Source organism: Triticum dicoccoides, chromosome 2A (assembly GCF_002162155.2).
Source record: "Triticum dicoccoides isolate Atlit2015 ecotype Zavitan chromosome 2A, WEW_v2.0, whole genome shotgun sequence".
Classification (NCBI taxonomy): Eukaryota; Viridiplantae; Streptophyta; class Magnoliopsida; order Poales; family Poaceae; genus Triticum; species Triticum dicoccoides.
In genome coordinates this window covers 253926758-253998846 of record NC_041382.1, presented here as the reverse complement: position 1 = coordinate 253998846, position 72089 = coordinate 253926758, and the positions used below count along the sequence as shown (strand labels likewise).

The 72089-nt window shown below is 48.0% G+C and overlaps 1 non-coding gene across 1 annotated transcript; it reads left to right on the top strand.

The window, feature by feature from the left end:
- Positions 1 to 47364: 47364 nt before the first annotated feature.
- LOC119359894 lies at positions 47365 to 47471 on the top strand. The gene has a single exon (XR_005172726.1). It is a non-coding gene; the product is annotated as a small nucleolar RNA R71 (small nucleolar RNA).
- The last annotated feature ends 24618 nt before the right edge of the window (positions 47472 to 72089 follow it).

Below are 72089 nucleotides of genomic sequence, written 5' to 3'. Positions count from 1 at the left end.
TCGGATAGTGTTTCCAGAGATTAAGGTCCTGAAAGAAAAAGAAAAATAACCAAACGAGAAGCCCCTAGTGCGTTTTTAGGCCGCGTTTTGGGGCGTGCTGCAGTTGTTCCCCCCTCCCCACTTGTGCACATGGTATTTTTAATGCGTAATTATGTACGTGGGGCACGAATATCGCCGTTGGGCTGGGATTGGGGTGGCCGCCGTATTGCTACGCGAGATCAGATCGCGCCAGGCGGTCAATTTGCCGATTGCCTCGGGCGCGCTTGAAGGTGTCCGGGCTTTGAAACGCCAAACCGGTTGATTACCTTGAGAGGCTGCTTTGCGCTTCTGCTGCGAGGGCCGCGATGTGCTCCTCTGTTCGGAGAGAGCGCTCTGTGTTTCCATTGACTGTAATAACTTAGCGAGGTCCTGGCATCTTGAGGTTGAGGTATGCATAATGCGGTACCGCATTGAATCTAGGAAATGCGGTTCGCCCAAGCAGCGCGTGATAACCACTGCGTAACGGGACTATATCGAAGATTAACTGTTCGCTTCGGAAGTTATCCGGGGATCCGAAGACCACTTCCAGTGTAATTGAGCCTGTGCAATGGGCCTCTACGCCTGGAATGACACCCTTAAAGGTCGTTTTTGTGGGTTTGATCCTTGAGGGGTCTATAGCCATTTTGCGCACTTTGTCCTGATAAAGCAGGTTCAGGCTACTGCCGCCGTCCATAAGGACTCGAGTGAGGTGAAATCCATCGATGATTGGGTCTAGGACCAGTGCGGCGAATCCGCCATGACAGATACTATTTGGGTGGTCCCTGCGATGGAAGGTGATCAGACAGGAGGACCAAGGGTTTAACTTTGGGGCGACTGGCTCCAAGGCATATACATCCCTGGCGCACGCTTCCGCTCCCTCTTGGGGATGTGGGTTGCGTATATCATGTTCACCGTCCGCACTTGCGGGGGAAACCTCTTATGTCCTCTAGTGTGCTGCTGTCGGGGCTCCTCCTCGTCGTTGCTATGTGGCCCCTTGTCCTTGTTTTCAGCAATTAACTTGCCGGCCTGCTTGAACACCCAACAATCCCTGTTCGTGTGATTGGCTGGCTTGTCTGGGGTGCCGTGTATTTGACACGAGCGATCGACTATACGGTCCAAGCTGGACGGACCCGGCGTACTTTGTTTGAATGGCTTTTTCCGCTGACAGGGTTTAGAGCCTTTGAATCCAGCATTAACTATCGTATCCTCAGTATTTTTGCTGTTAATGCGGCACTTATGCTTGTTGCAACGTGACCTGCTATTGCCATCCTTGGTATCTGAGGTACCATGGTTCTTTGATATGTTATTACTGCGAGCCAGCCAGCTATCTTCTCCCGCACAAAAGCGGGTCATGAGCGTCGTGAGAGCTGCCATAGATTTCGGCTTTTCCTGACCAAGGTGCTGGGCTAGCCACTCGTCTCGGATGTTGTGTTTGAAAGCCGCTAAGGCCTCCGCATCCGGACAGTCAACAATTTGATTTTTCTTTGTAAGGAACCGAGTTCAGAATTGCTTGGCCGACTCTTCTGGCTGCTGAATTATGTGGCTCAAGTCATCGGCGTCTGGTGGTCGCACATAAGTGCCCTGAAAGTTTTCAATGAATGCGGCTTCTAGATCTTCCCAACAGCTAATGGAATCCGCTGGCAAGCTGTTAAGCCAATGCCGCGCTGGTCCTTTGAGCTTTAGTGGGAGGTATTTGATGGCTTGTAAGTCATCACCGCGGGCCATGTGGATGTGGAGGAGGAAGTCCTCAATCCATACCGCGGGATCTGTTGTGCCGTCGTATGATTCAATGTTTACAGGTTTGAAACCTTCTGCGAATTGATGTTCCATTACTTGTTCTGTGAAGCATAATGGGTGTGCGGCGCCTCTGTATTGGGCTATATCTCGACGCAGCTCGAATGGGTCTTGCCTGCTATGTTCGTCCCGGCCGGATTTGCTTTTACTGTATCCGGCGTGACGTTTGTTGTCTTGCAGAGTGGTGTGCCCTCATGATCCGTAGATCGATCTTCAATTCTTTGCCTTGTCCTCCAATATGTCTCGCAGATCGATTTATTTGAATGATGTTGGGGTGGAGGCTGAGCTTTTCGCTGGAATGCCTCTCTATCGTGGCCACGAGGTGGCCGATCAGCCGTATCATACGCTTCTTCCTCCAGTTAGGGTAGCAACCTGCGCCTTGGGTAACTCTTGGAGGGGTGCTCAAGTTTATATTCCTCTGCCGCGAGGACTTCAGTCCATTTGTCAGCCAGCAGATCTTGATCAGCTTGAAGCTGCTGCTGCTACTTTTTCTTCAGGCTATTTGCCGTGGCCATAAGCCGGCACTTGAAGCGCTCTTGTTCGACGGGATCCTCTGGAACGGCGAATTCATCATCGCCGAGGCTTGCCTCGTCTTCGGAGGGGGGCTGTAATTGTCATCCTCCTCCTCTCCGTCTACCGCTCTCTCAGGAGAGCTGGCTCCTTCATCCTCCTGCTCTAAATCTTGCTGGAGGGGATTGTTGTTGTCTTCGGCACTATCCGGAGTGTTATTATCTACTGTGTTGGTATCACCACTTTTGCTTTGGCGGGACTTAGAGCAGCGCCGCTGACGTCGGCGCTTGGGTTGCTTCTTGGAGGGGTCATCCTCCGCTATCTCGTCGTCGTTGCCTTCGTTGGGTGGATCCACCATGTATATGTCATATGACGAGGTGGCTTTCCAGTGCCCTATAGGCGCTGGTTAATGTTTGTCTCCTACATCGTTGTCCATACCGTCGATGTCTTCGGAGTCAAAGTTGAGCATGTTGGTTAAATCATCGACAGTCGCTACAAAGTGGGTGGTGGGTGGGCGTCGAATTTCTTCATCGTCCGCATCCCAATCCTGTTGGCCATAACCCGACCAGGGCTCTCCTGACAAAGAGAGAGACCTTAGTGAATTCAGAATGTCACCGAAGGGCGAGTGCTGAAAGATATCCGCGGCGGTGAATTCCATGATCGGCGCCCAATCGGATTCGATTGGCAGGGGCGCGGATGGTTCTAAGTCCGGGAAAGAGTCCGGCACCTTGGAGTCACGGGTTGCGCAGAGGGTTAGGCAGGTGTTCGGCTCGATCGCCGTTGAGACTGCGACCCCTGAGGCGGTGTCTAACCACCCGTCCTCGATCGACGCAGTTGGCTCTGAACTAAGGGTCGGAGTTGATGTGGGTGCGGCCTCTGGGGTACTGTTCGGCGGTAGAGCTAGGTCATACCCATCGCGACAGTGCGGTGCACCCGGCTATGGCTCGAATCCGTCGAAGATCAAGTCTCCACGGATGTCGGACGTGTAGTTCAAACTTCCAAATCTGACCCGATGGCCAGGGGCATAGCTTTCAATCTGCTCCAGATGGCCAAGCGAATTAGCCCGGAGTGCAAAGCCACCGAATACGAAGATCTGTCCAGGGAGAAAAGTATCACCCTGGACCGCATCGCCATCGATGATAGTAGGAGCCATCAAGCCTAACGGCGATGACACAGAGGAACTCTCAATGAAAGCACCAATGTCGGTGTCAAAACCATCGGATCTCAGGTAGGGGGTCCCGAACTATGCGTCTAGGCCGGATGGTAACAAGAGGCAGGGGACATGATGTTTTAGCGTGGTTCGGGCCCTCTTGATGGAGGTAAAACCCTATGTCCTTCTTGATTAATATTGATGATATGGGTAGTACAAGAGTAGATCTACCATGAGATCAGAGAGGCTAAACCCTAGAAGCTAGCCTATGGTATGATTGTATGTTGTGATTGTTGTCCTACGGACAAAAACTCTTCGGTTTATATAGACACCGGAGAGGGTTAGGGTTACACAAGGTTGGTTACAAAGGAGGAGATATCCATATACGTATTGCCTAGCTTGCCTTCCATGCCAAGTAGAGTCCCATCCGGACACGAGACGAAGTCTTCAATCTTGTATCTTCATAGTCTAACAGTCCAGCCAATGGAGATAGTCCGGCTGTCTGGAGACCCCCTAATCCAAGAATCCCTCAGGAGGCATCGCTGGCGGAGGCGAGGCCGATGCGCCGCCCAGTCCTCCTCTCCCACGAGCTCTTGGGAAGGAGGAACGCGCTGACGAGCAGCAACCCTCACCGCCACCGTCGAAGGGCCAACACTTCCTCTCGCCATGGCGGATGGAAGAAGGAAGCGGAGGTGGAAGGAGATGGATGATGGAAGAATGTGGAATGCCACCCCCTCCCCTTCTTATAAAGGGGCGGAGTCTGGGCTCAGCTGCCCCACTCAACCAATCCAGTCATCGGGGGCGCAGGGAATCAGGACCGGCCCGCTGCCCCAAACAGCGATGGCCCGGTTTCCCGCGTCCACCTCCTGCCACCTGCATTAGAGACATATGGCGAGCGAGCAACATTAAAGGGACGAGCGAAGTAGCCGCACCCCACCCCGTGATCGTGGGGCGTGGGCGCCTTGAAGACTGCGACCCGAGTCCACCCAAGTAAATGGGCCGTGCGTCTACGCCTCCCTCCTTTTATGGGGAAGGCGCGAGCCGCCTCTTTACCACGGTGTGACGCATGCGTGCAGGAACCGCCCCACGCATAACCCCCATGTCACGCACGACCCTCCATGTCGCAGGTTCAACACGGGTCGTGGGGAAGCGCAGCGGACGAGAAATTACTGTGGTAAAATCCCGCGCCGAATGCCCGCGCACCGCTTTGGGCCTGCTCAACAACGTATCGTGCTTATGTGTGGCCTAGGACCGAGGGCTCCCGTCGGTGTACAAAAGTAGGGGCTCTCCTTTTGACCCCTTTACTTGTGCACGGGCAGTCAGAGCCACGCATTGTGGCCAGACATACCATGGCAGAGGAGGGAAGCCGAAGAGAAGGCGAAGCACAAGACAACCAAGGCGACACCAAGACCAGAAGCGCAGGAGGGCAAGAGGGCAAGGTGGACTCCCTCCGCAATATCCTTGCTGAGGCGACCCCCCGCAGCCCCGGCAAGAGCCTTATCGGGGCAACTTGCCCAACGCTAGCAGAGCGAGCCACCCTTGAGCCCAAAGGTTCCGAACACCGTCAACAACTATGTGGGACCAAGGCTCGGGAGGCGCCTCTGCGGTGGCATGCAAATCTTCATCAAGATCATAAACATATGAGTTCAGATGAGGACCAGAAGACGGCGACCCTCGGTAGGATGCTAGCCGAGGAAATCCACAAGACCCCCGGCAAGACCCTTGCCAGGGATGACAGCAACGCCACGACAAGACCCATGTCGGGCCCCCGGCAAGACCCTTGCCGAGGGCATCAGCGGGGCCACTACCAGGCCTGCGCCAACCAAGACTCCACCACCGTTCGCATGCAGCTGCCAGCCCAACTAGCTGGGCGGGCACCTGCATGGCAACATGCAGCTTCTAGGCCAAATCAGCAAGCACCCACATGGCAGCATGCAGTTCTTCATGAAGGCCCTACCACCGTGCCCCCTTAGCTGCTTGCCTGCCTACATAGCGTTGCATGCATCGCTAGCCTGGGCGCGTGTCGAAGCGAGGTGGAGCAGCGACGGACGGGACGGACCTCGCTCCCGTCCCTGATAAAGCTAATGGACACCTCCGTAGCACATTTAGTACGCTTTGTCCCGTAATGCCGTGCGATAAGCTCACGCACTATAGGACTTTCCACCTCCTGTGTGCCACTGTGGCAACACCCTTTTCCTATAAATGGAGGCCCGAGGTGACCAGGAGAGGGGTTCAGCTTTTTGGAACGGCACAGCCACCATAGCTAGTTTAAAAATCTCAAGAACACTCAACACATCCACCAATGCAGGACTAGGCTTTTACGCATCCTCGCGGCCTGAACCTTGGTAAACGATCCGTGTGCTAGCTCCTAAACCTGCTCTTCTCACGACCCCGCGCCTGCCGACCGTAGAAGGGATCCCAGTGATCCCATAGGTGTCGTTCCCACCGACACAGCCCATCAGTCCGGCCCATGGCTAACATGCCAGACGCCCGAGGACCCCTTAGTCTAGGACTCCCTCAGTCGGTCTATATTGAAGGTGCGTGGATGGTGAGGGAGTCCTGGATTAGGGGGTGTTCGGGTAGCCGGACTATACGCGTTCGTTCCTGATTGGGAAGCGTGCGCTACAGGACGTATACGCGTTAGAGCCAGTCGCCCCAAAGTTCAACCCATGGTCCTCCTGCCCGATCTCTTTTGATCGAAGGGACCATCCCACTAGCATCCGTCATGGCGGCTTTGCCGCGTTGGTTCTCAACCCAATCATCGACGGATTTCATCTCACAAGAGTCCTCATGGACAGCGGCAGTAGCCTGAACCTGCTTTATCGGGATACAGTGCGGAAAATGGGCATAGATCCCTCAAGGATTAAGCCCACAAGAACGACCTTTAAAGGCGTTATACCAGGTGTAGAAGCCAACTGTATAGGCTCAGTAACACTTGACGTGGTCTTCGGATCCCCGGACAATTTCCGAAGCGAAGAGTTAATCTTTGATATAGTCCCGTTTCGTAGTAGCTATCACGGCCTGCTTGGATGAACCGCATTCGCAAAGTTCAATGCGGTGCCGCACTACGCATATCTCAAGCTCAAGATGCCAGGACCTCGAGGAGTAAATACGGTCAACGGAAACACCGAACGCTCCCTCGTACGGAGGAGCATATGGCGGCTCTCGCAGCGGAGGTACAAAGTAGCCTTCTCAGGAAATTCTCCAGTCCGGCCATTAAAAAGCCAGACACTGCCAAGTGCGCCCAGAGTAACCCACAGCAGGACCTCCTGGCACACTCTGAGAAAGCGTAGCAATGCGGCCCCAACCCCAGCTTTCGCGACATAACTACGCCCTTGAAATACCATGGGCACAGGGGAAGGGGCACAATAACGGCATGCCCAAAATACGGCTTAAAATGTACTAGGGGCTGCCGGATTCTTTTTTTAATTTTTTCTTACTTTCAGGACTCCATACTTCGGACGACCTGTTCGGCAATTCGACTGCCGCACAAACGACGCAAGATCCAGGGAGGCAGACAAGTCATGCCGCATTATGGAACTCCCAGGTGGTCTCTGTTACGAGCGGTATACCTGTTTTAAATACAATTCCGCGGCCTGCCCCTGGTCAGGACATACTGAATAGTCCAATATCTTTTGCTTACCTCACTATTTGTGTCATTCGGCTTTGATAAATAGCCTCTCTATAAACAATGCGTAGCTTCTTGTCTATTTTTTGCATTATCTTCTTTTCACATTTATGTTTATTAAATGACATGATTGCACCCATACACCATGGTACGGAAAACACGCCAGGGGCTTTAGTACCCCTCATTATGGTGTGAGAAGTCCGTACACTTTCACAAGTGCGGCACCCCGAACTTATAGCACTATATGCATCGGCTCCGAATCATGATTTGGGTCAACACTTGGGTTTGCCCGGCTCCTATGTTTTGGTGCCTTATGTTCCACTATATTGGCTAAGGTAGCACTAGGAGAACCACTGCGATTGTGCCCCAGTTCAGCTGGGTTAAGCACCTCAGTGGAGAAAGCTAAAACCGACTGTCATGATGTGGCGAGAGACCGATCGCTGTTCGAGAGGTTTTTCGAGTTCCTAAAGGCTTATGCCGCTTCGAGCGAGGAGCTGGCTTTGTCCGGACAAGGTGTGGATAGCGCCCCGAACTCGGTCTTCCGAACTAGGGGCTTCGCCGAAATTTAAAAATATAGAGTTCTATGGCTAAGTGAGAGTGTTCAAGCATTATAGTCTGATTGCCTGGTTCGTTGTGCTGAGCGCCTCCCTCGAAGGACCCAACTATGGGAAAAAGAGCGCTCAGGTTTATCCCGAACACCCCAGCACTAGTGGATTACCCACGTCCGTATTGATGAGAATCCCGTAAAAGGGGGGTACACGATCTCTGCTTTGACAAGACGTGCCAAGGAAACCACCTCGCAAAACACGCTGGGGTGGAAAAGTGAAAACGATTCGAGTGAAGGACTTGGCTGTAGTGTGATGACGCACTGCGGCATACATCAGCAGATTTGATTTGTGTTAATATTATTCTCTCTATGGCAATATGTAGAAGCTTATTTTGCAGAGCCGGACACTACTCTTGGTGTTTACAATCTTCTATGAAGGACTTGGAGGAGGAACCCTCCTTGCAATGCTGAAGAAAATTTTCACGCCGTACTCGTCATCATTGAAAGCCTGGTTCAAGGGCTACTAAGGGAGTCCTGGATTAGGGGGTGTTCGGGTAGCCGGACTATACCTTCCGCCGGACTCCTGGACTATGAAGATACAAGATTGAAGACTTCGTCCCGTGTGCGGATGGGACTTTCCCTAGCGTGGAAGGCAAGCTTGGTGATGCGGATATTCAAGATCTCATACCATTGTAACCGACTCTATGTAACCCTAACCCTATCCGGTGTCTATATAAACCGGAGGGTTGTAGTCCGTAGGCAATCAACTCCATACACAACAATCATACCATAGGCTAGCTTCTAGGGTTTAGCCTCCTTGATCTCGTGGTAGATCTACTCTTGTACTACCCATATCATCAATATTAATCAAGCAGGACGTAGGGTTTTACCTCCATCAAGAGGGCCCAAACCTGGGTAAAACATCGTGTTCCGTGCCTCCTGTTTCCATCCGGCCTAGACGCACAGTTCGGGACCCACTACCCGAGATCCACCGGTTTTGACACCGACAGATGGCCTTCGCCTGTGTCAAGGTGAAGTGGGCGAAGATGGACGCCATAAAGCTTGCAACCGAGGGACCGCCCACTGGCAAAGAGAACCGCATGCTGGAGCGATACTTTGATGATGTCCTAGATGGATCTCGTATTGTAGAGGGACAATGTTCGAAGGACATCATTTTTGAATGAATGTATCAATGTTGTCCAATCCTGTATCATGAAACAAGGGTTGTGTATGATATGTTGCGTATTTTACTTTAAAATATCTCCTCCTATGCGGCTATTTATGATATCTGAGAGTTGGCCAGTCGTTGGCGTCAGCCCCCACATAGGTAGTACAGGGGTGCTCGGGATAACACTTGAACACACTTGACCCAACGTACTGGTCCGTGAAGGAGGTGTTAGTGCGGTGAACCAGGCAATCAGACTATACGGCTTTATCGCCCTCACTTAGCCCCTAGTATTGTTCGATTATTCGAACTTGTGTGCTGTGAATGCCCGGCCGGGTGGAGGCCAGCCTATCGCTTAATGCGGAAAGAATCGCAAGAGATTTATACTTAGTCACCGAATAGCTGACGAGCTCTGACCGCATCAAGGCAGTCAGTTTCCGGCTTTCTCTGTTGAGGTGTTTGTCCAGGTGAACCAGAAACACAATCGCAATAGTAATCAAGCATGTCGGTTAGGTCCTCGACAGTGGTTATGAAGTGGGTGGTGGGTGGGAAGTAAAGTTCCTAATTTCCAGCCCCTAGTCCGGGCTGGGCGTGATTCAGAAGCGGTTCCTCTGTGATGACAAGGCATCTCCTTAAGTCTAGAGCCTCGTTTAAGAGTGAGGTCAGGACGGGGTTGGAAGTTTCTAGGATCAGCTCGCATGACGCGGGCCTCCAGGGTTCGGAATAAGTGTCCGGAGAAGAGTCCGGCCTTGCAATGATTCCCGGAGACGCTATTCTCTCTGGTTTCCCAGTGTTGAGCTCTAAGGCGGCAGAGAGTCTGGCGGGCTCTAGACTCCCGTCTTCGGACCTGATGACGCGCTCTTGATCTATGGACGGAGCGGTGGTTGAGGCCGCGAACCCTTGGAAGATCAAGTCTCCTCGGATATCAGTGACATAGTTCAGATTTCCAAAATTGATCTGGTGACCAGGGGTGTAGCTGTCGATCTGCTCTAGGTGGCCAACCGAGTTGGCACGCAGTGTGAAGCCGCCGAATACAAAGATCTGGCCGGGGAGAAAAATCTCATTCATGGTAGCATCGTTGTAGAAGATTGATGGAGCCATCGAGCCTTTCGACGACGGCACACTGGAACTCTCAATGAAAGCACCAATGTCAGTGTCAAAACCGGCAGATCTCGGGTAGGGGGTCCCGAACTGTTCGTCTAAGGATCGATGGTAATAGGAGATAGGGGACACGATGTTTACCCAGGTTTGGGCCCTCTTGATGGAGGTAATACCCTACGTCCTGCTTGATTGACTTTGATGAGCATAGGGGTTACAAGAGTTGATCTACCACGAGATTGTAATGGCCAAACCCTAGATGTCTAGCCTATATGATTATGATTGTCATTGCCTCTACGGACTAAACCCTCCGGTTTATATAGACACCAAAGGGTACTAGGGTTTGTACAGAGTCCGTTTATATAGAAAGGAATCTTCATATCCGCACGCTAAGCTTGCCTTCCACGCCGAGGAGAGTCCCATCCAGACACGGGGGAAAGTCTTTCGTTTTGTACTCCATGGCCCATTAGTCCATCCCATATCACACAGCCCGGACACCAGAGGACCCCATAATCCTGGACTCCCTCAACGGGGTTCTCGTAGGACCCTTCAACGCCAACCGGGCGCAGCCCCCACTCATCAAAGAGGGGCATCTGCCTCACGAACTCCTCCATGTTCGAGCAATAGTATAGGAGACAGCCCTCCCGAGGAAGCGTGGCCGGTGCCGGGTCGCCTGTCAGGAGCTCGAGCACCATGTGCAGCGTCTTTGGAGGAAGCGCGGACACCTGGAGCATCATGGGGTCCTCACTCCTAGAGAAGGCCCACATCGGGCGGGAATGGCGCTGAAGCGGGGCAATGCGTCACTGGACGAACTCCCTCACCAGCATGGGCGCCTCCACACCAAGATCCTTCAGCCTGGACAACCAGCGCAAGATGTGAGCATGCCGATGGTCGACAAGCTTTGCGTGCCCCCAACCGGAGCGAGGTATGGCCGGCGCCCGAGGAAGCATGAGCAGAGAGTTGAGCATGCCGACATCCATGAATACCCACCGATTCTGGAATCCACTTATAGCTAGCGAGAGCTCGAAATCGACGCCCGAGCCAGCTGTCGCCACCACAGCCTGAGAAGCCACGAACCCCGAGCGCTGGTGGGCATCGACCAGGTGAATTGAGAAGAAATGGCGAAACAAGGCCACGGAGGGGGCGATGCCCACCATGGCCTCACAGACAAAGGCAAAGACGGCAAGGAGAATGATGGACTGAGGATCCAGATGTAGCGCGTGGACTTGGTAATGAGAGAGTATGGCGTTGAAGAAAATCAGAGAAGGGGGGATCAGGCCGGCCAATAGAGCGTGAAGAGGAAGGGGAATCTCAGTGGCTGCCATGTCAACCATGGTCCGGGAGGTGAGCTAAGCCATCGTCTCCTTCCCCTCATTGGAATTTCCTGCGAGCTTCGGACTGATCTTGTCCATTACTTCTTGATTAACCACTGTTGACCGCTCAAGGGAATGCTCAAAGGCTGACAGGGCCTCGACCGAAGCGCTGGCTCTCCTCTTCTTCTTCGACCGCGGCGCCATAGCAGCAAGGGAGGACCAACGTCAGTGTCAGATCTGGGAAGGGAGCCGCTGTCTTTCACGGAGATGAAGGAGCCAAGGGAGAGCACGAAAAGCAATGAAGGTGAAGCTGCGTTGGCGACAGCGGCTGCCAAGCCGGGTGAATATCAATGCTGCATGGCGAAGTGGGGGCGCCCTCGACCCATCAATCGCCATGCGTCCACTGATGACACATGTGGTTGGGCCCCGCGGTGCTCCACACTTTCCCTTTTGCTTCGCCTCGAAGCCAAGTACAAGCGCGCCTTGGGCCCGGGGGCTGCTGTCGACATCCTAGGAACGGGGGTACCCAGACTTGCCTGCCTGCGGCCCACGACGTGCCTCCATCAATGGCCCGGTATGGCCCAGCTTCAGCAACAACAACCCAAGACCATTGCGAGGGGCCAAGCCTCACGAGGCGGGCGGCACCAAGGCCTCCCTGGGGGCGGCCTCACCAGGCTGGCTCCCGAGGAGCGGAGATATCAAGGCAAGGTGCACCTCGCGAGGTTCACATGACGTGAGCCATGTCGACCAAGGCCAGGTGGGTGCCAGCGGGCGCAGTGTACCGGTTTCCCCTTTGGTGCCAAGGAGGCAAGCACAGGCGCGGAGTCCCTAGGAATCAAGCAAAGGTTTCCATATTGGTGCAAGAAGACCAAGACCGCCAGGACGGCAGGACGGAGGTCATCGCGGAGCCCACCTTGGCGTCACCACCATAGGCTTTCGCAAGCGAAGACTACTTTTGTCAGGACAACTTGAACTAGTTGTCCCCCTTCAAAATTGGCTATTGTGGGATTCCTTCCCGCCTTGCATTTGGGAAGAGAACCAAGCTCATCCACCATAGAGGGGGGGATCTTTTAGATCATCCTCTCACCCACTAGCTCACCGAGCTCAAGAACACCTCACCTCATGAGGCTGTTCAACCACTATACTAGTTCATCCTCAGCCCCTCGAGGCAATCCACCACAAAGCTGGATTAGGGTATTACACTGCAAGGTGGCCCGAACTAGGATAAACTGATGTGTCTCTTGTCCCTTGGGTTCGACAAGTTAGGCCTAGGAATCGTTGAGCAGGCAGATTGGTGTGGACGAGTTTTCCGCATGCACCCCAATGTTCGAACCTCTCAAGGGTTTGCGGAACCCCAGATTCGATAGAGTGCCCACACGAAGGCTGTGGGCTCTATGTCACTTACCACAAGCTCGCCGATCACCAGAGAGTGTGTCCGCTCGCGGCTTGCAAATGCCCCATGCCCGTCTGCGGGTATGAAGGCCTACCGTCGGCGCTCTCCCAACACATCAGCATTATGCATCCCATGCCCGTGCACATGATCTAGTACGACAAGGTGCTCCAGCTGCAAGTGCCACTGTCAGAGCCACGACTCTTGTTGTTCGCGGAGGAGGATGGTCGCGTGTTTTTCTTGGTCGGTGGCATGCTCGACATCGGCGTGCCTATCACCGTGTCGGTCATCTGCATCAGAGCAGGGGCGTCCGCACTACCGCACTACGTGTCCAAGCTATGGACGAATGGCCCGCTGGGGGAGCCCGATGGTATGACCGACATCGTCAAGGTGGAAATAGAGGCGACAAGCAGCAAGGATCTCAGCAACGTCGCAATGCAGGAGCTAACCTTCTTCACAGTTCTGCCCAAGCTACTGGTCGGGGCTGGGTTGTCGAGGATGGTGTCCCTCCACATTCAGATTGACAAGCTCACCTCCTAAATTATTCTAAAGTGCCTTATGTTTATCTTAGTAATATGCTAATATAGGGGTTAGCTCGGTCTACTTTAGCTTAAGAGATGGTTGGTTTTGGTGGCGATGCAGGAATTACTTCGACATTAGATCAACAGTTAAAGTAATTTCCAACAATCGAACGAATATTTTGTGTCTGTTGGACATAAAGATCCTTTGGGTAAGAAGTATAATAGCTTATATGCTTGTTTGTTCAGGAAGTGTTGCATACTTGTGTGAGTTGACGCGACACATCAAAGCAGTACTACTACTAGTAGTTCTCCCTCCGATCCTAGTTTCTCTATCCATAAGTCAAGGCGTAGATACCAAGGAGGGCCTGGTTGTGTCTATACTTGGACAACTCACCCGACTGTGCACCAATCAAACGAAGCTTCTGTCGTGTTGGTGCCGTGTGTGGCCCGCACATTAACCAAAACCTCGTGCCTCCTGCTTAGCCTCCGCGTTTTAAACTTCTCAATCTCAAGGACAAGGAGCAACGGGAAACCTATGATAGAGCCAAACGGAAGGTTGAGAACACTACAATTTGTAGCTACAGATGCGTGTGTGACAGAGGACGAGTGAGTGCGTGCACCTCTTCTCTTCTGTATAACATACTAAACTCAGAATACAAGTGTATGTGGGTGGCATAGACCTTGGGAGATAGAGATGGTGCATGCGAGAAGTCCCAAGAGATAGGTGTGTGCATGGGAAAGAGGGAGAGATGATATGTGTCGATGTAATGCGTGTGAAAAAAAGACTAGTCTACAGCTCGTGATGGGGCTATTCATGTCGAACGCCCCAATAATAGTATGATATCTATGTAATGGTGCCAGTTATTGCACGTACACAGGAGTAGAAAAAGAAGTACCATGGCATATGCTACATTACGACCGAGAACAAGTGCCGACGTTACGCCATCCGGGAATAGTGCCGCACTTCGAAACTAGAACTGTCAATAAATTTTGAGCTTGCATCTCGTCACATTCCAAATTACTACCATGCTATATTTCATTGCAAACCTCTTCACACCGATCACAACCTAAATGGTTTCCCACTTAGGAGCGTATTAGTACTCTCTTATAAATACTACTATGCCAAGATAAATGCACATTCCTCCTCAACTTCTCATCCACAACAACAAACAAGTCATTCAACATCCTTCCCTTGCATCTGCCATGGCCAGCGTGAGTTCTGGGTCGAGAGATTACGATCGGGGAGAGGCGAGCATGGAAGTGGAAGCACGAGAGATGTCCCGCCTTGCTGCGAAACCAGCCGACCTGTCCTGCCATGTGGAAGTAGCAGCACAGAGGTCCTGCCACGCCGCCGAAGCAGCACGGAGGTCCCGCCGCGCCGTCGATGCAGCAGACTAGTCCGGCCGCATCTCGGAAGCAGTAGAGATGTCCCGGCGCACCGCAAATGTAGCAGAGATGTCCCGCCGCGCCATGGCGGCCTGGGAAAATGTCTCGCGGGCAGGCGACGACTCTTCCAGCTGCATGCATGCGATCGTCCATAGCCATACGGATCAGATCTCTAGCTGGGCGAGGCTGCAGGACCACATGAAAGCCTCGTTTGAACAGGATACTGGCGTCATCTAGCAACTAAGGGAGGGCAATGAGAAGTTCCGGGCCAAGCGCGACCTGCTGAGGGCAAAGATTGTCGGAAGTGCCGAGCAGCAGGAGGAGACCAGTGCCTTGTCGAAGAGGACCGGCGTCATCGTCAAGAAACTTATGGACGAGAATGACATGCTCCACATCGAGCACCAAAGGATGATGGAGGAATCCGTGGATTCTCTCAAGCAGCGTCTTGAGGACACGACAGAGCTCATCGCCGCTCGCCGCGAAGACTAGTTCCTGCGGCCTACAGCAATGCATCAAGAAAGTAGAGATTAGCTAGCCAAATCGTTGTCTTCCTTCTTCTTTTGCCCTTGTGTATTTCGGGCATAGCCGCATGTGTCTTTTTTAATTATCTTCCTAATTATGTAAGGCAATTATTATCCACTGTCGTCCTTATATATTCATAAGTCTTGCAATAAGTCGTAGTAGATGCTATATAGGTCCGTCGGATCTTACATCAAGATCCGTGCAAAATTTTATTTTCAGATTTTATTTTTCTCTCTTAATAAATCTCAGTCAAGTGAGACATAGCCACGCCATTAAACAGGGGCTCGGGTGCCATTAATGGAAACCTTGGGAGAGAGGTGGGCGGGAGATGGAGGTCAAAGGGCTCTCCTCGCGATCAGCACGCGCAGGGGTTTGATCGCACACCTCCCGTAATCAAATAGCTACTCTGCATGGCACCTCCTAGCTAATAAAAAAGGGGACGCCCACAGTTTCAATAATACTTGTGTTTCCGATTATAATGTGGTAGTACTTGTTCCAGTGACTTTGTTGATTGTTAATGTGTGCGCCTTAGCAAATCGAACAGCAAAATTACCACAACATGTTGGTGCCATGTCATGACACGATGCCAAGTTTTGGATTTATAGGAATTAAAAAACCAAGTTTCTCAATGTGTCCGACTGAGCCATGACACCCAGATGTTTGAATTTCATTCCCATTTCTTGCATGGGACCTAGAAATTTACCCGAGGACACAGATGTGATTTTTCAACTAACTTTGGTGCACTGGAGCATGTTCTTGTAGTTCAAATTTGAATTATGCACATTAAATGACTAGAAAATCAGTTAATGTATAAAAAAGTCCAAACGAACCAGGAATAATTCCAAAATTTAACACGACACTAATATAGTTCTATGTTGCCTCTGTAAAGAAAATCAGGGGGGCAACGTATATCGTTTTGCACACAAAGGTGACACATTCCCTCTCAGAACCACGAGCCTTCTTGAGAGAACCCCCGGTATGCAAGAAGCTTATACAAAAACTTGTTCCAATTCGGCCAAATTTTTACCACAACATGTTAGTACCATGACATGACACCATGCCAATTTTCATGATTTTCAAGCGTGTTTTAGATTTAAAATAATTTTGAAACCAAGTTTCTTAATGTTCTCGGCCGAGCCACGAGGCCCAGATGTTTGAAATTTATTCCCATTTCTTACATGGGACCTAAAAATTCACCCGAGGACACATATGTGATTTTTCAACCTACATTGGTGCACTGGAGCATGTGCTTGTAGTTCAAATTTGAATTATGCACATTAAATGACCAGAAACTCAATTAATGTATAAAAAGGCCAAAGGAACCAGAAATAATTCCAAAATTTAACAGGACACTAATATATAGTTATATGTTGCATCTGTAAAGAAAATCAAGGGGGGCAACGTATATCATTTTGCACACAAAGGTGACAAGTTCCCTCTCAGAACTACGAGCCTTCTTGAGAGAAGCTCCGGTTTGCCAGAAGCTTATACCAAAACTTGTTCCTATTCGGCCAAATTTTTTACCACAACATGGTAGTACAATGACATGACACCATGCCAAGTTTCATGATTTTCAGGCGCGTTTTGGATTTACAAGAATTTGAAAACCAAGTATCTCAATGTTCTCGGCCGAGCCACGATGCCCAGATGTTTGAATTTCATTCCCATATCTTGCATCGGACCTAGAAATTCACCCGAGGACACACATGCTATTTTTTAACCAACTTTGGTGCACTGGAGCATGTGCTTGTAGTTCAAAATTGAATTATGCACATTAAATGACCAGAAACTCAATTAATGTATAAAAAAGGTCAAATGAACCCAGGCTAATCCCAAAATTTAACACGATACTCATATAGTTCTATGTTGCCTCTTTAATGAAAATCAAGGGGGTAGTCTATATCGTTTCGCACACAAAGGTGACACATTCCCTCTAAGAACCACGAGCCTTCTTGACAGAAGCTCCGGTTGGCAAGAAGCTTATACCAAACTTCTTCCAATTCGGCCTTGTTTTTTACCACTACATGTTATTGCCATGACATGACACCATGCCAAGTTTCATGATTTCCAGGCGGGTTTTGGATTTACAGGAATTTAAAACCTAAGTTTCTCGATGTTCTCAGCCAAGTCATGATGCCTAGATGTTTGAATTTCATTCTCATTTCTTGCATGGGACCTATAAATTCACCCAAGGACACACATGTGTTTTTTCAACCAACTTTGGTGCACCGGAGCATGTGCTTGCAGTTCAAATTTGAATTATTAACATTAAATGTCCAGAAACTCAATTAATGTATAAAAAGGCAAAATGAACCCGAAATAATTCCAAAATTTAGCAAGGCACACATATAGTCCTATGTTGCCTCTATAAAGAAAATCAGGGGGGAGGCAGCATATATCGTTTCGCACACAAAGGTGACACGTTCCCTCTCGGAACCACTGTAACATCCCATATTTCCAATTTGGAAAGTTATACATAGGTCATCATATGGATATCATATTTTATTTGCATTTTGGCTTGGGGATCCCAAAATCCTAAGCAACTCAAGACCCACGGAGAGAGTTGGGGATTTTACTGTTTTCATATTTGAATTTTCTCAAAAATTGAAAAGTGGATAATTGTGGTTTTAATTATTTTCTCTCTAAATAATATTTCCAACATTAAAAATATATGAGAGGAGATAATATGACTTCTCAAAAATAAATGAAATATTGGAGGAAAATTATTAAAATAAAATAAATTATTTTATTTGGATTTTATTGCTATTTTATTTGAATTAGAAAAATATGCATTTTTCAAAATTGCATTGCCAAGAAAAAGCTCACTAAGTTCTAAATATTTTATTTAGTCGGTGAAATTTTGTTTTGGAATTTTTAGATTTTTATTTTTATTTATTTAGGATTTCTTTCTTGTCGGTGGAATTGTTTCAAAAAAAAGTCGCGTGCCCTACTGGGCCAACGGCCCAGCCGAGCCACGCCGCCGCCGCAGCCCACCCCCGCACCCCGACCGACTCCGGGCGGGAGTCTGGCCGGCGCACGCCGCCGCCGCCGAGTCCGAGGAGGACTCCTCCTCCTGGCGACCCCCTCCCCAAGAAGAACGCCCCCCGGGCCTTTAAATAGGGCCGAGGCACGCCGCCTCCTCCCATCGAGCCGCACCACCACCGCCGCCTTTAGCCGCCGCCGCCACCCGTTGCCCCGCGCCGCGCCGCCGCTCGCCGCCACGTCGTCGTTGCCCGCAGCCGCGCCCCGCCACCCCGGAGCCGTCGACCGCCGTCTCCGCTGTCGCGGATCTTGCTGGAGCCGCCGCCATTGACCCCATTTTGACCTGTCGGTTTTCCTCGGTTAACCCCATATTTTGTTTTCCGATTTATATTCTTAGATTAGTTTTTGTCGATTTATTTTATTTAGCGGACATTTGTCCGATCGTTCGTTTTAACGAACGATGTTCGCCGGTTAGATTCAAACAGCGAACGTTCGTTCGTTAGTCTTTTCTTTTTATTTTATTTTTCTGATAGGGACCTATCCGCGATTATTTTTATCAGAGATTAGCCCCTGATCTTCAAACCCTCGTTGTTTCTTAACCTTTTGTCCAAATCCAGTGAAACCAATGCCAAGATCTTTGCCTCGAACCCCTTTTCCGTTTAATCATCTTTAACAAGGTTTTGACAATTTAAAATTTGGTTTCAAGCAGATTTGAGTTCGAAGTTCTTTTGACCGTTGTTTCAGTTCCGTACCTCCGATTTGATCGATTCTTTTTGCAAATCGAACCTCTTCAGTTGAACTTTCAGATTTGGATCTTCTTATTTGAAGTTTCCCCTTGCATATTTGCTTGAGTTCTTATGTATGTTATTATTTATTTGCGCTAGAATTCCCAGAGTGCGCAGCATGCTACTATGAGGCACTAGGTTTTGCAGATCATCAGCAATGCAAATAACACTTTGATCATACCCCTTTATTACCCAGTTTTTTTATGCATTAGTTACAACCCTCAAACATTGCATGAGTAGGATCTCTTAACATGTGGGTTTGGGAAGTAGATGATGAGGTAGAACCTATTGCCCTTTTATCATCAAACCTTGGGAGTTACTTCTATGTTATGCTTAATTTGCCATGTTATGCTCGTAGACGTGGATTGCGTTTGAGTGTATCCATGATAGATGTGAGATTGTTAATTAATGGTTAACTTAAGGTGGCTACTTAAACACACATCTGGGTGGATTGGTTGCGGGCACCTGGGGATATACCAATGCTGTCCTTTTTGGTTCGCCACCCAGGCTCAAAGGGATCATAAGATTATTCATGCTAGAAACTTCTGTGTGCAGCCACAAGCTATAATGGGCTCTAGCATAGTTGAGTATGTTGCATGACCTCTTTCAGTGGTGGGCTAGTAGATGTAGGGGAAAGTAGGTGTAACTGTCCACCTAGAGTAAAGAGTTAATGTTTCTGAAAGACTGTGCCTCGGTCATCCATATCACAAACACGATGTAGTGTGAGAAAACCAACGGAGGAGATCGAGTCTTGTGGGGAAAAGTGCGCAAACCTCTGCAGATTGTACAAACTAATCATGGTCAGCCATGTCCCCAGTTATGGACATCTTGAGTATCTAGTTCTTGAATTATCATGTTGATCTCATCACTCTAAATTAATTTGTTGGGTTGTTAATTACTTTTTAATTGGGATTGAGATGGGGACTTACCATTCTCAATGTTTTTCCAACTACCATGATAGTTAAATAAAATATATATTCCTTTGTTGTAGGAAAAAATTGGCTTTTTGCAAAAACATTATAACCATAGAGCCTCCACCAGCCATTTATGCATGTAGTGATAGCATTTAGCTGTTCATTGCTCTATTGTGTTATATTGCCAGCATATTCCATGTGATGACCCGTTTTGGGCTGCAAGATATCATGTTGCAGACTTTTCAGATGAAGAGTAAGGTGCGCTAGGTCATTGTTGTGCACTCAGCTATGCCGTTGGAGTTGATGGACTCGCTTTATCTTCCAAGCCTTCCGTTGTTATCTTATTTAGATGGCATTTAGCCATATTCTTATAACAAGTACTCTTTTATGAGTTCTTCAATGTAATAAGTGTGTGATTGTACTCTGTTATAAATCCTTCAAGTACTGTGTACGTCAGCATCACCGATCGAGGGATGACACTTATGCATAGAGATTCGACCGTTTGAGGTTGGATCCCTGCAAGATGGTATCAGAGAACACGCTGAATGTAGGACACGACCACTAAGTTGAGACATAGGTCACTCTCCTCTACTTATTTCTGACTCCTCTCCATCTTGTACTCTATAGGATGGTGGACACAAGGAACAAGTTTGCTTAGCCGGATGAAGACACACCTTTTGGACGACACTTGAAGGAAGTCACTAGGTACTTGAACATTGGGATACCAAGCTTCACCGGGACCTACACCGCCACTTTGCCAGAAGAGGAGCGTTGGATGGTTCGATTTCAAGTTCCAGGAAGGACATTCACGACAGTTATTGAACCCATAGAGTTTTCCTTTGATGCACCAACCTGGAGTCTATGAAAGAGCATGGTAGCCCACATCGCCATAGGGCGCATCGGCAAAGTTTATCACAAGGATCTTAAGGACAGTATCTACCAGATATGTGGGCGCCGAGAGGAGCAACGGGAGATGATCAGCACCAGGAAGGACATGTCCATTGCAGCTTTCATCCAGGAGTTAAACCAGCACAATCGTCGATAGGAGAACCAGATGTGCGTGAGCATGATGGATCGGAAGAAGTTGATGACTAGGAACATGGAGCTTGAAGAGGAACTCAAGTCTACACGTGATGGATACAAGGAGGAAATCACAATACTAGTGGAGAAGAATGACGGCCTGACAAGGAAGCTAGGATTATTCATGGGAGACCCCGCGCTAGGAGGAGATAACGACCATCCCAAGGACTACATCATCATCGACGACACCGACTCTGACCCCGACAATAGTGATGATGATTATGAAGATGAAGCTGGAGCGGATATCATGGAGTCTTCCACTGATCAAACTTTCTAGTCGACCACCAAATTATTAGTAGTATTTCCCCAATGTATATATTAGTAGTCCGAGCGCTGTAATGATAGTTAGATCGATTGTATGCCCTTGCTTGAAATTGTTATGGCGTGATATGATTGTGTTTGTCCCATGTGCATATGGGTAGTGTTTTCTTACTAGACCTCTTCTATTCTAATCTCTCCCCTCTAAACCCATCAGATGCCCTCCGAGATGTGACCCCGGATTTGCCTTCCCACCGGAGTTCACTCAGTTGATCCAACAGCAGAATACACTGATGCAGTTACTAGTCCAGAACCATGGCAACAACAACAACAACAATAACAACAACCACCGCCACCACCTCCAGTTGACATCTTAGCCCATTTTCTGAGGTTACAACCGCTGATGTTTTCCTGTAGCACCGAGCCCATAGTTGCTGATGACAGGCTACACAAGATTGGAAGGGATTTAACCACTACAGGTTGCACAGATGCTGAGAAGGTGCATTTTTCCGCACACCAATTGGATGGACCTGCAGCCTCATGGTGGGAGAATTACACAACCACCTTTCCTATACCCAATGTTACTTAGGAGCAGTTCCAGCAAGCATTCTGCATTGCTCATGTCCCAACTAGAGCTATGAGTATGAAGAAGTGTGAGTTTCGCAACTTGCGCCAAGGAAACCGTACCGTGGGGCAGTATGTGGAAGAGTTTAGCAAGTTAGCTCGCTATGCCCCGGATGATGTGGCCACAGATGCCTCAAAGCAAGAGAAGTTTATGGAAGGGCTGAATGATGAAATGAGTGTGCAGTTGATGGTGGCAATAGTTAATAACTACCAGGAGTTGGTAGATAAGGCTCTTATGAATGAAGGGAAGCAGTAGCAAATTGAGAGCTGCAAAAGGATGTATGGACAAGGGAAATACAATTCAGGAGCTCAGCAGAAGCCTCATTTCACCCCGAACTCGGGAGGATATACCCATAACCATGGAGGCCATAACCACAATGGAGGAGTTGGCATAACCACAGTGGCCCCAAGAATGGAAATGGGAATGGAGCAAGCAGTCAGAACCGCTCTAACCCAACTACACCCGCCAAGAAGGACCAAAGTCACATTACTTGTTTCAAGTGCGGGAAGACTGGACACTATGCTAATGAGTGTCCAGAACTCAAGAATGGAAATGGCAATGGAAGGTCTAGGAAGAAGCCCAACCCTTACAATAGGGGACAAGTGAACCATGTGAACCTGGAGGAGGTTGAGGAGCAGCCAGATGTAGTTATCGGTAAGTTTCTGGTTAAGTAATTTACTGCAATCCTTCTTTTTGATACTGGTGCATCACATTCATACTCCCTCCGTTCGGAATTACTTGTCGTAGAAATGGATGTATCTAGGCGTATTTTAGTTCTAGATACATCCATTTCCGAGACAAGTAATTCCGAGCGGAGGGAGTACATTTTAAGGGGATTTGTGGATAAGTATAAGTTGCACACCAAAGTCCTTAGCACACCTATGTTAGTAAGCTTGCCAGGAGTGGAGCATATGGCAAGCCAAGGATGTTTTCAAGTTCAATTAACCATAGGTAGGCATGTTTTTCCCTCAGACTTGATAATTTTGGAATCACAAGGATTGGATGTGATACTAGGGATGGATTGGTTATCGATGTATGGAGGAAACATCGATTGTGCCAGTAAGTCAATTCTGCTCACAACAGCGGACGGAAAAAGAATTAAGTATGTATCCAGGCATACACCAAAGAGGACTCACGTAAATTCCCTCACGAGAGTTGTTCAGGAAGAAGTGCCTATAGTGAAGGATCACCCGGATGTATTTCCAGAAGAACTACCAGGCATGCCGCCAGATCGAGACATTGAGTTTTTTATAGAGCTGTTGCCAGGCACTGGGCCAATATCGAAGAGACCATACCGGATGTCCGCAAATGATCTGTCGGAGATTAAGAAATAGATTAAGGAGTTATTGGAGAAAGGTTACATTTGACAAAGTTCATCACCATGTGGAGCCCATGTGCCCTTGGTTGAGAAGAAGGATAAATCTCTAAGAATGGTGGTTGATTATCGTGCATTGAATGAAGTGACAATCAAGAACAAGTACCCACTGCCGATGATCAATGATTTTTTTGACCAGCTGCAAAGAGCTAAAGTATTTTCCAAGATCGATCTTCGATTAGGATACCACCAGCTGAAGATCCGAGAACAGGATATACCTAAGACAGCCTTCACCACAAGGTACGGACTATATAAGTACACAGTTATGTCATTTGGATTGACAAATGCCCCTGCCTATTTCATGAGTATGATGAATAAGGTGTTCATGGAGTTCTTGGATAAGTTTGTTGTGGTGTTCACTGATGATATTTTGGTATACTCGAAGAATGAAGAAGAACACAAAGAACACTTGCATTTAGTCCTCGAGAAGCTCAAAGAACATCAGTTATATGCCAAGTTCAGCAAATGTGAATTTTGGTTGAAGGAAGTTGGATTCCTTGGACATGTTATCTCAGGAGAAGGTATAGCAGTAGACCCTACTAAGGTTCAGTCAGTCACTGAGTGGTTGGCACCCACCTGAGTTGGAGGGCTCCGTAGTTTTCTAGGACTCGCGGGATATTACCGGAGATTCATCGAGAATTTTTCTAAGATTGCAAAGCCTATGACGGAGTTGTTGAAAAAGGACAGCAAGTTCAAATGGACAGATGAATGTCAGGCAAGTTTTCAGGAGCTGAAGAAACTTTTGGTTACAACCCTAGTGCTGATTCTGCCAGATATACGCAAGGATTTCCAAGTGTATTGCGATGCATCTCGCTTAGGACTTGGAGGCGTACTTATGCAAGACAGAAGAGTTGTTTCATATGCCTCACGTCAGCTTCAACCGCATGAGTTGAATTATTCCACACATGATTTGTAGTTAGCAGCTATAGTGCATGCGCTCAAGACCTGGAGACATTTTCTTATTGGAAATCATTGTGATGTGTACACGGATCATAAGAGTTTGAAGTACATTTTCACAAAGAAGGAGTTGAATCTCAGGCAAAGGAGATGGTTGGAGCTTATAAAGGATTATGATATGAAGTTGCACTATCATCCAGGCATGGCTAATGTCGTAGCAAACGCTTTGAGCCGGAAGAGTTACGCCAATACCCTCGCAAGCGGAGTATTGCCAAAGGAGTTAGCTGAAGATCTCGGGGAGCTACGTTTGGAGATAGTCCCTAGAGGTTTTGTTGCAGCATTAGAAATTCAGTCGACATTATTGGGAAAAATTCGAGAAGCTCAGAAGGATGATGAGGAAATTGCTGAGATAAATGAGAAGATGAGCAAAGGAAAAGCCAAGGGTTTTGTGAGGATGAGCACGACACCTTGTGGTTTGAGCACCGTGTTTATGTACCCAATAATGCAGAGATCTGGAAGTTGATACTTCAGGAAGCTCATGACTCGCCATACTCGATACACCCCGGAATCACCAAGATGTATTTGGATTTGAAGGAACATTTCTGGTGGACTGGTATGAAGAAGGATATTGTCGAGTATGTAGCCGTATGTGATGTATATCATAGAGTGAAGGCAGAACATCAGAAGCCATCAAGATTACTGCAGCCTATGCCGATACCAGAATGGAAGTGGGATAAGCTTGGCATGGATTTCATCACCAGATTACCCAGGACCCGATTGAGATACGATTCTATTTGGGCAGTAGTGGATCACTTGACCAAAGTGGCTCACTTTATCCTAGTGGAGACTACCTATACAAGTGCGACGTTGGCCAAGATATACATGACCAGGATCGTATGTCTGCATGGAGTTCAGAGGACCATCGTATCAGATAGAGGAACATGGTTTACTTCAAAGTTTTGGCACCAACTGCACCAGACTCTGGGCACCCGGCTAGAGTTCACTACAGTCTTTCATCTGCAGATAGATGGACAGACCTAGAGAGTCAATCAGATTCTGGAGGACATGTTGAGAGCTTGTGCGCTCGATTATGGATCTAGTTGGGATGATAATTTTCCCTACGCAGAGTTCTCTTACAACAACAGTTATCAAGCTAGTTTGAAAATGGCACCTTTCGAAGCTTTGTATGGAAGAAGGTGCAGAACACCATTGATGTGGGATGAAGTTGGAGACCGCGAGTTGTTTGTACCAGATTTGATCAAAGAGTCCGAAGAGAAGGTTAAGTTGATTCGAGATAGACTGAAGGTAGCTCAATCCAGGCAGAAGAGTTATGCAGACTCAAAACGCAAAGAGGTATCCCATGAAATCGAAGACAGAGCATATCTTCGGGTGTCACCCCTGCTAGGAGTTAAACGTTTTGGAGCTAAGGGAAATTTAGCCCCAAGATTTGTAGAACCACACCGAGTTTTGGAACGTATGGGAGAAGTAGCCTACAAGCTAGAGTTACCCGAAGGACTGTCAGGAGTTCATGACGTGTTTCACATTTCCCAGTTGAAGAAGTGCCATGCAGAAATGGCCGATATCCATCTGAGAGATACAGTGCCCCTGGAAGCAATTTAGTTGGATAGTGATTTGACCTATGAGGAGAAACAAGTCAACATTATCGAGTTTGTCGACCGAGTCACCCGCAGTAAGGTTATCAAGTTTTGCAAAGTTCAGTGGAGCCCCCATACCGAGGATGAAGCCACCTAGGAAGGAGAGGATGATCTACGGAAAGACCCCACACACCTATTTTCTAGCCAACCCGAATCTCGAGGGCGAGATTCACCTTAAGGGGGGTAGGATTGTAACATCCCAAATTTCGAATTTGGAATGTTATACATAGGTCATCATATGCATATCATATTTTATTTGCATTTTGTCTTTGTGATCCCAAAATCCTAAGCCACTCAAGGACCCATGGAGAGAGTTGGGGATTTTATTGTTTTCATATTTGAATTTTCTCAAATATTGAAAAGTGGATCACTGTGGTTTTAATTATTTTCTCTCCAAATAATATTTCCAATATTAAAAATATATGAGAGGAGATAATATGACTTCTCCAAAATAAATGAAATATTAGAGGGAAATTATTAAAATCAAATAAATTATTTTAGTTGGATTTTATTGCTACTTTATTTGAATTAAAAAAATATGCATTTTTCAAAATTCCATTTTAGGCTAAGAAAATGTTCACTAAGTTCTAAATATTTTGTTTAGACGGTGAAAATTTGTTTTGGCATTTTTAGATTTTTATTTTTATTTCTTTAGGATTTTTTTCCTGTCGGTGGAATTGTCTTCAAAAAAGTCACTCGCCCAATTGGGACAACAGCCCAGCCAAGCCAGGCCGCCGCCACCCCCACGCCCCGACTGACTCCGGGCGGGAGTCCGGCCGGCGCACACCGCCGCCGCCGAGTAAGGGAGGACTCCTCCTCCCGGCGACCGCCTCCCCAAGCCGCTCAACCCACGGCCTTTAAATAGGGTCGAGGCCCGTCGCCTCCTCCCATCGAGCCGCACCGCCACCGCCGCCTTTAGCCGCCGCCGCTCACTGCCCCGCGCCCCAACGCCCCGCAGCCGTCGGCCGCCGTCTTCGCCGCCGCGGATCTCGCCGGAGCTGCCGCCGTTGACCCTGTTTTGACCGGTCAGTGTTCCTCGGTTAACCCCGATTTTTTTGTTTTCCTATTTATTTTCTTAGATCGGTTTTCCTCGGTTTATTTTATTTTGCGGACATTCGTCCGTTCGTTCGTTTTAACGAACAATGTTCGCCGGTTAGGTTCAGACAATGAACGTTTGTTCGTTAGTCTTTTCTTTTTATTTTATTTTCCGCCAGGGACCTATCTGCGATTATTTTTATCGCAGATCAGCCCCTGATCTTCAAACTCTGCCGTTTGGTAACCGTTTGTCCAAATCCAATGAAACCCTTTTTCTGTTTAATCAACTTGAACAAGGTTTTGAAAATTTAAAATTTGGTTTCGAGCAGATTTGGTTGTGAAGTTCTTTCGACCGTAGTTTCAGTTCCTTACCTGTGATTTGATCAATTCTTTTTGAAAATCGAACCTCTTCACTTGAACGTTCAGATTTGGATCTTCTTATTTGAAGTTTCCCCTTGCATATTTGCTTGAGTTCTTATGTATGTTATTGTTTGTTTGCGCTAGAATTCCCAGATTGCGCAGCGTGCTACTATGAGGCACTAGGTTTTGCAGATTATCAGCAATGCAAATAACACTTTGATCATACCCCTTTATTACCCAGTTTTTTTATGCATTAGTTACAACCCTCAAACATTGCATGAGTAGGATCTCTTAACATGTGGGTTTGGGAAGTAGATGATGAGGTAGAACCTATTGCCCTTTTATCATCAAACGTTGGGAGTTACTTCTATGTTATGCTTAATTTGCTATCCTATGCTCGTAGGCGTGAATTGGGTTTGAGTGTATCCATGACAGATGTGAGATTGTTAATTAATGGTTAACTTAATGTGGCTACTTGAACACACATCTGGGTGGATTGGTTGCGGGCACCTGGGGATATACCAGTGCTGTCCTTTTTAGTTCGCCACCCAGGCTCAAAGGGATCATAAGATTATTCATGCTAGAAACTTCCGTGTATAGCCACAAGCTATTATGGGCTCTAGCATAGTTAAGTACGTTGCATGACCTCTTTTAGTGGGGGGCTAGTAGATGTAGGGGAAAGTAGGTGTAACTATCCACCCAGAGAAAAGAGTTAATGTTTCTGAAAGACTGTGTCTCGGTCATCCGTTTCTCAAACACCATGTAGTGTGAGAAAACCAATGAAGGAGATCCAGTCTTGTGGGGAAAAGTGCGCAAATCTCTGCAGAGTGTATGAACTGATCATGTTTAGATGTGTCCCCGGTTATGGACATCTTGAGTATCTGGTTCTTGAATTATCATGTTGATCTAATCACTCTAAATTAATTTGTTGGGTTGTTACTTACTATTTAATTTGGATTGAGATGGGGACTTACCATTCTCAATGTTTTTCCAACTACCATGATAGTTACAGAAAATATATATTCCTTTGTTGTAGGGAAAAATTAGTTTGTTGCAAAAACATTATAACCATAGAGCCTCCACCAGCCATGTATGCATGTCGTTATAGCATTTACCTGTTTCATTGCTCTGTTGTATTATATTGCCAGCATATCCCATGTGCTGACCCATTTCGGGCTGCAGCATATCATCTTGCAGACTTTTCACACGACGAGTAAGGTGCGCTAGGTCGTTGTCGTGCACTCAGCTGTGCCGTTGGAGTTGATGGACTCGCTTTATCTTCCAAGCCTTCCGCTGTTATCGTATTTAGATGGCCTTTAGCCATATTATTTTAACAAGTACACTTTTAGGAGTTCTTCGATGTAATAAGTGTGTGATTGCACTCTGTTATAAATCCTTCAAGTACTGTGTGTATCAGCATTACCGATCCAGGGATGACACTTATGCACAGAGATTCGACCGTTTGAGGTTGGATCGCTACAACCATGAGGATTGTTGAGAAAATCTCCGGTTTTGCAAGAAGCTTATACCAAAACTTGTCCCAATTGAGACAAAAATTATACACATGAAAGCAGGGTTTAGATTATCCTGAATATCTCGCTACCTAGACCAATGTACTCTGTCGGTGTTCTAGGAACGCGGGTCCCCAGACTTGCCTGCCTGCGGCCCGCAGCGTGGCTCCTCCAGGGGCCGCGTACGACCCAACTTCACCAGCAAACATTCAAGACCCTCGTGAGGGGCCACGCCTCGCGAGGAGGACAACGCAAGACCTCCTCAGGGGCGGCCTCACCAGGCTGGCTCGCGAGGGGCGGAGAGATCAAGGCAAGGCGAACCACGCGAGGTTCCAATGATGTAAGCCATGACGATCAAGACCAGGCTGGCGCCAGGAGGGCGCCGGCAAGCACAGGGTCCTCGCTTCCTCTTTGGTGCTAAGGTGGCAAGTGCAGGCGAGGTGTTCCAAGGAATCAGGAAAATGTTTCCATATCGGTGCAACAAGACCAAGAACAGCAGAACAGCAGGACGGAGGTCACCGGGGAGCCCAAGACGACGTCACCACCAGAGCCTTTGGCAGGTGAAGACTACTTCTGTCAGGATAACTTGTACTAGTTTTCTCCCATCGAATTTGGCCGTTGTGGGATCCCTTCCCGCTCAATATTTGGGAAGAGGACAAAGGCCACTATAAATAGGACTAGCCACCACAGAAAGAGGCAACTGGTCTGGAGAGGATCCAGATCATCCACAAACACACAAGCTCACCAAGCACAAGAACACCTCTCCTCAGGAGGCCGTTCTTCCCTTGTAACTGTTCATCCTCAGCCCAAGAGGCAATCCACCACACCACACTGGAGTAGGGTATTACACCACAACGGTGGCCGGTACCAATATAAATCTTGTGTCCCGTGTTCTTTGGGTTCGTTGAGTGTGCAAGCTTGAGAGGCGGGAGATCTTTGTGCGCACCCCAGTGTTCGAACCATAAGGGTTTTGCCGGAACCCGAAATCCGACATTTGGCACGCCAGGTAGGGGTGCACCGAAGCTTTCTTCTTCGTTGATCCATGCTTCGTCCCTCCACCAACCTCATGGACGACGCTTGCCGGGCTCGCGTGGAGCGACGGGCTTCTCTCACCGCCTGTGTCGCTCAGAAGGCCCCAGTAGGCGGGCCTCCCCGTCGTTCTCCGTCACCCGCCGCCAACCCCGTCACCGGTCCGGCGGCAAACGAGCAGCAAGCCTCTTTGCTGCATCCCTCTGTGCGCCGTGACGGCCACACCGCCACACCGCCACCCCGCGCTGACTCCGGCCGGCTCATCATCTCACGCTCGCCGCGCACCCACGGATGCGTAGGCCGCGCTACTCATGGCGCGTGAGCTACTGCACTATCGTCCAGTCGACAACCTCTACGAAGACTGGCTGCACCTGCATTGCCGAGCTCGTTAGCGCCGTGGGAGACTCTCCTGCACCGTCCCTCTTGCTGCCTCGCCCGCCCCCAGCTGCGTGTGATGTGGCTCACGGAGCGCCTCCGCCTCCTCCGCAACAAGATGGCGCCCTCGCTCCAAGGTGCACGGCCCAGCGGCGCGATCCACCACGCCGCGTGCTTGCGCACGAAGAAAGAAGCTGCCAAGAGATTCCTCGTCCACAAGGAAATGCTCCACCACTCCCAGCTTCGCTGCGCCAGGATTGCTTGCTGCGACCGGGCCATGCGCCGCGTGCCGTGACGGCGCAGGGGCACGACTACCAAGCTCTGCCTCCGTGATGGGCCCTGGTGAACACAGCGGGCTGTCGCGCCTTCGCTCTTGAGTTGCGCAGCGTCGTCTGGCCGGCCAAGTTCAAGCTAGATCTTCCTCCTCGCTATGACGGCACCCCCGACCCTGCGGAGTTTCTGCAGCTCTACGAGCTGAGCATCGAAGTGGCCAACGGCAACAAAAAGTTCATGGCGAACTGGTTTCCCATGGCCCTCAAGGACGATGCCTGCTCATGGCTCTTGAACCTGCCCCCAAGCTAGATTTCCTCCTAGGACGAGATGCGCGACCGCTTCATCGCCAAGTTCCAGGGCACTCGCGACCGCCCCCGGACACAGGTGACCTACGCCGCATCAACCAACAACCAGGAGAAACCTTGCAGAAATACATCCAACACTTCAAAAGTGTGCGAATTAAGATCCCCAAGGTAATGGACGAGGCCATCATCTCGGCGTTCTCCGACAGCGTCCGCGACGTCAAGATTGAAGGAGGAGCTCTCCATCCATGAAGAGTTGTGCACGACCTTGGAGCTATTCAACATCGCGACCAAGTGTGCAAGAGCTGAGGAGGGGCGCCTCTCCCTCCTCGAGCTCCCTGCTACGGAACCAGAGGAGAAGAAGGCCAAGGTCAAGGACGTGAAGCGCAAGGGAGTGGCCGTGCTCTCGCCAGAACCAGACACCAAGCGTGGTCGAGATCTTCCCGAGTCGTGCAAGGGTAGCCGCACGTTCTGCGCCATCCACAACGTGCGCACGCACAACACTAATGACTGTCAAGATCTCAGGGCCATTCGAGATGGACGCTTCGGTCGACGCCCCGAGCGCAATGACCGGGGCTACGACCGAGGAGGTGGACGCGGTGGAGGACGTTGGGTCGACCATGGGCCCCGCCAGGAGTGGCGCAACCAACCTCGTGAGGATCTATGGCGGGATCAACCTCGTGAGGGCGCCTGGAGGGACCAGCCTCGTGAGGACCGTCCTTAGGGCAACCCTGGTATTCCTCCGCTGCCGCCGCCAAGAAGGAACGGCGACCATCAACAGGACGAGGGGGCTCGGGGCTTCGAATACCCGCGAGCTATCGCCTATATCTTGGGCGGAGCTCAAGCCCTAGCATCTCAGCGAGTCTTCAAGTAGTTTGCTCGGGAGGTGAATGTAGTCCTCCCGAAGCTCAAAGCCACACGCCCGCTCAGATGGTCCAAGTACGCCATCACCTTTAGCTCGGCAGACCACCTCAAGTGCACAGCAATGGCCGGTGTTCTCCCGATGCTCTGTTCACCCGTCATCAGCAATGTACAAGTCACCACAACCCTCATCGACGGCGGCGCAGGGATCAATGTCCTGTCCGTCGAGACTTTCGACAGCCTTCAACTGTCGTACGATTAGCTCGAGCCTACCAAGCCTTTCTCAGGAGTGACTGACGGTTCTACCACCCCGATAGGGCAGGTTCGCCTCCCTGTCACCTTCGGTCAGCCCGACAACTACCACACCGAGCTCATTGACTTCGACGTCGCCCACATCCGTCTATCCTACAATGCCATTTTCGGGTACCGAGCGCTGGCCAAATTCATGGCAAGATGCCCGAAAGCGAAGGAATCATCACCATCCCTTGCGAAGAAAGAGACGCGGTGTGCTCCCTCGAGCACGCCTTCCAAGCTGCATCACTTGAAGACCCTAACAGAAACGTAGCGCAGTACCCTCCTGAGGCCAACCCCAAGAAGAAGAAGCAACTGCTCCACACAGGACCTCAAGGGAGCATCACGAAATGATCTACACCCGTGCCTGGGGCGCCTCTCTCCCTTTCATAGGGAGGCGCGCCCGACGCCATCCTCGGTCAGGGCTCGGGTGCTCTCTTCTGGAGGGCCTCAGACCTGGCCAACATTACGAGGGAGGTGCTCGGGCACCACGTGGAGGAGTGCTTCGCGGCACGCTTCCCTCAGGAGGGCGCCAGGCGAAGAGCGACTGGCGCTCAGGAGTTCATCGATGAGGCATCTCAGGAGCTTCAGGAAGCAAGAGCAATACACGGCGACCGTCGCCCACCTAGCATTGCTCCCCACCCAGGCGAGGGTGCACTACAAGAAATATGTCAACTTGAGACCTTCTCTTAGGGACCCTAGAAGAATTGGTCATAAATTTATGACCATTTTAGACCAATTGGTCAAAAGCTGTTCGGGGGGCTCCAAACCCTAACCCATATAGACCATTTTGGTCAGAAAGGTCGTAATTTCATTACAGGAAATGGTCATAAAGCGTGAAGCACTATCCACTGCCTCACGCCTAGCTAATAACGACCAATATAAAATGGTCACTATGCTTGAGTTTGAATGAATTAGGATGATTATGCAGCCACCTCAGCAACCTCGCTTATGTGTCACTGTCTAGGTGTCATTTTTGCTTAAATGTTAATATTCAACAAACAGACGGGGCACACACTGACAGGCAGGACCCGTTTGATAGATGGGGCCGAGCGCTTAATTTGCCCAAAATGTTGCGCGAGGCCGGACTCGAACTCACAACCTCGCGCTTGCTTCGCTCGCTTGCTACCACTAGGCTAGAGACGGACAATTGCTCATGTATGGGAACTTATCTATACATTATATAAAACTACGACTCTCTCATATCATTGACAACTGGGACCTTCCAACCAGGTGGCATCGAATAGAGCAACAATTAGCAACACTAACAGGCGGTACCCATTTGACAGGTGGGTGAGCGAGCGTTTAATTCCCTAGAAAATGTGCGCTAGCGGGGACTCAAATCCTGACCTGGCGCTGGGTTCGCTCGTTTGGTACCGCTGGGCTAGAGAGGGATTGTTGCTAATGTGTGGGTAGTTTTCTATATAGTATATAAAACCACGGCTCTCTCGTATCAGTGACAAGTGGGACCTTCCGACCAGGTGGTGGTGGGTGGCATCAAATAGAGCAACACTTAGTGTTTTTCTAGGTCTTCCGACCAGGTGGCGGCAAAGCAACCAGCAGGGGCCGCTCGGACGAGGGCGAGGCCGGTGGGCGGCGGGTGGAAGGAACCAGCAGGGGGCAGACGAGGGCAGGGCCAGTAGCCGAAGCAACCAGCAGGGGCCGCTTGCCTTGCCCACGACCTCGCCAGAGGTGACCTCGCCCACGGCCTCGCGACGGAAGCAACCAGTAGGGGTGGAGGCTGGGGCGTGGCCCGCAGCGAAGGTAACCAGCAGGGGGCGGAGGCAAGGCAGGGCGTGGAGGCGAAGCGACCAGCAGGAGCATGGGTGACCTATGGTGGTGGGGGCGGGGGCAGGAATCGCGTCCTCGCCCACGCAAGGAGAGGCTCGCCGAGCATGGGGGACTCGCCGCCGCCGCAAGCACACCTCCCGGTATGCACCCGTCACCTCTTCCCCCCTCTCCTCTCTCACTGTCTGCACGTCATCACCGAGCATGGATTTCAGTGGGAGATGGATTTAAGTCAAATGTTCTTCAACATAGATGAATTTTGTTGATTCACTGTTAGGAGTTAGGATATAGCTTGCTTGTTTGGTAGATATTCCATAGATGAATTTTCTTGATGTACGGTTAGGAGTTCTTCAGCTTGTTTGTTAAGAATTCTTCAGGCCTTGTTCTGTTAAGATTTGGGGGGAATTTGAGCTACATGGTCTCAGTTGTTCTTCAATTGTTTGTCTACAGATTGTTAGGATCATAGTAATTGTAATTGATAGAAACAGCATAATATTTGTTAGGAGCTAGCTAGCTTGGTCTTCCTAGAAACATGATCCTTCTAAATCTTGGTTTGGTTTAATTTGAATTAGCCTTCTCTGCAACAGAAATTCATGCCAGTTTCAGTGTTGGTTTGATTTATAGTTTGGTTTGTTTCAATGTTGTGGTTAGGCAATTAGCATATAAAATTTTCTCGATTCTTAGCTGCCATTAGTGCCATCCATTTTCATTAATTAATCTTGATGCACTTAGATTGATTTGCTAAGTTGCAACAATTTGTTGTCTTTGGCAGAACGACAATAGCTGGATTAAAAAAGGAGTTAGAAAGTTTTCAAAAGAACATATGAAAGGAGTTGATGATTTCATGGCATTTGTTTGGGAAAATTTTGCCAACGTTGCTCACATTCTTTGCCCATGCTGTGAATGCCTCAACCGTCCAAGAATGGCTCAAGGAAGAGTGGAAGATCATCTGCTTCTTAATGGGATGTCCAACACATATGATAAATGGATATATCATGGAGAACCTTTAGATGGACAACCTCAACATTTTGAAGCTGATACACAGGCCCCTCATAAGATGGGTGGTGGTGATGCTGGCATTGATTTCATGGAAAAGGTTTTATGAGATAATGCTGGTTTGGAGGAAGAGGATGGGCATGAAGTTGATAGGATTCCTGACCTATTGAAGGATTTGTACGATGCTGAAGATTGTGCTGATGGATAGATGTCATTGTTTGCTGAGGTGTTAGAGGAGGCAAAGCGCGCAGCTCATGAAGGGGGTAAATTTTCAAGATTTACCTTCAATGTGAAGTTACTCCACATCAACTCTTTCTACCGGATTAGCAATGCTGAATTCAACACAATACTCCATCTTTTGAGCTTGCAATTCCCTGATAGCTGTGTTCCCAGATCTTATGATGAGGCATTGAGCATAATCCGCAGGCTGGGGCTAGGTTATGTTTCAATACATGTGTGCCCAAATAACTGTGTCTTGTTTCAGAAGGATTTAGCAAAGCATGACAACTGTCCAAAATGCAATGCCTCTAGGTGGAAAGATGCTGATGGGAAGAAGTCAATACCAGAGAAGGTAGTGAGGCACCTTCCGTTGATACCAAGGCTGCAGCGGATGTTTATCTCGAAGAAATCATCGCTAGAGGTACAATGGCACAAGCTGAAGCGGAACCTGTGGACAATGAGCCGAGCCATCTAGCGTACGAAGAGGCATGGAAAGAGTTTGATAGAATACATCTAGATTTTTCTACGGATCCAAGGAACATAAAACTTGGCATTGTCATAGATGGCTTTAATCCGTTTGGGAACATGAGCATGTCTTATAGCATGTGGCCAGTTTTTGTGGTGTCATACAACCTGCCACCATGGGCATGCATGGATCAGTCCAACTTCATGATGTCGTTGCTTATCCCGGGTCCAGAGTCTCCAGGAAAGGATTTTGATGTCTTTATGGAGCCCCTCGTAGAAGAACTGCTCCAGCTCTGGACTGGTGTACCTACATACGATGCCTTGAGTCCGGAAGAAAAGTTCAATCTAGATGCTGCAATCATATGGTCCATCCATGATTTCCCAACACTGCACACTCTATCTGGGAGGATCACTGTCGGTGTAAAAACCGGCGGATCTCGGGTAGGGGCTCCCGAACTGTGCGTCTAAGGCAGATGGTAACAGGAGGCAGGGGACACGATGTTTACCCAGGTTCGGGCCCTCTTGATGGAGGTAATACCCTACGTCCTACTTGATTGTTCTTGATGATATGAGTATTACAAGAGTTGATCTACCATGAGGTCGTAGAGGCTAAACCCTAGAAGCTAGCCTATGGTATGATTGTATGTTGTCCTACGGACTAAACCCTCCGGTTTATATAGAGACTGGAGGGGGCGAGGGTTACACAGAGTCGGTTACAAGGGAGGAGATCTACGTATCTGTATTGCCAAGCTTGCCTTCTACGCCAAGGAAAGTCCCATCCGGACACGGGACGAAGTCTTCAATCTTGTATCTTCGTAGTCCAACAGTCCGGCCAAAGTATATGGTCCGGCTGTCCGGAGACCCCCTAATCCAGGACTCCCTTAGTAGCCCCTGAACCAGGCTTCAATGATGATGAGTCCGGCGCGCAGTTTCATCTTCGGCATTGCAAGGCGGGTTCCTCCTCCGAATACACCATAGAAGATATTGAACACAAGGATAGTGTCCGGCTCTGCAAAAGAAGTTCCACATACCACTGTAGAGAGAATAATATTTCCACAAATCCAAATCGCTGACATGTTTGACAGCACGACATCATGTCATGGCCCGGTCATTATTCATACCGTTTTTCTCAACCAGCACCGCATATATTGCCCGACGGTTTTCTTGACACGTCTTGTCAAATCAGAGATCGTGCCCCCTTATTACGGGATTCTCATCAATACGGACATGGGTAACCCAACCGCGCCATCAATTATGGCGCCTGGGGAATAAGCAATTTTACCAGGCAAGGGGGGAGGCGCATCGCCTCTTCCGCCCTTATAAAGGGACAAGGATTCACCCCTTTTACCCACGCCTTCTATCTCGTTGCTTATCCTTTCTCACGCACCCGAGCTCCAGCGCCCAAGTTCGCGTTCTTCTTCTCAAACCACTCCAAGCATGTCCGGAGCATGAGGCAAGTGGATGGTCTCCTCCGTCACGGAGGAGCACATTGCAAACTTACGGGTAGCCAGATATCTGGCCGCGGATATCGCGCACCGGCTGCCAAATGCGGGGCAGATCATCCCTACGCTCGAACCCCATGAGAGGGTGGTTTTTCTTACCCATTTCGTCCGCAGACTGGGATCCCCTCCACCCGTTTGTCTGTGGGATCATGTTTTACTAATGGCTAGATTTTCACGATCTGGCCCCCAATTTCATCCTCAACATCTCGGTGTTTATCGTCGTGTGCGAGGCCTTCCTCCGCATTAGGCCCCACTTCGGCCTATGGCTGAAAACCTTCAATGTTAAACCAAAGGTGGTGGTCGGCCAACAAGCAGAGTGCGAAGGCGCCATGGTGGGCAAAATGCCTAACATCACTTGGCTCGAGGGCACCTATGTGGATACCGTAAAGGGGTGGCAATCAGGGTGGTTCTATATCACCGAGCCGCACGACACCAACTGGGTGGCGGCCCCCGAATTTAGATCCGGAATCCCCACGCGGCTCACCTCCTAGAAAGAGAAGGGCATGTCCTGGGGTTCTTCGATAGAGATGACCGGACTCCAAACCTGATGAGCAAGAAAATCAAGCTCGTCAACGTGGTCCAGGTCATGCTCTTCCACCGGATCCTCACGTGTGAACGATAGGCATTCAATTTGTGGGAGTTCGACCCGGCCAAGCACCAGACGCTGCGAGAGCTCTACGACACGAAGCACGAGGACGCCTGGAGGGTGCTATCCAAGGGTGCCGAGGTACCTCCTTTCCTCACCGAGGACCGCGGACTCAGCGCAAAGCGCCGTGCCAATCCGGTAAGTTTTTATATCTCACAGGGTATTTATTTGCCCCGGTTTAAATCATGTGCGGGATCTGAGCTTCCATGTCATTAACAGGACTGAATAAAAGATAGCGGAGCAGCTCGATTGCCCGGCACCCCTGCCTAAAGATCCTGCAGATGCTCTCCTGACGGTGATGCTGGCTCCGGCACCTTACGAGGTGCCGGTGAAGAAGACCAAGAAGAAGGCCACGGGGACCCGAAAGGGTCTCCGGCGCAACATTGTATCGGACTCATCATCCAATGACTCCGACGCGCACTCCTCCCACGAAAACGAGGAGGAGGAGGAGGAGGAAAGTTCTCCCCCCCAGCCGGGGGAGACAAGAAAAGAAAGGCTGACCCAACCAGGGTGGCCGAAGGGTCCAAGAAGGGAAGGACCCTCCATCCGGACTGCTCCACGACGGCCGCCCATAGCGACGATGAGTGGTTCCCCTGGGACAAGCCCTGGCGAAGTCGTAAGTATCCGGATACCATAGTAATTCATGGTATGTTTTATTGCACTGCTTCTCCTTACGCCGAATATGATTATGCAGCCCGTCCCGAGCCCGTATCGACGTGTCTTCATCGGACGGTTCTTTGGACTCGTCGGATATGAACATCGATTCACTTCTGACCGCCTCCACCCCTTGCCCTACGGACAACATCGAGGTGTTGTCTCAAAAGGCACCGAGCCAAGGGGAGGTAGTCCTGGGGGCGCCTCGAAGCGACCTTCCGGACCCTGGGCGCAAAGGGAGCAAAATTCCCACGGTCTCCAAGTTCGTCCCCCAGCCGAACACTACGCCGGAACCTTCGGTGGTTCCGGACTCCAGTAGGCGACCCCCCGTTAAGAGGGGCAAGCCGCCCGTGCCAGTGGCCTCTGTCCACCCAGAGGCACCAAACAACTTGCTGGAAGCGCTTCGTGGTGCTTCCATCGATGAAGAGCACCGCACTATCATGAGTGCGGTGATTGAGAAAGTTCAGTCCGCCAAAAACGGACTGACCGAAGATTGTGCTAGCCTCCTAACAGGCTTTGAGGTAAGCAATGAAAATATAAGAAAAATATTACCGCATAGACAGTAGCCCCTGATGCTCTGTTTGGCGTTCACGAAGAAAGGCCAAATAGAGGATCAAATGATAACTCAGGAGTCTAATCAGAATATGTCTATGTGTATGTGCAGGCTTCACTGCTGGCCACTGTCGCACGTACTGCGTAGGTCTCTGCACTGAAGCAGGACCTGGAGTGGTCTGAGGACGAGCTCGGCCTTACCAAGAGGCAGCTCAAGGAGAGCAAAGGTAAGCAATACCTTTGTCTATATATTTAAAAAGAAGTTCGGGTGTAAAGTAAACGGATCATCATGAATTTGTCAGGGGCCATGACCAAAGTGGCGACCCTGAAGAAGGCGCTGTCCGAGGCCGAAGACAAAGCGGCCAAGGAGTGCATTGAGCGGGAAAAGCAAGAAGCTCGAGTAGGCGAGGTGCAGCAAGAGCTCGAGGCTCTCGCCAAAAAACACGAGTTCTTGGAGCTTGACTCTAAGATGCGAGAGTACGAGCTTGCGAAGGCACTTGAAAGCGCCCGGAGCGCCAAGGCTGAAGCCCACAAGGCCCTCCAGGAGATTGATGCGGTGAAGAAGATAGCAGTGGGTAAGGCGTTCATTATGCAAGGCAAGCTTGTGAAGGAAACTTTCCTTTTACTTACCCAAGTTCGGAGCTCTCCAGGAGTGTTCGCAGATCTTCCGGGAAGTGTACTGGATGTCGCGGAGTTTTACCATGCTGAGGAGGGGAGCTCGACGGAAAAGTTTTTCTGGTCTCAGTATACTAGGACCGAACACCCAATGCCCTTGAGCGACCAGCTGAAGCAATTGGTCGAGCTGTACAAGGCGGCCGAACAGGCCATGAGGGGCCTTATAGTCCGGATGTGGCCTGGCAAGCCCCTACCCGGCAGCTACTTCGGTCTGGTGAGGCGGCTTGTGGATGCCTGCCCACGGCTGGAAGTCATAAAGCGGTCCGTCTGCATCGAGGGTGCGCGCAGGGCTTTTGCCCGGGCAAAGGTGCACTGGGCGAAGCTGGACGCCGAGAAGCTGGTGAAGGAGGGGCCGCCGGAGGGCAAGGAGCATCGCTGCCCGGAAATGTATTATGAGAGTGTCCTAAAGGGTTCCCGCCTTTTGGCTGATGAATGTGCCAGGGATGTAATTTTTGAATGAACATGCTCATGTGGTCCTGTAATGTGAAACGAGTTCATTTGCGCTATGTAACGCTTTTTTAATTTAAAATATTACCTTCTGTGCGGCCGTTTATAAAATCTGAGAGTTGGCCAGTCGTCGGCTTCTGCCCCCATGTAACTAGTACTGGGGTGTTCGGGGTAAACCTGAGCACTCTTTATCCCAATTTTGGGTCCTTCGAGGGAGGTGTTCATCGCAACGAACCAGGCAATCAGACTATAAGGCTTTATGATCAAGTGTAATATAGCAGGGTTTTTATGCCCAAACTACGAATGTCGTGTTCTCCAGAGGGATCTAGAACTTCGAAGCACACATTCAAAACATTCAAAACAACTGAACAGATGAATCAAATAGTAATGATAACAAGCAGCCACATGCACAAGGTAAAACCAAACAATATGCACAAGGGTTCAGAAAAAGGACTATCTCTTTTTTAGTGGTTTTCTTGCAATCAAACAGACAAGTAAACTAGCACAAGGAAGATGGTTCAGACATCACACACAACTTATGCAACCAATTAAAGTGACAACAGCTCACAGGAGAATAACTACTAACTTGATATCCAGCAAGTGTCACAACAATTCAGCAAGAATACATGAGATTTCACCATGGGTACACAGGTAATAGAGTAATTTTCAGATCCAACAGTGCGTATATTCAGAGAACAGGAACAAGAGAAGAGAGAGGTTTAGAGCCTATGGGTCTTGATGATCTTCGATTCAAAGTTGTAGAACTTGCAGTTGAAGAAGAGTAGTAGCAGAGGATCCTTGGGGTAGAGATGCAGCGAGGTGAAGAAGACTTGGTGAAGATTGGCAGCAGAGAATCCGGCCTTGGGAAGGAGTCGTGGCGGCCTTCGCGGGAGGTCAGCCGACCACCCAGAGCAGAGTAACACCAGGAGTCCAGCGTCCCGCTATTGGTGTCGAGGCGGTGTCGTGACAGCAGTCGTCGGAGTTGGAGACGAACAGCAGCGAGCGTCAGGGTTGAAGAGCAGCAGGTCGGCGATGTCGAGTAGCAGGTTGGCGATCAGGGGCGGCAACAGGTCGGCGGTCAAGGGCGGCAGCAAGGTGGAACGGCCTCTGATCTCCTCTTCTTCTCCCTTCCCTCGATCCCCCTTTTCTTCCATGGTTCGATCTGGTGGTAGGTGAACAACGCGGTGGTGAGCAGCGAGAGAAAGGAGTCTTCCTCCCATGTTTTCTTCGTTACGGTGGATAAGGTTGATGCGCTCTCTCTCTCCCCTGGATCTGGTGTGGTGGGTCAGTAGCAAGAAGAATCGGCCGCGCGTGGCAACACACAGGTCGTCTGGTTAGTTGCGCTAGCCCCCGGCTCCTCTCACGCATGCCACCGGACGCTTCCTCTGGTTCTTTACAGTTTTGCCCCCTTTAGAACTGAACTCTTCTCCAAGTTGATCCCTGCTTTAGTGTTGAAAGCACTTTCGATGAAGTTTGGGTGCCTAAACGCACCAATTCTGTATAATATGAAGAAGTGTTGTAAGAAATATCATAATAGGAACATTTCTATAGGAATGAATATTTTATAAGTAATTATTGTGGTCAAATGTTCAACTTGAGATGCAAAAAGGCTTAAAATACTATATGCATAAATGTGCTATCAATTTCCCCCATACCCAGATCTTTGCTTGTCCTCAAGTAAAGGAAAATGGTGGTGACACTACCCACACTGCCTAGTAAAGATGCACTTTTGGAAAGATAGTAATTCGGACAATACTGGAACTAGGCAACTGTACTCTACTGAAGCTAGATTGTGATAAGCAATAATTTATAACACACTGTAAATGTTCCAAGTCAATGGCCTTGAGTGAAAGTGAATCCTATTAATCAAGAGCTGACTGTGTCTTCAGCCCTAAGATAAGTTGGGACCCCAAAATCAATTAAAAAACAAGTTACTTATTGAATTTAAAGCACAAGTGATGATATTATATCAGTCTCACCGAAGGAGCATACCACCGATCCCGATAACATAGTATACACCTGGCTCGACCAATTATTAGAATTATTATTATTATTATTATTATTATTATTATTATTATCTCCCCAAAGGAACATACCACTGTTCCAGAGAACATGGTATACACCTGGTTCGATAATTATAGCAATTTTTAGTTATTGTCTCCCCAAAGGAACATACCACCAATCCAGAGAACATGGTATACACCTGGTTCGACAATTATAGCATTTTTATATAAAATTTTATAGTCCAATCTACCAGATTTCACAAGCCACCGATCCCGAGAACATGACATGCTACTGTAGGTCGATCGGACTTAAATTATTATAAACATATTTTTATATATATTTAAAAATTACTTAGCTTAAGTAAAACAGGAGTAACTGAAAGAGAGATCCATAGCTAATCGCACTGTTTTTCACAAGCTATAGATCCAGAGATCATAGTTACTACTTAAGTGCCACTAGTTACTTAGCTTAACTTGGGACAATCAGACACAACACATCAATTCATCAGTAGGTTTGACTTAGACTCAAGGCATTACCATTGAACATTTACACGGAGGTATAAAGTATTCATTATCACAATTTACCATAAGAAGAATACATCTGCATAGTTTTAGTATTAAGAGAATCAACAATCTTCTTGTGGTGAATCCTACTTTGTAGTGATGAGTAACATGTCACAATGTAGAAAAAGAAATATTTTCAATGCAATTAAATGCTAGTCCCCGTACTAAATTTTCTAAAGGTTTCTTCAAGTGGAACAGAATCACCTGGTATTTGTATAATCTTCTCCCCTAGTTTCTTTTCTCCAGCCTTCTCGTTTTGTCTTCCCTGTTTGTGCTCCCCTTGCCTTTATTCGCTGAAAAAGAAAGACATAAACACATACAAACTTTTCTATGAAAACTAAATAAGGAAAAGAACTTATTAAAGATTCAGGTTGCCTCCTGAAAAGCGCTTGTTTTAGGTCTTTAGCTCGACCATGTCTCTTCAGTGAGATCAGGGTCGTGCAGGGATTGACACCACCTCTTGGCTCCGCTCTCCTTCTTGAATTTCCTTCTCTAGGTCATGATCTTCGCTTGCATTCTCATCTTCAGAAATCAGAGGTGTGTCTCCAGAGATATAGGGCTTCAGCCTTTGACCGTTTACATAGAAGAGACCTCCAGAAGTACTTTGCACTTGGATAGCACCACTTTTCAGAATCTTCTTCACCTTGCAAGGGGCATACCATCTTGACTTGAATTTACCGGGAAATAAATGAAACCTAGTATCGTAGACCAATACCAACTGTCTAAGATGAAATTCTTTCCTCAATATATGCTTATCATGCCAGATCTTGGTCTTTTCTTTGTAGATTCTTGCACTCTTGTGAGAGTCAGCTCTCAGTTCTTCCATTTCACAGAGTTGAAGTTTTCTATGTTTTCCTGTTGTATCAAGGTCCATGTTGAGTTTCCTTAGTGCCCATTGAGCTTTGTGTTAAAGTTCAACGGGTAGATGGCATGCTTTTCCATATATTAACCTGAATGGTGACATTCCAATTGGTGTTTTATAAGCTGTCCTATATGCCCATAGTGTGTCTGGTAATTTCAGTACCTAATCAGACCTTGACTTTGATACTACCTTCTCAAGGATAGCCTTTATTTCTCTATTAGACAGCTCCACTTGTCCATTTGCTTGTGGGTGATATGGAGTTGTAATTCTGTGATTATGAACTCCATATTTTGCTAAGAGAGATTCTAGTTGGGAGTTGTTGAAATGCATTCCTCCATCACTGATAACAATCCGTGGCACACCAAATCTTGGAAAGATCACTTGCTTGAATAAGTTGCAAACTGACTTGGAATCAGCATTGACGATTGGTACAGCCTCAACCCGTTTTGACACATAGTCCACTGCCACCAATATGTATTTGTACCCTTTTGATGATGTCAAGGTCCAACATAATCAATTCCCCATACATCAAAGAGCTCTACTTCAAGAATTCCTTTTTGAGGCATCTCTTGCCTTTTTGAAATCTTTCCAATTCTCTGACAAGGATCACAAGCTTGCAATATAGGAATCTACATCCTTGAATAAAGTTGCCCAATAAAATCCTACTTGCAAAATTTTTGCTTGAGTCTTTCGAGTACTTGCATGACCTCCATAAGGGGATCAATGGCAATGATAGATCACACTTTTAGTTTCACTTTCCAGCAAGCATCTTCGAACAATACCATTAGCACAATGCTTGAATAAGTAAGGTTCATCCCAAAAGAAGTGCTTCATATCTGATAGGAATTTCTTCTTCTTCTGATACCCAAAATCTGTAGGAACTTTGTTACAGACCAGATAGTTAACTATATCTACGTACCATGGTGTATAGTTTTGTATACTTGTCACTTGCATAAGATTGCTCCCTGGTGAAACATCATTGATGGGTAAGGAGTCTACTGCATTGTTTTGCAATCTCGACAAGTGATCTTCCACAACATTTTCCGCTCCTTTCTTACTCTTGATTTCCACATCAAATTCTTGAAGCAAGAGTATCCATCTAATTAACCTTGGCTTGGCTTCTTTCTTGCCGAGTAAATATCTAATTGCAGCGTGATCTGTGTAAACTACACAATGAGATCCCACAAGATATTGCTTGAATTTTTCAAAGGCATACACTACTGCCAGCAACTCCTTTTCGGTGGTTGTATAATTAGCTTGAGCATCATCAAGTGTTTTGCTAGCATATTATATTACATGCAAATCTTTTCCTTTTCTTTTTCCAAGTACTGCACCTACAGCAAAGTCGCTTGCATCGCACATTATCTCAAATGGTAATTCCCAGTCAGGGGGTTGCACTATTGGAGCAGTGACCAATGCTTCCTTGAGCAAGTTGAAGTATTTTTCACATTCTGCATCAAAGTTGAACTTAACATCATTGTTTAGGAGATTAGTGAGGGGTTTGGCTATCTTGGAGAAATCCTTTATGAATCTTCTGTAGAACCAAGCATGTCCCAAAAAGCTCCTCACTCCCTTCACATTTACAGGTGGTGGAAGTTTTGATATTACTTCGACTTTTGCTTGATCAACCTCAATTCCTCTTTTAGATACCAAATGTCCCAAAATAATTCCTTCCCTTACAAGAAACTGACACTTCTCCCAGTTTAGGACTAGATTGTGTTCTGAACACCTCTGAAGAACTGCTGCCAGATTATTCAATCAATCTTCATAACTTTTCCCACGACTGTAATATCATCTATGAACACCTCCACTTTGATTCCTATCATATCAGAGAATATAGAGAGTATAAACCTTTGAAATGTTGGGGGTGCATTACAAAGTCCATAAGCTAGTCTTTTGTAAGCAAATGTTCTGTATGGGCAAGTGAAAGTTGTTTTATCTTGATCATCCAGGTGAATTGGGATTTGCAAGAATCCCGAATACCCATCTAAGGAGCAGAAATATTCATGCCCAGCAAGCCTTTCCAGCATTTGGTCAACAAAAGGTAATGGAAAATGGTCCTTCCTTGTTACTTCATTTAACTTTCTGAAATCATTGACCATTCTCCACCCCGTGACAGTCCTACTAGGAATCGTTTGCCCTTTTTCGTTTTCAATGACAGTTATTCCTCCTTTTTTGGGCACCATATGAATGGGGCTCACCCACTCGCTGTCTGAAATTGGGTATATGATGTCAGCAGAGAGCAATTTAAGAATCTCCTTTTTGACAACCTCTTGCAAATGAGGATTTAACCTTCTTTGACTTTCTCTAATTGGCACACTACTTTCTTTCAAGTAAATCCTAAGAGAGCAGATAACAGGATAAATCCCTTTCATATCATCGATCGAATATCCAATAACATAAACTGCTTGAAGCCCTTTTATTTGCATTTCCGTCAACTCACTGTTTACGATAATTGGCCACTGGTTTTCATTGTCTAAGAATGCATATTTCAAACTTTCTGGAAATTGTTTCATTTCTATTTGCCTTGGTTGCATCTTCTCTAATGACCTTGCACTACTTTCCAACATGCTCACAGGTCTGATTTCCTCGTATCTAATTTCACTATTGTCCTCCTCAACTACTTCACAACAAATACTTCCATACATCTCTTCATAACCTTCTTCCACACATTTTTGTATTGTATCAATTCTGTAACAGTGTTCTTCTCTTTGAGGAACATGTGTTGCATGCTTCATGTCAAACTCCACCTTTTCATTTCCGAACCTCAAGCTCAATTTAGCTTCTTGGATATCAATAAGTGCACCAGCTGTGGCCAAAAATGGTCTTCCAAGAATCACAGCCTCACTCTTGTCCTTCATATCTAGCACTACAAAGTCAACCGGATAAGCAAACTTCCCAACTTTGACTGGAAAATCCTCAAGAATTTCAACAGGTCTCCTATATGTTCTGTCGGCCAACTGAAGAGTTATGGATGTTGGATTTAATTCTGCCAAGAACATCCTTTTGCTAACTGAATGTGGTAACACACTAACACTTGAGCCCAAGTCACATAGTGTACTGTAAGTTTTGTTTCCAATAACACATGGTACACAAAAACTTCCTGGGTCATCCAATTTTTCAGGCATGGAATTATGAATTATTGCACTGCATTCCTTTGATAGAGTTAGAACTTCTAGCTCAGATATGCTTCTTTTCTTTGTTAATAATTCCTTGAAATATTTGGCATACATCGGAACATGCAAGACAACCTCAAGAATAGGAATAGTAATCTGAACTCCTTTCATAGTTTCCAAAAATTTGGCAAATTGCTTGTCATCTTTGTGTTTGTTGAACCTCTCAGGAAAGGGAATGTTGTTGGTTGTTATTGCTTCCTCTAGCACAGAATCAGCTCTTGTTTGAAAACCAGGAAATTCGACTTCAGTTTCAATTCGGTTATCAACTTCTTTCTCCTTTATTTTCTCTGATGATGTTGAAGGTGGAGTTCCGGATGAACTTGGCCTCATAGCAGGAGGCACATATGTCTTCGGAATAGGAAGTAATGGTCCTCTCATAGCTCCACTCCTTGTAGTCACTGCATCAACTGAAGATATTTCCCCACAGTGAGCTTTCGGGTTTGGAATTGGTTGAGCAGGCAGCCTTGCTTCATTTTCTCCCACCATACTATCCATTTTGCTCACAAGCATCTTAAGAGAATCCTTTAAGCCATTAACTTCATTTGTTATCTTGTTCATCAATTCCAACTGCATCTTCATGATTTCCTCCATTCCATTTGATAAACATTTTGTTGTTTATTCTGCCTCGGCACTTGAAATTGACTTGGATGATTTGGTGGTCGATTTCCTCGTACCGTCGATCCACTTGCATATAACTGATTGTTCTTGTACGACAAGTTTGGATGGTTCCTCCAAGAAGGATTATAGCTATTTGAGAATGGACCTTGACCTTGGGCATAACTTACTTATGAAACCGATGATCCAATTGCTGAATATAAGGTACATTCTGTTGAAGGATGACCTACTTGGCCACATACATCACACATTTGAGGCACACTTACTAAAGCTACAGATGTACCGATGCAATTTGACATGATACTATCCATCTTCTTGTTCAAGATGCCAATCTGAGCTGCCATGCTATCATTTGCAGACATATTATACACACCAGGATGTGGTGGTGTTATTTCTCTTTCACTTGACCATTGGAAATGATGGGACGCCATACTTTCAATCAATGCAAATGCTTCATCAAGGGTTTTGTTCATGATTCCTCCTCTAGCAGCAGAATCGACAAAAGCTCTGGTCTGAGTGGATAGTCCTTTGTAACACCAGCCATCTTTCTAAACCATGATGATGACACATTCTGATTAAAGAGTTGAATCTTTGCCATGCATCATACAAACTTTCTCCATCATATTGAGTAAACCTTGTTAACTTGTCCCTATATTCGGCAGCTTTTGTGGGTGGAAAGTATCTCTCAAGAAATGTCTACAAAAAAGTCTCCCAAGTATCTTTCAGATATTTAGGCAATGAGTGAAGCCATACTCTTGCTCCATCTCTCAAGGAAAATGGGAATAGTGATAATCTGATAGCACTCGGTGAAACTCCATTTTGCTTGAGGGTGTTACAATACTCCAAGAAAGTCCTTATATGCTCATGTGGGTCTTCTAAAGCTGTTCCACCAAATCTGGACTGTTGTACCATGTTAATCAGAGCAGGCTTCAATTCGAAATTGTTTTCCTGAATAATTGGTTGCACCATTTCTCCTGGTATCCCATGATCTCTTGGGATCCACAAGTCCCTGAGAAAAGGTACTTGATTAGGCATCTTTTCTTCTTGATCTTGCAAAGTTTCGGCAACTTGAAACCGCGTTTGATTCTCTCTTCTTCTCCTCAATAAAGTCCTTCCAATTTCTAGATCAAATGGCACTAGTGAATATTTAGGTTGAAGCATAAGACAATTTCCTGTAAAGTTCCTGAAATTGACACATGCTAGTTTCTCTCAAAATTGCAGCCAATGTTAGGAAATGGTTAGTTGCCTAAAATAAATCCTGATCTGCTTCTACTAATGTGCTAATGAAATTTAGATCCCTGGCAACGGCGCCAAAATGATCAAGTGTAATATAGCAGGGTTTTTACGCCCAAACTACGGACGTCGTGTTCTCCACAGGGATCTAGAACTTCGAAGCACACATTCAAAACATTCAGAACAACTGAACAGATGAATCAAATAGTAATGATAACAAGCAGCCACTAGAACAAGGTAAAACCAAACAATATGCAGCAAAGGTAAAGGGTTCAGAAAAAGTACTATCTCTTTTTTAGTGGTTTTCTTGCAATTAAACAGACAAGTAAACTAGCACATGGAAGATGGTTCAGACATCACACACAACTTATGCAACCAATTAAAGTGACAGCAGCTCACAGGAGAATAACTACTAACTTGATATCCAACAAGTGTCACAACAATTCAGCAAGAATACATGAGATTTCAGCATGGGTACACAGGTAACAGAGTAATTTTCAGATCCAACAGTGCATATATTTAGAGAACAGGAACAAGAGAAGAGAGAGGTTCAGAGCCTATGGGTCTTGATGATCTTCGATTCGAAGTTGTAGAAGTTGCAATCGAAGAAGAGTAGTAGCAGAGGATCCTTGGGATAGAGCAGCAGCGAGTGGAAGAAGACTTGGTGAAGATCGGCAGAAGAGAATATGGCCTTGGGAAGGAGTCGTGGCGGCCTTCGCGGGAGGTCAGCCGACCACCCAGAGCAGAGAAACACTAGGAGTCCAGCGTCCCACTGTTGGTGTCGAGGCGTTGTCTTGGCGGCGATCGTCGATGTTGGAGATGAATAGCAACGAGCGTCAGGGTTGAAGAGCAACAGGTCGGCGTTGTCGTTGGAGGGGAGAGCAGCAGGTCGGCGATCAGGGGCGGCAACAGGTCGGCGGTCAAGGGCGGCAGCATGGTGGAACGGCCTCCGATCTCCTCTTCTTCTCCCTTCCCTCGATCCCCCTTTTCTTCCCTGGTTCGATCTGGTGGTAGGTGAACAACGCGGTGGTGAGCAGCGAGAGAAAGGAGTCTTCCTCCCCTGTTTTCTTCGTTACGGTGGATAAGGTTGATGCGCTCTCTCTCTCCCCTCGATTGTCACATCCCTAGTCTGGTATGACCTAGACTAGCTAGTCAGTTGTGCATCATATTTAAATTTCATTTAAATTTGAAATGAGGATTGGTGGAACCCTCAGAATCATTTTTGAAAATGACCCAAATAAAAATTTCTCCAAAAAGGGTCCAAGAAAATGCTCATGTTGCTCTCTGAAAATATTGGACAGAGATAAAAATCAAAACAATATTTTTAGGAGCTCATGGATATTTATTTTGGCCATTTGGATTAATTCGATAAATATTTGCATTGGAAATATATTAGTTATATATATTAATATATGTCCAAAAATTGTGCCTTTTGTCGAGGAGCTCTGGAATAATACCATTAGCCCCTACAAAAATTGGCATAAGTAAATAAATTGATTTAATATTTTATTAAATCAAAACAAATGTCAGAAAAATTAGAAAACAAAATTAAAGAAAATGCCTACCTGTGCTCACCTGAGGCCTGGCACTGTGCGGCCCAGCTGGCCGGCCCAGCCGACTGGCTAGCGCCAGTCGTCCTCCACCTCCCGCCAGGAGGCCAGGGGCGTGTGGCCGGCGCGTGCGCACCGCCGTGCCGCCACGGCACCTGCCTGCCTGTCCTCCCCCTCGACGCCTGGACGTCCGGAACGTCGCCACGCGCTGCCCCGCACCGCTCTCACTCCCTCTCCCTCGCCCTCCTCCTCTCCCCCTGCTCTCTCTCTCTCACTCGAGAACCACCGCCGCCGCCGACGGGCATCACCGTAGCCACCGCCTCTCCCTCGCCTTCCCGACACGCTCCCCAGATCCGCCGCGACCCCCTCTACCTCCTTGTCGAGCCACGCAAGACAGAGCACCCCGTGGAGCCGTCGCCATCGCCAAATTCGCCTCCGGCCGCCGTGGATCCTCGCCGGCGATTCGGGAGCTACCGGGCATCCCCGACCTCGCCCTCGCGCTCGCTGGTCTCGCTGTGAGCCCCCGCACCGAACCCCCTCCTCCCCGTGCTCGTTTGCCCCGTCTAGCTAGCTCAACCACCGCGCCCGTAAGTCCCTCGCCGCCGGCCATGGCGCCACGGTGGCATGAGCCCAAGCCAGCCACTCCCGCGTGCGTCACCGTGTTCCTGGTGACGCCAGGAGGCCGTAGGAGCCCTCCGCTTCCACTGCCGTGCACCACAACGCCGCGGCCGCAAGTTGCCGAGCTCCGGCCGCCGCCGTGAGCTTTGCTCCGGTGAGCTCCGGCGCCCCCGCAGCCCCCCACCAGCTCCCCTGGTTGCGGACGACGACGGGCTACGCCCCGGTGGTCCTCGCGCGACCAAACGCCGCCTGTAGCGCAAGTCCGGCGAGTCGCCGCCGCGCTATTGGTCGCCGCCGGCCAGAACTCCGGCGGGCTGACGTGGCTTTGTTAATTAGGCACTAATCCCCACCTACTGACGCTGACCAGTGGGCCCAGGGCTTAGTCAAAGCTAGTCAGCCCAGGTTTGACTCGGGGTTAACCCCAGTGTCACTGGCATGTGGACCCTGCACGTCAGGTTTGACCTGGACAGCCGCGTTGACCGCTGATGTAGTGATGACGTCATGCTGGCACAATATATAATTTCTGGATTTAAATTAAATCAGGAAATTCCAGAAAATGATTTAAACTTCAAAAATTCATAGAAATTCAACCGTAGCTCAGATTGAAATAATTTATATATGAAAAATTATCAGAAAAATGCAATCTTTCCATCTGTACTAGTTTCATGCATGACAAACCAACTTATACATGCTGAATATGAGAAAACACATTATGGCATATTAAGAGACTTATTTTTGGAGTTGCATTTGAACCTTTTGTTCAAATGGACTTCATTCAATTGAATACTAGTTGCATTAGCTCAAACAGCATCACATCTACATGCCATGTTCATGCATCATATTGTTGCATATGATTGTGTATTGATTGCCGGCACCGTTCCTTCTCGATAGGTCCTGCTCCGGAGACGTTCCAGAGTACCTGTCTGTGAAGCAGTGCCTCCCTTGTTGATTTACCAGGCAAGCAAACCCCCTTGTTCATTTCGATAAAACCCTACTCTCTCGCTCCTGCTCTCAGTTATTGCATTAGGACAACAACGATTCATCTGCTACTTTGTGCTGCGGTAGTTGAACCCCTTCCTCTGCATGACCTGTCATTGCCACAGTAAATAATTGAAACCCACTAGCATGTGTAGGAGTTGATTGAAGCCACTGATGTGTTCCTACCATGCTATGCCTGCTATTGCTTAGAGTTGTGTCAGGTCTGATTCATTGGGAATGAATTGGAGTGTTACGATATGTTCTGATGCTGAGAGTGAAGTGTGTGAACACGATTTGGTAAAGGTAGCGGTGAGAGGCCATGTAGGAGTACATGGTGGGTTGTCTCATTGGAACCGTCCTTAAGCACTGAGTTCTATGTATGTTGTCCAATGACTCGATACTACCACACATTGGGTTCCGGTAACTCGACCCCTCTCGACTTATTAGCCAACTTGATCTCTGTCCAGGAGTCGCAACTAGTTTCTGGTGTTTGTAGGTAGTGTTAGTAGTCTACCAAGTGGCACCCGGCCAGGTGGGCTTGGGACAGACTAGGCACAAGTGGCACGGTGTACCAAGCGTAGATCCATCCGGCGAGGTGGGCTTGGGAACCCTGCACACATCGTTTGGGGCCGTGAGTGAAACCCCGGCCGGATCTCCTTGCAGATGGAACCCGAATAGGCGATAAACCTGGGCTAGAGTCTTGTGTGGTTAGTCAGGTCGTGGCCGACACCCTCGCCAGGCTTCCGCTTGAAGGTTGCCGAGATACATGACGTGTACATGGCGGTAAGTGGCGAGAGCGTGTGTGAAGAAGTACACCCCTGCAGGGTTAACATGATCTATTCGAATAGCCGGGTCCGCGGTTATGGACTTCTTGGATGCTTACATGGTACATAGACAACTTGAAGTGGATACTCTAAAATGCTCAAGACAAGTGTGAGTGCTATGGATGGCCTTCTCGTAGGGAGACGGGGATGGATCCATAGTAGTGTATTGTGTGGTGATTAGTGGACTCGTGTGCGCCATATCACCTCAAGAGTTTCTGGTAGTCGTAGAACAGGATAGCCACAGAGTCAAAGCTGGCTTGATGCAACTAAACTCCACATTACCCCCTTGACACAAATGCATGTATGGTAGGATCTGATGTACGTCTTGCTGAGTACCTTTGTACTCATGTTGCTCTATTTATGTTTTGCAGCGGAGACTTCGGTCTTACTAGTGTTCTCATGGACTTCGACAAGTAGCTAGTGCCTCGGCTACGATCTTGATCGGATGTTGTAGATAGTCAGGCTCTTCAGCCTTTTTCATTTGTAGATGTCTGTACCCAGACATGTAATGCTTCCGCTTGTTGCTTGATTGCTCTGACTGTTGGGTCATGTGACCCCTGTTTGTAATAATGCTGTGATGGCTCTTCTGAGCCTTTATCTATATAAGTTGTTGAGTTATGCTGTGATGCCATGTTGTACAGCACATACTTGCATGTTATGCGTACGTGTAATGTGTATTGCTATGTGTGGTATCTGACTATCTAGTTGTTTATTTTTAGTAGCCTCTCTTACCGGGAAATGTCTCCTAGTGCTTCCATTGAGCCCTGGTAGCTTGCTACTGCTCCGGAACACTTAGGCAGGCCGGCATGTGTCCTTCTTTGATCCTGTGTCTGTCCCTTCGGGGAAATGTCACGCGATGAATACCGGAGTCCTGCTAGCCCGCTACAGCCCGGTTCACCGGAGTCCTGTTAGCCCAGTGCTACAGCCTGGATTCACTCGTTGATGACCGACACGTTCGATGCTGGGTCATGGATGCCTGTCCCTGTAAGTTAGTGCCACTTTGGGTTTACGACTAGCCATGTCAGCCCGGGCTCTTTATCATATGGATGCTAGCGACACCATCATATACGTGTGCCAAAATGCGCAAACGGTCCCGGGCAAAGGTAAGGCGACACCCGTGGGGATACCGTGCGTGAGGCCGCAAAGTGATATGAGGTGTTACATGCTAGATTGATGTGGCATTGAGTCGGGGTCCTGACAGCGCTGGTATCAGAGCCTGACTGCCTGTAGGTTTACCAAGCCATACTGGTCGAAGTTGAGTCTAGAAATTCTTTAGTTATGTAAGGGAATTGATTGTGGGAAGGAACGTAAGGCTCTTTTTACTCCTTTACCTCATGGCCTTCTGATCTGAGTCATCCTATCTTTCCGACGGGATTAAGGAACTAGGCTTTCTCTTCCGTCTATCAGGATCACGTGTTACTACTTCGTAGTCCCATAGGATTGGTTGATCAGAGTCATACCCCAGTTTCGAGTAATTCCGGTGTAGTCTGTTTAGTATGATCTCATAACCTTGGGTAATGCTGATGAGTATGTTACCACCCCATTCTTAGTAGGATGTCTCATTCTGAGCAGTTTACTGCCGTTATGCTGCCGGAATTTTCCTAGGAGTTCGAGAGATACTAATTTCTTGTCCTACATTCTATAGTCCATAGTTGATGCTGATTCCGTCCTTGGTTCGTTTCTCAGGATGTCATCAGCTAAGCGAAGTTCCGTTGCTCGTAGCCAGAACCACGGAGATGGTAGGGATGAGGATCCTCCCGATCAGCCTTCGTTGGCAGAGTTCATGCTAGATATGGAGAGGAACAAGCGTGAGTCTAACCGCTTGTTGGCACGTATCGAGGAGAACACCGCACATCAGTCCAATAAGTCTGTGACCATTCATGACTTCATTCGCTTGCACCCACCTACCTTTCATCATTCCATCGAGCCACTCGATGCAGATGACTGGCTCCGTAGCATCACTCATAAGCTGCATTCTGCGAGCGTAGCTGAAGATGACAAGGTCACTTATGCCACATATCACCTGGAAGGTCCTGCTAGTCTTTGGTGGCAGAACTATGAGGCTATGCTTCCAGCTGGCCAGACTTCCACCTGGAGGGATTTCGTTGAGGCTTTTCGCGAGCATCACATTCCTGAAGCCCTCATTGATCGCAAGAGAGAAGTGTTCTGTGGTTTCACCCAGGGTAAGATGGCTGTTGATGCCTATAGTAGAGAGTTTGAGAACCTCGCCCGTTATGCCACAGAAGAGGTGTCCACGGACGCCAAGAAGCAGGCTAGGTTCCGGAAGGGTCTCAACCCCAAGTTGCGTCGTGATCTCCACCTGCATCATTGTGATACATTCCAAGCCCTTGTGAACAAGGCCATTAATGCAGAGACAGCTCAACTCACTTACGAGGAGTCTCGTAAGCACACTCGTGCTTTGGGATCTTCCTCCGGTTCTAGCTCTCAGAAGCGCCGGATTTGGGTTCCAAACTCCGCTCTTCCACCCAAATATGTACCGAGGCCATCTTATGTGGCACCTCATCAAGTTCAGCAGTATGCTCCACCCAGGCCTATTGGTGGGCCGCCTTCTAATGCAGGTCCACATCCTACCTCCAAGATTTGTTACAAGTGCGGAGAGCCAGGCCACATTGCCCGTATTTGCACTCAGACCAGAGTTGCTCCACCCCAGCCCGAGAAGTCTATTGGCCGTGGTAAGCCATCACGCAAGATGATCAGTGCCAAGTCAGCTCCCACTGAACATGGACGTGTGCATCACGTCTCAGCTAAAGCCGCTCATGATGATCCAGATGTCGCTCTTGGTACACTGCTTGTCAACTGTCATCCGGCATCGGTTTTGTTCGATACTGGAGCGTCTCATTCCTTCATTTCTGAAAGCTATGCCCGCTTGCACGACATGTCATTTTGTGATATGCCCTCCCCACTACTTATTCAAACTCCTGGATCCAAATGGCAAACTTCTAGGATAAGTTATGGCAATGAAATCCTTGTGGACAGACTTGTATTCCTTGCTTCTTTGATATCTCTCAAGTCTTCGGATATTAACATCATCTTGGGTATGGACTGGATGACAGCTCATCATGCCAAGATTGATTGTTTCACCAGGTCTGTTCAGCTCACACACCCATCTGGCAAGATAGTCACTGTCTCCACTAGAGTTGCAAAGCGTCAGCTTTATTCTCTCAATGCCAGCCCTCTTCCAGACCTTGAAGATATCCCGGTAGTCCGTGACTTTCCGGATGTCTTTCCAGAGGAACTGCCAGGTGTTCCGCCTGACAGAGATGTAGAGTTCGTCATAGATCTTATCCCAGGAACAGCTCCAATCTCTAGGAGACCCTACAAGATGGCACCCTTAGAACTAGTCGAGCTTAAGAAACAACTCGATGAGTCCTTGCAAAAGGGTTTCATCCGTCCCAGTTCTTCTCCTTGGGCTTGCCCCGTCCTCTTCGTTAAGAAGAAGGATGGTACGGACCGGATGGTTGTAGATTATCGTCCCGTTAATTTGGTCACGATAAAGAACAAATATCCGCTCCCCAGGATCAACAATCTGTATGATCAGCTCGCTGGATCCTCAGTCTTCTCCAAGATGGATTTGAGGTTAGGATACCACCAAATTAAGATCAGAAACGGGGACATTCCCAAGACAGCTTTTGTCACTCGTTATGGCTAGTACGAGTACACCGTCATGTCCTTTGGCCTAACCAACGCCCCAGCCACATTCTCCCGCTTGATGAACTCGATCTTCATGGAGTATTTAGATAAGTTCGTCGTGGTTTACCTCGATGATATTCTTATCTACTCGAAGAACGAGGAAGAGCATGCCGAACATCTTAGACTCGTGTTAGAAAAACTCAGAGAGCACCGCCTTTATGCCAAGTTCTCCAAGTGTGAATTTTGGTTGCCAGAAGTGACCTACCTAGGCCACGTAATCTCTGGTAAGGGCATTGCTGTCAATCCCGAGAGAGTTCAGGCTGTTCTCGATTGGACTCTGCCTGAGACCGTTAAACAAGTTAGGAGTTTCCTTGGTCTAGCCAGTTATTGTCGCCGCTTTGTTGAAAACTTCTCCAAAGTAGCCAAACCCCTCACGGAACTTCTCAAGAAAGATAAAAGGTTCGAGTGGTCCCCATAGTGTGAGTACAGTTTTCAGGAACTGAAAAGACGCCTGACTTCTGCTCCCATACTTGTGCCACCGGATTTCACTAAAGACTTTATTATCTACTGCGACGCCTCACGACAGGGACTAGGTTGCATTCTCATGCAGGATCGTCATGTGATTGCCTATGCATCTCGACAGTTGCATCCACATGAGGAGAATTATCCTACACATGATCTAGAGCTTGCAGCCGTAGTCTATGCACTCAAGACCTAGCGACATTACCTTCTTGGTAAACGTTGCGAGATCTACACCGATCACCAGAGTCTCAAGTATATCTTCACCCAACCAGATTTGAACCTTAGGCAAAGACGTTGGTTGGAGTTGATCACAGATTATGATCTAGGGATTACCTACACCCCAGGCAAAGCCAATGTCATGGCTGATGCTCTAAGCCGTAAATCCTATTGCAACAATCTCATGTTGCAGCAAGGCCAACCACTTCTCCATGAGGAATTCTGTAAGCTTAATCTTCACATTGCTCCTCACGGATTCCTTTCTACCTTGGTGGCGAAACCTACCCTTGTGGATCTTATCATAGAAGCCCAGAAGCATGATACGGGGATTACCCGGATCAAGAGAAACATTGCCAAGGGTATTGCTGGTAGTTTCTCTATAGATGATCGAGGTGTTGTTTTCTTTGGGAACCGCCTGGTGGTCCCCAAGAAGCAACATCTTCGACAATTGATTCTTAAGTAGGCGCATGAATCTCCTCTCACGATTCATCCCGGTAGTACTAAGATGTATCAGGACCTACGCCAGAGGTTCTGGTGGACTAGGATGAAGAGAGAAATCGCTGAGTTCATTGCTAACTGTGACGTTTGTCGTCGCGTTAAGGCAGAGCATCAAAGGCCTGCTGGCACCCTTCAGCCTTTAGCTATTCCTGAGTGGAAATGGGACAAAGTTGGTATGGACTTCATCACCGGCTTTCCCAGGACCAAGAAAGGGAATAACGCTATCTTCGTAGTCGTTGATCGTCTTTCCAAAGTGGCTCACTTCCTACCTGTTCGAGAGAGTATCACCGCTAGTCAGCTCGCTGACTTATATATTTCTCGAATAGTGTCACTTCATGGTGTTCCACTAGAGATCAATTCAGACCGTGGCAGTCTTTTCACTTCTCATTTTTGGGAGAGCTTCCAAACTGCCATGGGAACCCATCTTTCTTTCAGTACCGCTTTCCACCCTCAATCAAGTGGTCAGGTGGAACGGGTCAATCAAATTCTCGAAGACATGCTCAGAGCTTGCGTTATCTCATTTGGTATGGATTGGGAGAAATGTCTTCCTTTTGCCGAGTTTGCCTACAACAATAGCTATCAATCCAGCCTCAAGAAATCTCCTTTTGAGGTTCTCTATGGACGAAGATGTCGAACACCTTTGAACTGGTCAGAAACCGGTGAAAGACAATTCTTTGGACCGGACATGATCCAGGAGGCAGAAGAGCAAGTTCGCGTCATTCGTGAGAATTTGAAAACAGCCCAGTCTCGTCAGAAAAGCCAGTACGATCGTCATCATAAGGATATGACTTATGAAATTGGCGACCAAGCTTACCTTCGGGTTACTCCTTTGAAGGGTACCCATCGTTTCGGTATCAGGGGCAAGTTGGCTCCTCGTTACATTGGTCCTTTTCGTATTCTCGCTAAACGAGCAGAGGTTGCCTACCAATTGGAACTACCCCCACATCTTTCTCGAATTCATGATGTCTTCCACGTCTCTCAACTCAGGCGTTGCTTCTCGGATCCCATCCGCGGAGTGGACCACGAAACGCTTGATCTCCAAGATAACCTTACCTACCGAGAGTACCCGGTTCGCATTCTTGATCAAGCAGAGCGTGTCACTCGACGTCAGAACATCAAGTTTCTCAAAGTTCAGTGGTCTCATCATTCCGAGAGAGAAGCTACTTGGGAACGAGAAGATCGTCTTCGACTGGAGTACCCCGCTTTCTTTCCGTCGACCCCTGAATCTCGGGACGAGATTTTTTCAAGTGGGGGCGAGTTGTCACATCCCTAGTCTGGTATGACCTAGACTAGCTAGTCAGTTGTGCATCATATTTAAATTTCATTTAAATTTGAAATGAGGATTGGTGGAACCCTCAGAATCATTTTTGAAAATGACCCAAATAAAAATTTCTCCAAAAAGGGTCCAAGAAAATGCTCATGTTGCTCTCTGAAAATATTGGACAGAGATAAAAATCAAAACAATATTTTAGGAGCTCATGGATATTTATTTTGGCCATTTGGATTAATTCGATAAATATTTGCATTGGAAATATATTAGTTATATATATTAATATATGTCCAAAAATTGTGCCTTTTGTCGAGGAGCTCTGGAATAATACCATTAGCCCCTACAAAAATTGGCATAAGTAAATAAATTGATTTAGTATTTTATTAAATCAAAACAAATGTCAGAAAAATTAGAAAACAAAATTAAAGAAAATGCCTACCTGTGCTCACCTGAGGCCTGGCACTGTGCGGCCCAGCTGGCCGGCCCAGCCGACTGGCTAGCGCCAGTCGTCCTCCACCTCCCGCCAGGAGGCCAGGGGCGTGTGGCCGGCGCGTGCGCACCGCCGTGCCGCCACGGCACCTGCCTGCCTGTCCTCCCCTTCGACGCCTGGACGTCCGGAACGTCGCCACGCGCTGCCCCGCACCGCTCTCACTCCCTCTCCCTCGCCCTCCTCCTCTCCCCCTGCTCTCTCTCTCACTCGAGAACCACCGCCGCCGCCGACGGGCATCACCGTAGCCACCGCCTCTCCCTCGCCTTCCCGACACGCTCCCCAGATCCGCCGCGACCCCCTCTACCTCCTTGTCGAGCCACGCAAGACGGAGCACCCCGTGGAGCCGTCGCCGTCGCCAAATTCGCCTCCGGCCGCCGTGGATCCTCGCCGGCGATTCGGGAGCTACCGGGCATCCCTGACCTCGCCCTCGCGCTCGCTGGTCTCGCTGTGAGCCCCCGCACCGAACCCCCTCCTCCCCGTGCTCGTTTGCCCCATCTAGCTAGCTCAACCACCGCGCCCGTAAGTCCCTTGCCGCCGGCCATGGCGCCACGATGGCATGAGCCCAAGCCAGCCACTCCCGCGTGCGTCACCGTGTTCCTGGTGACGCCAGGAGGCCGTAGGAGCCCTCCGCTTCCACTGCCGTGCACCACAACGCCGCGGCCGCAAGTTGCCGAGCTCCGGCCGCCGCCGTGAGCTTTGCTCCGGTGAGCTCCGGCGCCCCCGCAGCCCCCCACCAGCTCCCCTGGTTGCGGACGATGACGGGCTACGCCCCGGTGGTCCTCGCGCGACCAAACGCCGCCTGTAGCGCAAGTCCGGCGAGTCGCCGCCGCGCTATTGGTCGCCGCCGGCCAGAACTCCGGCGGGCCAACGTGGCTTTGTTAATTAGGCACTAATCCCCACCTACTGACGCTGACCAGTGGGCCCAGGGCTTAGTCAAAGCTAGTCAGCCCAGGTTTGACTCGGGGTTAACCCAGTGTCACTGACGTGTGGACCCCGCATGTCAGGTTTGACCTGGACAGCCGCGTTGACCGCTGATGTAGTGATGACGTCATGCTGGCGCAATATATAATTTCTGGATTTAAATTAAATCAGGAAATTCCAGAAAATGATTTAAACTTCAAAAATTCATAGAAATTCAACCGTAGCTCAGATTGAAATAATTTATATATGAAAAATTATCAGAAAAATGCAATCTTTCCATCTGTACTAGTTTCATGCATGACAAACCAACTTATACATGCTGAATATGAGAAAACACATTATGACATATTAAGAGACTTATTTTTGGAGTTGCATTTGAACCTTTTGTTCAAATGGACTTCATTCAATTGAATACTAGTTGCATTAGCTCAAACAGCATCACATCTACATGCCATGTTCATGCATCATATTGTTGCATATGATTGTGTATTGATTGCCGGCACCGTTCCTTCTCGATAGGTCCTGCTCCGGAGACGTTCCAGAGTACCTGTCTGTGAAGCAGTGCCTCCCTTGTTGATTTACCAGGCAAGCAAACCCCCTTGTTCATTCCGATACAATCCTACTCTCTCGCTCCTGCTCTCAGTTATTGCATTAGGACAACAGCGATTCATCTGCTACTTTGTGCTGCGGTAGTTGAACCCATTCCTCTGCATGACCTGTCATTGCCACAGTAAATAGTTGAAACCCACTAGCATGTGTAGGAGTTGATTGAAGCCACTGATGTGTTCCTACCATGCTATGCCTGCTATTGCTTAGAGTTGTGTCAGGTCTGATTCATTGGGAATGAATTGGAGTGTTACGATATGTTCTGATGCTGAGAGTGAAGTGTGTGAACACGATTTGGTAAAGGTAGCGGTGAGAGGCCATGTAGGAGTACATGGTGGGTTGTCTCATTGGAACCGTCCTTAAGCACTGAGTTCTATGTATGTTGTCCAATGACTCGATACTACCACACATTGGGTTCCGGTAACTCGACCCCTCTCGACTTATTAGCCAACTTGATCTCTGTCCAGGAGTCGCAACTAGTTTCTGGTGTTTGTAGGTAGTGTTAGTAGTCTACCAAGTGGCACCCGGCCAGGTGGGCTTGGGACAGACTAGGCACAAGTGGCACGGTGTACCAAGCATAGATCCATCCGGCGAGGTGGGCTTGGGAACCCTGCACACATCGTTTGGGGCCGTGAGTGAAACCCCGGCCGGATCTCCTTGCGGATGGAACCCGAATAGGCGATAAACCTGGGCTAGAGTCTTGTGTGGTTAGTCAGGTCATGGCCGACACCCTCGCCAGGCTTCCGCTTGAAGGTTGCCGAGATACATGACGTGTACATGGCGGTAAGTGGCGAGAGCGTGTGTGAAGAAGTACACCCCTGCAGGGTTAACATGATCTATTCGAATAGCCGGGTCCGCGGTTATGGACTTCTTGGATGCTTACATGGTACATAGACAACTTGAAGTGGATACTCTAAAATGCTCAAGACAAGTGTGAGTGATATGGATGGCCTTCTCGTAGGGAGACGGGGATGGATCCATAGTAGTGTATTGTGTGGTGATTAGTGGACTCGTGTGCGCCATATCACCTCAAGAGTTTCTGGTAGTCGTAGAACAGGATAGCCACAGAGTCAAAGCTGGCTTGCTGCAACTAAACTCCACATTACCCCCTTGACACAAATGCATGTATGGTAGGATCTGATGTACGTCTTGCTGAGTACCTTTGTACTCATGTTGCTCTATTTATGTTTTGCAGCGGAGACTTCGGTCTTACTAGTGTTCTCATGGACTTCGACAAGTAGCTAGTACCTCGGCTACGATCTTGATCGGATGTTGTAGATAGTCAGGCTCTTCAGCCTTTTTCATTTGTAGATGTCTGTACCCAGACATGTAATGCTTCCGCTTGTTGCTTGATTGCTCTGACTGTTGGGTCATGTGACCCCTGTTTGTAATAATGCTGTGATGGCTCTTCTGAGCCTTTATCTATATAAGTTGTTGAGTTATGCTGTGATGCCATGTTGTACAGCACATACTTGCATGTTATGCGTACGTGTAATGTGTATTGCTATGTGTGGGATCTGACTATCTAGTTGTTTATTCTTAGTAGCCTCTCTTACCGGGAAATGTCTCCTAGTGCTTCCATTGAGCCCTGGTAGCTTGCTACTGCTCCGGAACACTTAGGCAGGCCGGCATGTGTCCTTCTTCGATCCTGTGTCTGTCCCTTCGGGGAAATGTCACGCGATGAATACCGGAGTCCTGCTAGCCCGCTACAGCCCGGTTCACCGGAGTCCTGTTAGCCCAGTGCTACAGCCTGGATTCACTCGTTGATGACTGACACGTTCGATGCTGGGTCATGGATGCCTGTCCCTGTAAGTTAGTGCCACTTTGGGTTTACGACTAGCCATGTCAGCCCGGGCTCTTTATCATATGGATGCTAGCGACACCATCATATACGTGTGCCAAAATGCGCAAACGGTCCCGGGCAAAGGTAAGGCGACACCCGTGGGGATACCGTGCGTGAGGCCGCAAAGTGATATGAGGTGTTACATGCTAGATCGATGTGGCATTGAGTTGGGGTCCTGACATCGATCTGGTGTGGTGGGTCAGTAGCAAGAAGAACCGGCCGCGCGTGGCAACACATAGGTCGTCTGGTCGGTCGCGCTAGCCCCCGGCTCCTCTCACGCATGCCACCGGACGCTTCCTCTGGTTCTTTTCAGTTTTGCCCCCTTTAGAACTGAACTCTTCTCCAAGTTGATCCCTGCTTTAGTGTTGAAAGCACTTTCGATGAAGTTTGGGTGCCTAAACGCACCAATTCTGCATAATATGAAGAAGTGTTGTAAGAAATATCATAATAGGAACATTTCTATAGGAATGAATATTTTATAAGTAATTATTGTGGTCAAATGTTCAACTTGAGATGCAAAAAGGCTTAAAATACTATATGCATAAATGTGCTATCAATTTATCACTCCAACTTAGCCATACAAGACTACAATTTTAAATTTTGGCGAAGCCCCTAGTATTTGGAAGGCCGAATTTGGGGCGTTATACACGCCTAAGTCGGGCAAGGCCGACTCCTCGCCCGAAGCGGAAAAATTCTTTAAGGACTTGAGACCTCGTGAACAGCGACCAGATCTCGCCTTATCATGACAGTCAGTTTTCGGCTTTCTCTACTGAGGTGCTCGTCCGAAAGAACCGGGACACAATCGCAGTAGTTCTCCCACCGCTACCTTAGCAGATATATCGGAACGTAAGGTACCAAAGCATGGGAGCCGGGCAAACCCAACTATTGACCCAAGACAGGATTCAGAGCTGATGCATATAATGCTATAAGTTTGGGGTGGCGCACTGTCGAAAGTGTTTGGACTTCTCACGCCGTATTATGGGGTAAACGAAAGCCCCTGGCATACTGACCGTACCCGAATGTACGGGTGCAGATTGTCGTAAGTGAACATGTAAGAAAAAGGGGATGCATAATGCAATAATAGACCAATGCTATGCAGATTGTCGTAAGTGAACATGTAAGAAAAAGGGCAAGCTGTGTATGGAAAGTAGAAAGCGGGTATATTGATTATTATTAGAGACCACCTAAGGGTTCCCGTGTACATCTTAATTAGCTTCTTGCCTCCTTGGTTTTTCCTTCCCGTAATGTGTCCGGCAATCGTACTACCGGAAAGTGCTTCCAGAGAGTTAGGTCCTAAAAGAGAAAAAATGATAAAGGTATACTGCCCCTAGGGCGGTTAAGCCGCAGTGCGGGCATGCCCTGATCGTGCCCCCGCCTATGTCCATGGTATTTTCAGTGCGTAATTATATACATGCGGCATGGATTTCGTCGCTTGACTGGGACTGGGATGGGGGCCGAATTGCTAGGCGAGCTCTGAGCGTGCCAGGCGATCCTGTTGCAGTTTACTCCGGACTCGGTTGAAGGTGTCCGGGGGCTGTATCGCCGAATTAATGGTTTGCCTTAAAAGGCTTCTTTGTGCTTCTGCTGCGAGGGCCGCAGTGTGCTCCTCCGTGCGGAGCGAGCGTTCTGTGTTTCCATTCACTGTTATGACCCCCCTAGGTCCTGGCATCTGGAGCTTGAGGTATGCCTAATGCGGTATCGCATTGAGTTTTGCGAATGCGGTTCGCCCGAGCAGTGCGTGATAGCCACTACGAAACGGGACGATGTCGAAGATTAACTCCTCGCTTTGGAAGTTGTCCGGAAATCCGAAGACCACTTCCAGTGTGGCTGATCCCGTGCAATGGGCCTCTACACCTGGGATTACGCCCTTGAATGTGGTTTTGGTGGGTTTGATCCTCGAGGGATCTATACCCATTTACAACAGGTTCAGGCTGTTGCCGCCGTCCATAAGGACTCGAGTGAGCTGAAATCCGTCGATGATGGGGTCTAGGACCAGTGTGGCAGATCCGCCAAGACAGATACTAGTGGGGTGGTCCCTGCGATCAAAGGTGATCGGACAAGCGGACCATGGGTTGAACTTTGGGGCGACGGGCTCCATCGCATATACGTCCCTTAGTACACGCTTCCGTTCCCTCTTGGGAATGTGCGTTGCGTATGTCATGTTCACTATCTTCACTTATGGGGGGAACCCCTTCTGTCCTCCCGTGTTCAGCGGACGGGGCTCCTCCTCGTCCTCACTATGCAGCCCCTTGTCCTTGTTTTCGCCATTTAACTTGCCGGCCTGCTTGAACACCCAGCATTCTTTGTTGGTGTGATTGGCTGGCTTGTCGAGGGTGCCGTGGATTTGACACGAGCGATCCAGTATGCAATCCAGACTGGACGGAGCCGGAGTACTTCTTTTGAATGGCTTTTTCCAGTGACTGGATCTAGAGCCTCTGAATCTGGCATTGACTGCCGTATCATCGGTGTTATCGCTGTTGTTGCGATGCTTTGGTCTGTTACGACGTGGTTTTCCGTTGCATCTTTGGTATCCGAAGTGTACGGATTCCGTGATGTGTTGTTGCTGCGAGCCAGCCAGCTATCCTCGCCCATGCAAAAGAGGGTCATGAGTGTCATGAGGGCTGCCATAGACTTCGGCTTCTCCTGGCCGAGGTGCCGGGCAAGCCACTCGTCACGGATGTTTTGCTTGAATGCCGCTAAAGCCTCTGCATTCGGATAGTCAACAATTTGGTTTTTCTTAGATAGGAACCATGTCCAGAATTGCCTGGCTGATTCCCCTCGCTGCTGAGTTATGTGGCTCAAGTCGTCAGCATCCGATGGTCGCACATAAGTGCCCTGGAAGTTGTCAAGGAATGCGTCTTCCAAATCCTCCCAACCGACGACGGAGTCTGCGGGCAAGCTATTCAGCCAATGCCGAGTTGTTCCTTTCAGTTTTAGTGGGAGGTACTTGATGGATGTAGATCATCACCGCGAGCCATGTGGATGTGAAGGAGGAAATCCTCAATCCATACAGCGAGATCTGTTGTACCATCATACGATTCGATATTTATGGGTTTAAAACCCTCCGGGAATTCGTGATACATAACTTCATCAGTGAAGCATAGGGGGCGTGCGGCGCCTTTGTGCCGGGCTATATCGGCCCGGCCGGATTTACCTTTAGTGTATCCGGCGTGACGGTCATTGTCCCGCATTGGTGCACGCCCTCGTGACCCGTATATTGACCTTGCATGTTTTGCCCTGCTGTCCAATTCGTCTCGCAGGTCCCGTGTGTTGCCCCAGGCCTTGGTATTTTTTGATTGAGTGGCGGCAGGGTGCAGGCTGAACTTCGGGCTGAAACGCCTCTCTGGCTCGGCCTCGTGGTGGCCGGTTAGACGCATCGTACACTGGTGATGGAGGTTTCAATGCCTCCTCTTCAAGTTCGAATTCCTCGGCCGCAAGGACTTCGGTCCATCTGTCTGCTAGCAGGTCTTGATCAGCTTGAAGCTGTTGTTGCTTGTTCTTCACGCTATTTGTTGTGGCCATAAGCCAGCGCTTGAAGCGCTCCTGCTCGACGGGATCCTCAGGCACAATAAATTCTTCATCGCCGAGGCTCTCCTCGTCTTCGGAGAAAGGCATGTAATTGTCCTCCTCCGGTTCTCCATCTGCTGCCTACTCTAGAGGGCTAGCTTGTTCATCCTCCGGCTCTACATCATGCTGGAGGGGATTGTGGTTGTCTTCGACACTATCCGGAGTGTTAGTGTCGCTTGTGCCGGTATCACTACTTTTGTTGTGGTGGGACTTAGAGTGGCGCCGCTGACGTTGGTGCTTGGGTTGCTTCTTGGAGGGGTCATCCTGCGCTCTCTCTTCACCATTGCCTTCTTTGGGGGTGTCCACCATGTATATATCATATGATGAGGTGGCGGTCCAGCGCCCTGTGGGCGGTGGTTCCTGTTCGTCCCTTGCATCATCGTCCATACTGTCGACGTCTTGGGAGTGGCTACTAAATGGGTGGTGGGTGGGCAGCGAATTTCTTCGTCGTCCGCATCCCATTCTAGCGAGACATAGTTTGGCCAAGGTTCTCCTGACAAGGAGAGAGACCTTAATGAATTGAGCACATCGCCTAAAGGCGAGTGTTGAAAGATATCCGCGGAGGTGAACTCCATGATCGGCGCCCAGTAGGATTCGATAGGCACGGATGTAGGCGGCTCGGAGTCCATGGCCGAAGACGAATCCAGTGGTTCAGCGACACAGCTCTCGTAAGGGGTGAAGTCAGTATCCGGCTCCATCGCCACTAAGAGTGTGGGATCCATGGCGGGGTCTATTCCTCAGTCCTCGGATGGCGCAATTTGCTCCGGATTGAAGGTCGGGGTAGTTGCAGATGTGATCTCCCGAACACTGTCCGACGGTAGAGTTATGTCATGCTCATCGTGATTGTTCGGTGCACCTGACATGGGCTCGAATCCGTCGAAGATCAAGTCTCCGCGGATGTCAGTAGTGTAGTTTATGTTTCTGAACCTGACCTGATGGCCAGGGGCGTAGCTCTCGATCAACTCCAAATGGCCAAGCGAATTGGCCCGCAGTGCGGAGCCGCCGAATACGAAGAACTGTCTGGGAGGAAAGCCTCACCCTGGACCGCCTTGTTACCAATGATCGAAGGAGCCATCAAGCCATACGGTGACGGCACAGTGGAACTCTCAATGGAAGCACCAATGTCGGTGTCAAAACCGGCGGATCTCGGGTAGGGGGTCCCGAACTGTGCGTCTAAGGTAGATTGTAATAGGAGGCAGGGGACACGATGTTTACCTAGGTTCGGGCCCTCTTGATGGAGGTAATACCCTACGTCCTTCTGGATTGTTCTTGATGATATGAGTATTACAAGAGTTGATCTACCATGAGATCATAGAGGCTAAACCCTATAAGCTAGCCTATGGTACGATTGTATGTTGTCCTACGGACTAAACCCTCTGGTTTATATAGACACCGGAGGGGGCTAGGGTTACACAGAGTCGGTTACAAGGGAGGAGATCTACATATCCGTATTGCCAAGTTTGCCTTCTACGCCAAGGAAAGTCCCATCCAGAAACGGGATGAAGTCTTCAATCTTGTATCTTCATAGTCTAACAGTCCGGCCAAAGGATATAGTCCGGCTGTTCGGAGACCCCCTAATCCAGGACTCCCTCAATCACGGCGGGTTATAAGGCCTGTCTCCATTGTGACAAAGACCCTTGCTCAAAGAGAATAAGGAGCAAGATCTTCTATATTGGGGACCACCTCTTTCTTCCCCGAAACCATCGCTGGCAAAGAAGCAAAGATTTTAATGGTGAGAATGAAACCCGTGACAAGCCAGCTGAATTCACTAAAGAAGAGCTGGAGCAGCAACTTGAAAAGGTGAAAGATGTGAGACCGGGAAAGCTTGCGAAGAAAAGAAAGCGCGAGGAAGGTCAATGTTGGGACCGGAGGTCTTGTTTGTGGGACCTGCCATAATGGGCTGATCTGAAATTAAGGCGTAATCTCGATGTAATGCACATTGGGAAAAATATATGAGAGAATCTGGTAGGGATGTTTCTAAACATTGAAGGGAAGACAAAGGACAGGGTTAGTTCTAGGCTTGATTTGGAGGACGTGGGCATAAGAGAAGATTTGCATCTACATCACAATGAAGAAGATGATTCATTTGAAATGCCATGAGCATGGTATACAATGATTAAAGAACAAAATCTTGCATTCTGTGAATTCCTAACAGCGGTGAAATTTCCACATGGTTGTGCTGCTAACCTAGCAAAGTGTGTTACTTTTGATGGATTCAAGCTTTCAGTACTGAAAAACCATGATTATCTCATCCTCCTCCAAAGGATTTTACCGATGTGCCTCCGAGGAATCATGGACAAGGATATATATGAAGTGGTTGCTGAGCTGGGAAATTTCTTAAGAGAAATGTGCTGCAAAACACTCAAGTTAACTGTCCTGTAAAGACTTGAAAAAGAAATCCCAATTATTATTTGCAAGCTCGAGAATATTTTCCCTCCAGCTTTCTTCACCGTGATGGTCCATTTGGCGGTGCGCTTACCAAAAGAGGCAATGCTTAGAGGTACTGTGCAATAAGGTTGGATGTACCCAATCGAAAGAAGGCTACTTACTTGTAAGCCTTATGTGCGAAACACGGCAAGACCTGGAGGTTCTATTGCTGAAGCATATGTCATTGACGAGTGCTTGACTTTTTGCTCTAGATACTTTGGTGATGTGGAAACAAGATGGAACCGTTCGGGTAGAAATAGAGAGCGGTCTGATTCGCAAAGTGGTGATATCTTTGTTTTCAACCATGGTGTGAACTTTCTTGGAGCCTCACAATATTTGGAGGCTGGTGATGAGTATGACAAGATGGTTTGGTATGTGCTCAGCAATTGCGCCGAGGTTCTACCATATATCGAGTATGTTATATCTTGTGCACTCTATATATATATATATATATTCCTTGGGTTGGCGCCAGCCTAATGTTTTAATTCACATGTTTTGTTTGCATTGCAGGAAATGCAAGGAAGAGTTAAATCAGGAAGAAAGCAAGATCCGTGTTGATAAAAGGGTTGCCAAGGGGTTTTCTAATTTGTTTAAGAATCATGTGAGATCTTTTGCCACATGTTTGATGTTTGCTGTGTTATTCACCAAATGTTAAATACCATTGTTTGCTAAATGTTTTATTTTTGAAGATTGGAAAGTTGCATGAAGAGAAGAAGGTCAGTGATGATCTATTTGCTTTGGCATGCTTACCGGATAAGCGAGTGAGAGTGTATTCAGCATGCATTGCTGACGGTATCCGGTACCACACCATTGACCACGAGGACAAAAGGAAGACAAAGAATAGTGGAATCCTCACTTAGGGGTCACATGATCGTGAGATCATTGACTTCTATGGTCAGCTGAGAAGCATCGTAGAGTTGAAGTACAACTCTAGTGGAGGCATCCATCGCTCAGTTATGTTATTTCGCTATGACTGGTTCGAGCTTGGTAGCAAGAAGAAGAGAGACTCTTTTATCAAATATGATGGCCACTTCAAAAGCATCAACACTTCAAGGTGCTGGAATAAGAGTGACCCCTTAATTCTAACAACACAAGCAACAATGGTGTTTTATCTGCCATACACTCTTTTGCACGGAAAATGGCAAATTGTGCAAAACTTTGAGCATAGACACTTGAGGAGTGTGACTGAAACTGAAGTGGAAAAGGGTCCCGGTGGTGGTGGACTAACATACCAGGATGATGACTCTACAGAAGTTCCGTTGCAAGCTGATGATGACTCTATGGAAGTTCCGGTGCAAAGCAGAGTGCGAAGGGACCGGGAACGTGTGCTCGTTGATGCTGCAATAGTTGAAGGCATCAAGAAAAGAAGAAAGGTGGTAGCGGATGGACATGAGAGCAAGGATGAGGAAAACATGACTGATCATACTATGCTGCAATATTGTAGTGATGATGAGGAAAACAGGAGTGGGCATAGAGTTCCTTGTTTTCGTATTGATGACGATGAGTAGCGAAGGTAAATTTTGTCTCCTTGGTGAGCTAATGCTATTTTGTCTCCTTGGTAGTTGTTGTTGATGTGATTCTGATGTTTCTTGTACTACAATTGTCTAGGTACCAAAATGCATGACACTAGTGATGGAGAGGCAGATGATGGTTGAAGATACAATGCAAAATGATGTAGTTATGGTGATCATGAAGTATTGATGATGGAAGATACAATGCAAAATGAAGATGTTGTTTTGGTGAAATGAAGATGTTGTTTTTAGAGCTGTTTTTTTTGAACTGAAGATGTTGTGGTGTAAAATGCTGTTTTTTTAATTGAGTAGTTTTGGTGATCATGTAGTTTTGGTTGTGATGTAAAAGTTTACAAAATGATGTCATTTTGAACTAAAGATGTTGCTTTGATCACCAAAATTCAGTTTTGGTTTGATCATGTAGTTTTCACAGCTGTTTTGGTCAGAACAGAAGATGTTGTACTGAATTTTATTTCAACTGAACATGGGCGCGCTCCATTTCACTGTGAGCAAAAAAATATGCGCGAGCGGGGACTTGAACACACGACCGTGCACTCATTTCACTATGTTTCTACCAGTGGGCTAGGAAGAGGCTACTGGTCTTCTCCTCTATTCCATCTCTTTTAAAATCATCAAACTAGTCAAGTATCATACACACACCCCGCTGACAAGTGGGCCACTCGACCCACTCACTGACAAGTGGGCCATTTTGCTACTCTACCAAAGCTACCAAAAAATATGCGCGAGCGGGGGCTCGAACCCACGACCGAGCGCTTGTTTCAACACGTTCACTACCACTGAGCTATAAGAGACTGTTGGTTATGTACCCGAACGAAACTACATGTGTTGGAGAGAGTGGCTGTCTCTCAAACAAGTGGACCCTCCTCTCCCGCAACTGACAAGTGGACCCTCCTCCTCTCATTTCCCCATTATTTTCCTTCCTCTACCGCAACTCCTTCCTCTCTGTCGTCGTCGTCGCCGCCGCCGCAGCTCATCTCCCACTGAGCCACCGCCGCCGCCGACCGCTAGAGGTTTGAACCTGCTGCCTTCCTCTCTGGCACTCCTTCCTCTCCTGATAGGTTAGGGTTTTCTACTGTTGTTTACTGGATTTGTTTAGGGTTTGAATGGATTAGGGATTAGATTCGGTTAGGGTTTGATTCGAATGGAGGGGGGAGTGAGTGGGGTGGTGTTGTGCTGGCCTTGGATTTGGGTTCGTTTGGAAATTTGGGTTAGATAATTTGAAAGCCCACAACTAAGCTGACTGACCTAGCAAAATATTATATGAATCCTTCCTCTTAACTTAGTAGAAAAATATGATATGGTTCAAATTATTTAAAATAGATAGATTAGGTTTCTTATCTACTATTGAGGCCCTGTTGATGTTGATGTTTTTGGTGCTAGCAAAATATGGAATGAGTAGAAGAAGAAAATAGAGTGTTGTTGATGTTTTTGCCATCAGAAATGTCCTTGTTTTTGCCAAGATAGAGTAGCAGCAAATTGAGGCCATTGCCATTTATAGTAGTGTTCCAAATTGAGGCCTTGGCAAACACATGTAGTAAATATCCAACTTGGCTCTGACACTAGTAAGATCAGACTCATATCTTCCCATATGGTTCATTTATAGATATGCAAAGGGGCAGATATGTTCATATATGTTCATTTATAGATATAGATATGTTCATGCAGATATCTGCCCATATGTGGGATTAGATATGTAGATATCTGCCATATCTACATGTCTGCCCATTTATAGATATTTGATATGGGCAGATATGTTCATTTATAGATATGGCCAGATATGCCTTTTAGAGTAGACATGGGCAGATATGGTCCTTTTATAGTAGCAAATTGTTTTGCCATTGAGATTGAGATTGAATATTTGTGCAGTGTGACTGAACATTGAGATTGTTTTCTGTTTCTTTCAATGATTTGTGTGGTTTAGTTTCTGAAGTAAACTGGAGATGTTAGAAATTTGATGGTTGTTGTTCATATATCTCCACTTATGAACATATCTGTCCAAATTTGATGGTTTCTGAACATGTGCCTTAATACCTTGTCTGTCATTTGGTGTCCATGGATTGAAATGTTGGCTGTTATATATTGATTGCAGTATATTTGTGCATGTTCATTCAGTGTTTGTGTTGATTTGATGCCAATGTTCAGAAATATTATTTTGGTGTTGTTGTTGTTGTTATTCTTGTTGTGGTTACCTGAAATGTTGATATTCTACTTTTTTGAAGTGCTTGTTTCCTATTTATGTCCAGTCATGTTTTTGGTAACTTGTTGTTTAATTACAATGCTTCTTTTCAGAGAAGTGAGATGGCTGGCTTGGAAGGTTTCGAGTTCTTCGAGATCGCAATTGAGAAATCTTGCAGTAGGCAGGTATATTTATCATCACTCATCTGTTTATCATCACTCTACAGTCTAGTGCTTGATTGGCACATTTAACCACTACTTGACCCTCGCTATAGAGGATGCCTGACAAGTTTTCGAAGATGCTCGCCAGCCGTGAGCCCCACAAAGTGAAGCTGCGGGATACCGGCAGCAGGC